A 72089-nucleotide genomic window follows, 5' to 3' on the forward strand; every position below is an offset into this window, starting at 1 on the left:
GAACTATCGAAAAGGCCCCTGAGTGGATAGGTGATGAGCGTTCTGGTTGCCAATGATGCCATAGGTACACCGATGAAGGAATGATTGGAAATAAGGATTCAACCGGAGATTTTGAGGATTATGATCAGTGACACAACGGTTTCATTAAAAGATGTATTTTTAAAGATAGCTGGTTCTGTGAAAAAGGCAATTTCATATTGGGTGTGTAAGTGGTGTGACTAGTTTTAAGTTTTCATGAATATCCGGCTAGGGGGCCTGGGAACTCTTTTCCCTGGTACCCAGGACTAAACCTAACCAAATTCTTAATTGGATCCCATCACTACAGTGGTTGGGCGGTTGGCTAACCCACGGGTTTGGATGGTGTTAGGCTGGACTGATGGATCCCTAAATTGAGACTCAATTCTGTTATAGTACGATGGATGAAGTAAGTCCCGGACAAAAATTGTTCTATTGAAAAGAATCAATGGTTGTGCCTCTCAATGAGAAAAAAAGCGTTGGTCTCTATGATCCAAGTGCAATCTTTTTCCTAATCTGACTATGGAACTTACGGGTTCAGTCAAATCAGTTCAGTTAGTTAAGGCTTTTGACTACGTTAGAGAAAAATTTATCCTCGAGGAATTGCTCGTGCTTTCTGGGCAAGGGAAGTTTTTTCAGGTTCGGTTTTGGAAGAACCGATGGATTAGTCTCTTGTCCGGATATCCGTGTGGACGAGGCCCCGAGTGTGGGACCCTACCCCGTGCAAGATGTGCTACTTCCGCTGCTAGCACGCTTGAATTCATTGCACAGTGGGAATAGGGATCTTACAGCTGGTATCATAGCGAATTGGCTATGAGAATCAACCGAGAAGCCAAAAATGTCAAAAATTTATGAAGAAGCAGTAAAAGATTGTAATTGCGTGATAAAATTCATACAAATTGTTATTCAAATTCATAAATTAGTAATTGGGTCTTCAAATGGAAGTACCGCAATTGCATGGAATCCCTGACTTGCTTAAGGCCTAGACATGATGGTATTTACCTTATAATTCCAAGGGTCGTAACTACCCGTATATACCGAGGGTATAACTACAGCTCTTTACTAGCAGTATGTACGAGTAAATCTAAGACTTAAAATTATAAGCATAAATGCTATCCAGATGATGAATTCGAATGTGGTTGATATGATTTTTAAATTCTGGTTGAGAAATGATGAGTTGATTTGGATTCTGATTGAAAAATAATGATTCCTAAATTTTGATTGAAATATAATAAGCTGAGCAAAACCATAATGAGGATGAATGGGGACGAGTCCGTGTGTGTGATGATGTTCATAACTGGAATGACGTTAATGACTTCAGCAAATCACTATGAGATTAGTGGATTGTGCTGACACATTGCTACTGTTAACACTTGACCCAGTAGATCAAGTTAAGGGATGTCAAATTAAAAAACTGTATAATTGAAAATTCCCATGGAGGACTGTTCAGATAGAAAGTTTGGTCTAATGGACGATTATTGTGATAAGGATTTGAATGTTATAATCTAAGTGAATTGTTATCTAATGATGAGTTCTATATAAGCGATCTTTATCCCAGGATTTAAATGTTATAATCTGAGTGAATTGTTATCTAATGATGAGTTCTATATAAGGGATCTTTATCCCAGGATTCTGTTGGGTTCACGAGACTATAAGGAACCCCATAATCAGTTCAATCTTAAGGAAAAGAGTTATCCTCTAATTTTGCGAGATGAGGATATCTCACGTTTTTTAAGGGGGGTAGGATGTAAGATTCCTCCCTCCAGTTTTTGAGGTATACAAGTGTAAGAACCTCCCCTTTTGAGGTATAAAGGTGTAAGAACCTCCCCTTTTGATCTTATAATTATTCCCCTCTCTGAAATAAAAGAAAGATCTTGTTTTAGCCTGTTTTGGCCTCAAGAGAGAAAATGTCTAGAGGGAGATAATTCAAAATTGAGATATTTTTGGATATAAAAATCCTCCTAGTGTTTAAAATGATTTCCCCTAAAATAAAAATTCAACGCAATTGGAATTAATTGAAAATAGGTAAAAAGAACCTCATCCTGACGGTCCAGATTTTCTAAAAATTTTGGATTAAGGTTCCTATGGACCAATAAGATTAATCCAAATGTAGGGAGGAGATAAATTGAAGAATAAAAGAAAATCCCCGAAAAATGAGTAAATACTCACATAAGATGAAGAGTTGACTAAGGATAAAGTTTATTAGTTAAAAAAGAAGAGATATTTAGAGGAAATGATGCATTTTTGACACCTCAGTGTGGGGAATTCCCCTCATGAAGGAGGTGCCTATTTCACATGTGAGGATGAGTTTTAAACTCACAAATATTGAGATATTTTCATCTCTCCTCTCTCCTGTTTCAACTAGATCCAAAAAATAAGCTAAACTGACCTAAAAATGGTCAAAAAGTGACCAAACTGATCTGGAAAATTCTAGAATCAGTTTGGTTGGTTAGAGGCTCACTTTTTCCTATAAATAGAAGCCTCCCCCTTTGTAAAAGTTTAATGGTGTTTATGCATTGTTACTCTGCTTCTGTCTTGAGCCATTTAACATTGAAATTCTTGATAATTCAATTATTATTTTTTTGGCCTAATCCTCTCCAAGTGAATTTGGTGGCCACTCTTGCTGCAAACAAGAGTAGAACCCTCAATCCCTCAAGCCAAAGGAAAGCTTACAAGCTGCATGTAAGCTTAATTCTTACTTATTGTGAATTTTTAAATCTATGGTTTTCTCAAGTTTTATGCTTTGTAAATGTTGAATTAAAATCTGATGCTATGCCTTGATGGAAAGGCCACCCCTTCTCTTCTTCACAATTCAGCCCTTCTCAATCCTAGAAAGTTTAATTAGAAGATTGATTAAACTTTTTTCATTGTTTACTCTCTTAATTTTTGGAAAATGGAGTAGATTAGAGATATTAGAATTCAAATTGGATTAATTCAAGTCATAAATTGAATGATAAAATTGAGAAATTGGTCAGCTATACAAAGGAGGCTATGGCAAAATTTTCTTAAATTTTGTGGAACTAAAGTTTATCATTAGGTTATTCTAAAAGAGTAATTCCATCCATTTGTGCATTCTGAAAGATTTATTTTTAGTTCAAAAGTGTTATTCTCATTAAAATTGAATTTATGCATAGAAAGATGCATAAAAGATTTATTTTTATTTCAAAAGTTCTATTCTCATGAAAATTGAATTTATGCATAGAAAGATGCATAAAAATTTTATTTTTATTTCAAAAGTTTCACTCTCATTAAAATTGAATTTATGCATAGAAAGATGCATAAAAGATTTATTTTTATTTCAAAAGTGTCATTCTCATTAAAATTGGATTTATGCAAAGAAAGATGCATGAAAGATTTATTTTTATATCAAAAGTTCTATTCTCATTAAAATTGATTTTTTGCATAGAAAGATGCATAAAAGATTTATTTTTATTTCAAAAGTGTCATTCTCATTAAAATTGAATTTACACATAGAAAGATGCATAAAAGATTTATTTTTATTTCAAAAGAGTTATTCTCATTAAAATTGAATTTATGCATAGAAAGATGCATAAAGGATTTAATTTTATTTCAAAAGTGTTATTTTCCTTAAAATTTAATTATGCATAAATAGATGCGTAAAGAATCTTTATATCAAAAATTAGAATCCTCTTAAATTCTATGTTTAAATTCTGTGAATAGAAGTGATGACAAAATGAGGCGAATAGATGTGATGAGATAAGATGTGAATCACATAGATGATTGGATGGATGGGTGTGATGTGAATCACATAGATGATTGGATGGATGGGTGTGATGTGAATCACATAGATGATTGGATGGATGGGTGTGATGTGAATAGAGGTGATGAGATGTGAGGTGAATAAATGTGATGAGATAAGATGTGAATCAGATAGATGATTGGATAGATGTGATGTGAATAGAAATGATGAGAATATGAGGTGAATAGATAAGATGTGAATTAGATAGATGATGATTGGATGTATGGATGTGATGTGAATTAGATAGATGCGAATGGATGGATAGATGTGATGTGAATAGAAGTGATGAGAATATGAGGTGAATAGATGTGATGAGAATATGAGGTGAATAGAAGTGATGAGAATATGAGGTGAATAGATGTGATGGGAATTAGGTAGATGAGAGGAATGGATGGATGGATGTGATGTGAATAGAAGTGATGAGAATATGAGGTGAATAGATGTGATGAGATGTGATGGGAATTAGATAGATGAGAAGAATGGATGGATGGATGTGATGTGAATAGAAGTGATGAGAATATGAGGTGAATAGATGTGATGAGATGTGATGGGAATTAGATAGATGAGAAGAATGGATGGATGGATGTGATGTGAATAGAAGTGATGAGAATATGAGGTGAATAGATGTGATGAGATGTGATGGGAATTAGATAGATGAGAAGAATGGATGGATGGATGCGGTGTGAATAGAGGTGATGAGAATATGAGGTGAATAGATATGATGAGATAAGATGTGAATCAGATAGATGATGATTGGATGAATGGATGTGATGAGAATTAAATAGATGGGAATGAATGAATGAATGGATGTGATGTGAATAGAAATGATGAGAATGTGAGGTGAATAGATGTGATGAGATGTGATGTGAATCAGATAGATGGGAATGAATGGATGGATGGATGTGATGTGAATAGAGGTGATGAGATGTGAGGTGAATAGATGTGTTGTGAATAAGATAAATGTGAATGAATGGATGAGATGTGATATCATGTGAATCAAAATGTGATGTCATGTGAATCAGAATGTAAATGAATGATATGAGATATGAGTGAATGTGTATGTGAAGAATGGATGTGAATGAGTATGTGAAAGAATGGATGAGGATGTGTATGTGAAGAATGGATGTGAATGTGTATGAGAAGAATGGATGTGGATGTATGTGAAAGAATGGATATAGATGTGTATGTGAAAGAATGTGATGTGATGTAAAGAGATGAGATGTGACATGAATATATGTGGATGTGAAGTGATAGATATGAATGTATAGATAGATGCGAGTAGTCGTATATGTGAACGATTGGATGGATGTGGATGAATGAGATGAGATGTGTATGAATGAGATATGATGTGGATAGAAGTGATGTGATATAATGGTGATGAGAATGAATCTAATGGATATGAATGAAAGCGAATGTGATGAGATATGAATGAAAGTGAATGTGATGGATATGAATGACTGTGATGTGATGGGATGTGAATTGGGATGAATATGAATGAATGTGATATGATGGGATATGAATGAAAGTGAATGTGATGGATATGAATGAAAGTGAATGTGATGAATATAAATAAATGTGATGGGATGGGATATGAATGAAAGTGAATGTGATGGATATGAATGAAAGTGAATGTGATGTGATGGGATGTGATGGATATGAATGAAAGTGAATGTGATGTGATGGGATGTGAATTGGGATAGATGTGAATGAATGAGATGTGACGTAAAATGAATGAGATGTGATGTGAGTGAGTGTGATGTGGTCTGAATGGATGAGATGTAAGTGAATGTGATGTGGTCTGAATGGATGAGATTTGAATGAATGTGATGTGATGAGATGTGGATATGGGTAGATGCGAGTGGATGAGATCTGATGAGGGTAAATTGAGGAAAGATGTGATGAGATGAAAATGATGTGATTGGATGAGAATAGGAATACTTATGAAATGGTTGTGGAATTAATTAATGTGGTTTGATGTGGAGCAATGTGGAAAGACGAGAGTTTGTTATAGAAACCGTATTTTTGAACTGTGTTTAAATATTTGTTTTATGTCAAGAATGCTGGAGAAGCATTTTGACCGTCTTGTGAATGAGGTCGTGGACACCTAATCTGATAAAGTTGCAACAGCTGACGGAGAGTCATTGGAGGACGGCTCGCATAGCAAGGTCGGCCCAGGTCTTGACCAGCCTCGATTAGATTAAAATGGTGGGCTTCTGGTACGGTGGATGAGGGAACAAGGAAGTGGCCTATGAGTGAAGCGCTAGGTCACCTGTGCGAAGGATCCAAGAGGGTGCTGACCATACGGTGCTCGGGCTATGGGTCGTCGACGATACCCACACGTGCGTCGTGGAAGATATTGGAACAAGGAGTAAGAGTTGTTTTCTGAATTCGGGCATGGATCTGGTTGATTGACCTTGTTGGTCCTCAACGAATCTGGTTGATTGACCTTGTTGGTCCTCAAAAACGGATGAGTCCATGGCTCTTTTATATGGATCCGTGGTGGCTGATCTTGCTAATCTTCAATGGAGATTCCATTTTTAATATGTGAATATATTGCCGGTTACTATGAGCTAGGAACTATCAAGAAGGCCCCTGAGTGGATAGGTGGTGAGCGTTCAGGTTGCCAATGATGCCATAGGTACACCGATTAAGGAATGATTGGAAATAAGGATTCAATCGGAGATTTTGAGGATTATGATCAGTGACACAATGGTTTCATTAAAAGATTTGTTTTTAAAGATATCTGATTCTGTGAAAAAGGCAATTTCATATTAGGTGTGTAAGTGGTGTGACTAGTTTTAAGTTTGCATGAATATGTGGCTAGGGGAACTCTTTTCCCTGGTACCCGGGAAAAACCTAACCAAATTCTTAATTGGATCCCATCACTACAGTGGTTGGGCGGTTGGCTAACCCACGAGACTGGATGGGGTTAGGCTGGACTGATGGATCCCTAAATTGAGACTCAATTCTGTTATAGTACAATAGATGAAGTAAATCCCGGACAAAAATTGTTCTATGGAAAAGAATCAACGGCTGTGCCTCTAATTGAGGGAAAAAACGTTGTTCTCTATGATCCAAGTGCAATCTTTTTTCTGATCTGACTATGGGACTTACGGGTCGGGTCAGATCAGTTCAGTTAGTTAAGGCTTTCGACTACGTTAGAGAAACATTTATCCGAGAGGAATCGCCCGTGCTTTCCGTGCAAGGGAAGGTTTTTCGGGTTCGGTTTTGGAAGAACTGATGGATTAGTCTCTTGTCCGAATATCCGTTTGGTGGGCGAGATGACTTCAGAAAATCACTATGAGATTAGAGGATTGTGCTGACAGATTGCTGCTGTTAACACTTGACCCATTAGATCAAGTTAAGGGATGTCAAATTAAAAATTTGTATAATTGAAAATTCCCATGGAGGACTGTTCAGATAGAAAGTTTGGTCTAATGGACATTATTGTGATAAGGATTTGAATGTTATAATCTGAGTGAATTGTTATCTAATGATGAGTTCTATATAAGGGATCTTTATCCCAGGATTCTGTTGGGTTCACGAGACTATGAGGAACCCCATAATCAGTTGGATCTTAAGGAAAAGAGTTATCCTCTAATTTTGCGAGATGAGGACATCTGGCATTTTTTAAGTGGGGTAGGATGTAAGATTCCTCCCTCCAGCTTTTGAAGTGTACAGGTGTAAGAACCTCCCCTTTTGATCTTATAATTATTTCCCTCTCTGAAATAAAAGAAAGATCTTGTTTTACCCTGTTTTGGCCTCAAGAGAGAAAATGTCTAGAGGGAGGTAATTCAAAATTGAGATATTTTTGGATATAAAAATCCTCCTAGTGTTTAAAATGATTTCCCCTGAAACAAAAATTCAAAAAGAACTTTCGAATGTGCAATTGGAATTAATTGAAAATAGGTAAAAAGGACCTTATCTTGAGGGTCCAGATTTTCTGAAAATTTTGGATTAAGGTTCCTATGGAGCAATAAGATTAATCCAAATGTAAGGAGGAGATAAATTGAAGAATAAACGAAAATCCCCCAAAAATGAGTAAATACTCACATAAGATGAAGAGTTGACTAAGGACAAGGTTTATTAGTTAAAAAAGAAGAGATATTTAGAGAAAATGATGCATTTTTGACACTTCAGTGTGGGGAATTTCCCTCATGAAGGAGGGACCTATTTCACATGTGTGGATGAGTTTTAAACTCACAAATAATGAGATATTTTCATCTCTCCTCTCTCCTGTTCCAACTAGATCCAAAAAGTAAGCTAAATTGACTTAAAAATGGTCAAAAAGTGACCAAACTGATCTGGAAAATTCTAGAATCAGTTTGCTTGGTTAGAGGCTCACTTTTTCCTATAAATAGAAGCCTCCCCCTTTGTGAAAGCTTAATGGTGTTTATGCACTGTTACTTTACTTTCTGTCCTCCTGAGCCATTTAACATTAAATTTCTTGATTATTCAATTTTTTTTTGGCCTAATCCTCTCCAAGTGAATTTGGTGGCCACTCTTGCTGCAAACAAGAGTAGAACCCTCAATCCCTCAAGCCAAAGGAATGCTTACAAGCTCCATGTAAGCTTAATTCTTACTTATTGTGAAATTTTAAATCTATGGTTTTCTCAAATTTTATGCTTTGTAAATGTTGAATTAAAATCTGATGCTATGCCTTGATGGAAAGGCCACCCCCTTCTCTCCTTCATAATTCAGCCCTTCTCAATCCTAGAAAGTTTAATTAAAAGATTGATTAAACTCTTTTCATTGTTTACTCTCTTGATTCTTGAAAAATGGAGTAGATTAGAGATATTAGAATTCAAATTGTATTAATTCAAGTCATAAATTAAATGATAAAATTGAGAAATGGTCAGCCATACAAAGGAGGTTATGGCAAAATTTTCTTAAATTTTGTGAAACTAAAGTTTATCATTGGGTTATTCTAAAAGAGTAATTCCCTCCGTTTGTGCATTCTAAAGATTTATTTTTATTTCAAAAGTGTTATTCTCATTAAAATTGAATTTATGCATAGAAAGATGCATAAAAGATTTATTTATATTTCAAAAGTGTCATTCTCACTAATATTGAATTTATGCATAGACAGATGACTAAAAGATTTATTTTTATTTCAAAAGTGTCATTCTCATTAAAATTGAATTTATGCATAGAAAGATGCATAAAAGTTTTATTTTTATATCAAAAGTTCTATTCTCATTAAAACTGAATTTATGCATAGAAAGATGCATAAAAGATTTATTTTTATTTCAAAAGTATCATTCTCATTAAAATTGAATTTATGCATAGATAGATGCATAAAAGATTTATTTTTATTTCAAAAGTTCTATTCTCATTAAAATTGAATTTATGCATAGAAAGATGCATAAAAGATTTATTTTTATTTCAAAAGTGTCATTCTCATTAAAATTGAATTTATGCATAGAAAGATGCATAAAAGATTTTTTTTTATTTCAAAAGAGTTATTCTCATTAAAATTGAATTTATGCATAGAAAGATGCATAAAAGATTTAATTTTATTTCAAAAGTGTTTTTTTTCTTAAAATTGAATTATGCATAAATAGATGCGTAAAGAATCTTTATATCAAAAATTATAATCCTCTTCAATTCTATGTTTAAATTAAATAGAAGTGATGACAAAATGAGGCGAATAGATGTGATGAGATAAGATGTCAATCAGATAGATGATTGGATGGATGGGTGTGATGTGAATAGAGATGATGAGATGTGAGCTGAATAGATGTGAATAGATGTGATGTGAATAGAAGTGCTGAGAATATAAGGTGAATAGATGTGATGAGATAAGATGTGAATTAGATAGATGATGATTGGATGGATGGATGGATGGATGGATGGATGGATGTGATGTGAATTAGATAGCTGCAAATGGATGGATGGATGTGATGTGAATAGAAGTGATGAGAATATGAGGTGAATAGATGTTATGGGAATTAGATAGATGACAAGAATGGATGGATGGATGTGATGTGAATAGAAGTGATGAGAATATGAGGTGAATAGATGTGATGAGATGTGATGGGAATTAGAAAGATGAGAAGAATGGATGGATGGATGTGATGTGAATAGAAGTGATGAGAATATGAGGTGAATAGATGTGATGAGATGTGATGGGAATCAGATAGATGCGAAGAATGGATGGATGGATGTGATGTGAATAGAAGTGATGAGAATATGAGGTGAATAGATGTGATGAGATGTGATGGGAGTTAGAAAGATGAGAAGAATGGATGGATGGATGTGGTGTGAATAGAGGTGATGAGAATATAAGGTGAATAGATGTGATGAGATAAGATGTGAATCAGATAGATGATGATTGGATGGATGGATAAGAATTAGATAGATGGAAATGAATGATGAGAATGGATGGATGGATGTGATGAGAATTAGATAGATGAAAATGAATGAATGGATGGATGTGATGTGAATAGAGATGATGAGAATGTGAGGTGAATGGATGTGATGTGATGAGATGATGAGAATGTGAGGTGAATAGATGTGATGAGATGTGATGTGAATGAGATAGATGGGAATGAATGGATGCATGGATGTGATGTGAATGAGATAGATGGGAATGAATGAATGGATGCATGGATATGATGTGAATAGAGGTGATGAGATGTGAGGTGAATAGATGTGATGAGATGTGATGTGAATCAGATAAATGTGAATGAATGGATGAGATGTGATGTCATGTGAATCAGAATGTAAATGAATGATATGAGATGTGAGTGAATGTGTATGTGTATGTGAAGAATGGATGTGAATGAGTATGTGAAAGAATGGATAAGGATGTGTATGTGAAGAATGGATGTAAATGTGTATGAGAAGAATGGATGTGGATGTGTATGTGAAAGAATGGATAAGGATGTGTATGTGAAGAATGGATGTGAATGTGTATGAGAAGAATGGATGTGGATGTATGTGAAAGAATGGATATAGATGTGTATGTGAAAGAATGTGATGTGATGTAAAGAGATGAGATGATGTGACATGAATATATGTGGATGTAAAGTGATAGATATGAATGTATGGATAGATGTGAGTAGTCGTACATGTGAACGATTGGATGGATGTGGATGAATGAGATGAGATGTGGATGAATGAGATGAGATGTGTCTGAATGAGATGAGATGTGTCTGAATGAGATATGATGTGGATAGAAGTGATGTGATATAATGGTGATGAGAATGAATGTGATGGATATGAATGAAAGTGAATGTGTATGAATGAGATATGAGATGTGTATAAATGTGTATGAATGAAAGTGAATTTGTATGAATGAGATATGAGATGTGGATGAATGAGATGATATGTGTATGAATGAGATATCATGTGGATAGAAGTGATGTGATATAATGGTGATGAGAATGAATGTGATGGATATGAATGAAAGTGAATGTGTATGAATGAGATATGATGTGGATAGAAGTGATGTGATATAATGATGAGAATGAATGTGATGGATATGAATAAATGTGATGGATATGAATGAAAGTGAATGTGATGAATATGAATGAATGTGATGTGATGTGATGGGATGTGAATATGAATGAATGTGATGTGATGGGATGTGAATCGGGATAGATGTGAATGAATGAGATGTGAGGTAAAATGAATGAGATGTGATGTGAGTGAATGTGATGTGGTCTGAATGGATGAGATGTGAGTGAATGTGATGTGGTCTGAATGGATGAGATGTGAATGAATGTGATGTGATGAGATGTGGATATGGATAGATGCGAGTGGATGAGATCTGATGAGGATAAATTGAGGAAAGATGTGATGAGATGAAAATGATGTGATTGAATGAGAATAGGAATACTTATGAAATGGTTGTGGAATTAATTAATGTGGTTTGATGTGGAGCAATGTGGAAAGACGAGAGTTTGTTATAGCTACTGTATTTTTGAACTGTTTTTAAATGACAGTTTTATGTCAAGAATGCTGGAGAAGCATTTTGACCATCTTGTGAATGAGGTCGTGGAGACCTAATCTGATAAAGTTGCAACAGCTGACGGAGAGTCATTGGAGGACATCTTACGTAGCAAGGTCGGCCGGTTGACCAGACTCCGTTCGATTAAAATGGTAAGCTTCCGGTACGGTGGATGAGGGACCAAGGAAGCGGCCTATGAGTGAAGCGCTAGGTCACCTGCAAAGGATCCTAGAGGGTGCTGACCATACGGTGCTCGAGCTCTGGATCGTCGAACGATACCCACACGTGCATCGTGGAAGATATTGAAACAAGGAGTAAGAGTTGTTTTCTAAATTCGGGCATGGATCTGGTTGATTGACCTTGCTCTGGTCCTCAACGGATGAGTCCATGGCTCTTTTATATGAATCCGTTGGTTGATCTTGCTAATCTTCAATGGAGATTCCATTTTTAATATGTGAATATATTACCGGTTCCTATGAGCTAGGAACTATCGAAAAGGCCCTTGAGTGGATAGGTGGTGAGCGTTCTGGTTGCCAATGATGCCATAGGTACACCGATGAAGGAATGATTGGAAATAAGGATTCAACCAGAGATTTTGAGGATTATGATCATTGACACAATGGTTTCATTAAAAGATTTGTTTTTAAAGATAGCTGATTCTGTGAAAAAGGCAATTTCATATTGGGTGTGTAAGTGGTGTGACTAGTTTTAAGTTTGCATGAATATCCGGCTAGGGGGCCTGAGAACTCTTTTCCCTGGTACCCGAGACAAAACCTAACCAAATTCTTAAATTGGATCCCATCACTACAGTGGTTGGGCGGTTGGCTAACCCACAGGACTAGATGGGGTTAGGGTGGACTGATGGATCCCTAAATTGAGACTCAATTCTGTTATAGTACAATAGATGAAGTAAATCCCGGAAAAAAATTGTTCTATGGAAAAGAATCAACGGCTGTGCCTCTCAATGAGGAAAAAAGCGTTGGTCTCTATGATCCAAGTGCAATCTTTCTCCTGATCTGTCTATGGGACTTACGGGTTCGGTCAGATCAGTTCAGTTAGTTCAGGCTTTTGACTACATTATTAGAGAAAAATTTATCCTGGAGGAATCACCCGTACTTTTCAGGCGCAAGGAAAGTTTTTCCGGGTTCAAGGTTTTGGAAGAACCGATGGATTAGTCTCTTGTCCGGATATCCGTGGGTGAGGCCCCGAGTGTGGGACCCTGCCCCGCGCAAGATGTGCTACTTCCGCTGCTGGCACTCTTGAATTCGTTGCGCGGTGAGAACAAGGATCTTACTGTAAGGGTAGAGGTTTTTGAGGAAAAATATGAGTTTGCCCTCTTCTAGGCGATTGGAGAAAGTAAGTACACGACACCATCATTAGAGGTTGAGGTAGAGGACATGGTGGGGGAGGAAAAAGATGGTGGAGGGCTCAATGAGTGAGATGGTGTTTTGAAAAAATAGCATGGCAATGGTAAGGTGGGATACCCATGGCACTTTGGAGAGGATGATTTGGAAAGCCAACATGGGGATGCACTCATCTATGTAGATATTATTCTGAAGAAGGTTGAGTTGGAGGCTATACTGTTGCGAGTTAAGGAGACCGTAGGATGGTTGTGGAGGGATGGTGAGAGTCTACTTCATCCATTAGGATATTAGCCTTATTTAAGACTTTGTGCAAGACCTATTTTTACCTATGAAAACATTGAAGCATACGAACAAGTCCCAAAACGCGACCAAAACACTCTAAAATGCAAAAAAAATTGGTTAATGTAGTTAACAAAGATTTAAAAATACACTATAGGGTATACCTTCTCAGCCTAAGGGGATAGATCAATCTAAGACACTCAAAAGCGCAACTCCAGGAGAAGATGACAAGGGGATGAGAGCTAAGAGAATATGCTCTGAGTAAGCAAGGAGAGATAGATGGAAGCACGACACTAAAAGTACATTGATGAGAATGAGCGAAGAACAAGTGAAGTGACACGATATGGTCACTTACACACACTCATAAGAGTGCATACATATGCTCGGAAGAAAAAACCTCCTAAAGGAGAAAAAAGTCTCGGCCCATTATCTCCCTACGTCCACGCATCACTACCATATAAATGGCTACAAATACATTTAGTGGGGTCATATATTCATCTAGGTTGTACACTAATCATGTGGAGGCTTGTTATGGGAGATTGGCATAAGTTTGAATTTGTTGAAATATATGATGTACAAGGTTAAGGATGAGAGGAAGAGGTAATGGAGGTGTGAACACACTCAAATAAAGTGGGCATGTAGGTGGAAAAGGGATCTAGGGTTAGCCCAACCCTAGTCCTTGGTGGACCTTATATAAAGGGCAGGAGACTCTACTTTTTTGTACATATGAAGGAGAAGGGTAAGCAAACTTTGGAGTGGTTGAAATAGAAAGTAATACAAGAAACTTTCTATACATCTTGTGTTCTCTCTCAAGCTATGGTGTCTTCATGATGATTCAGTAAGTTGTTTATGCTTGTTCATTCTTTCATACTTTCTCTCCTCTTGTTTCCATTACTTCTGCTGTTGCATGCTCTAGATACCAATGATTCTTAACATAGTATCAAAGCCTTACTAAGGTTAAGACTCCCTCTCTCTCTCTCTCTCTCTCTCTCTCTCTCTCATAAGTCATTCCCAAGCAAGACAGTTGTGGTAGAAGAAGGAGAGGAGCTTCAAGAAGGAGTGGAGGAGAAAGCAAGTTTTGAAGAGCTTTATCAAGAGGAAGCTTGCATCATCAACAAGCTCTTGAAGCTTGGAAGAAGAAGAAGAAGAAGAAGAAGACGACGATCGTCTCAATGACAAAAAGAAGGAGGAGGAGGAGACAAAACGTTGCTGTAAGTTCCGTCACTATTTTTTTGGGGGCTCAAAGAATTTCTGTCCGCATTTTTCGTTCTCGATGATCCTCTTTAAGCATAAGAGCCATGAAGAAGTCATAAGGGAGTCACCTCTGAAGCTGTGTTTGGCATGTTCTCTTAGCCCCATTTCAAAGGGGGAGTCAGCATTATCAGGAGGCGGAAAGTTGATTGCCGCCGCTGTCCATCAACAGCATGGCAACGTCGTCGTCCGTTCAATGGTAGCCACACTACCGTCCCCGCCGACGGCGACGGGACTGAGCCGTCTGATTGCTTCAATTACAGCAAGCCCAGCCCTTGTGCACTGTGTGCATCGCCAACCTTCTGTTGCCTTAGTAGCTGACTGCCACCTCCAACACAACAGCAACATCAGGGATCGGGCAACTCACGTCGAGCAGCAAAATGTGAACTGTGTTTTCTTCTGAGAGAGAGAAAATCTTTTCTAAGGTTTTGTTTTAAAACCTTTCTTTCAAATCTTTTTTCTCCAAGGTTCTTTTACACCTTTCTCTAAGGTTTTTTAAAACCTTTATCTCTAAGGTTCTTCAAATCCTTTTCTCTAAGGATTACAAAGCCAAAGAGAAAAGGATTACAAAGCCAAAGGTGCTTGGGCATGTACTTGATGGAGCTCGGCGGATGACACAGGGATATAGTGTTGAGGTAGCATGCTCAGAGAGAGCCCCGGCTCCGACACGACACCTCACAGAGAGCCATCACAGATTTCTTTGTGGTGCATACATCCACATCTCTACTACGACATCAAAGCCCACCACCCGTACCCATGCTCCAGCTCCACGCCCCATAGGAGTTCTTAGTGAGAGAGCTCGATCCAAACTACGAGCCAGACATCCCCGACCCAGAGCATCAAGACCCCACAGAGACGGATTCGTGAGGTTCTCCACCGACATGTCACGCTCCCATCACAAAGGCCTGACATTCACTCCACCATCAGATCGGTTATGGCCGAGGCAGGTATCGTCATTAGCTTATCACAACATATCTCACTCTACGCAGGATCATCGCTGATCACATGTACTGTCATATGTTTTCATTTTACTTTTTCTTTCAGTTTTCCATGGCTCAATATATCCATGGTACCATTGTATTACTTTTGGTCTCATAGGCCCTTGGGGTCTTCCGAAGATGTTAATATAACTTTCTTTCTTTCTTGTTCATCAAAAGTTTAAGAGGTATTTGTTTTTAAATTTTTGAACCTACTTCAAGCACACCACTCTTCAAACTTGAATTATTTTTTTGCCTTGTAAATGGAGCTAGACACTGCCCTTGTTTTTTTGCAAGTGGTAAGACCTCTCCTACCCCTATCAATCGCCTCGATTGAGAAGTTTGATGGTGAGGGTTTCCATACTTGGCAAGTTCAAGTAAAATATATGATCATGCTCAAAGGTTTATGGCCTTTGGTAAAAGGCATGAAGAAGGTGGACCTTGAAGATCCGAAGGTGGCAGAAGATGATGAGAGGACTCATGCCATTATTGCCCTTCATATTCATAAAAAACTCATTCATCTTTATGAGCAGTGTCATCCCTTGTTTCCACAAAACCTGGTCTTTCAAGGTTTTTCATCTCCTTGAACCACTCCCCATGACTTGTCATGTGCTTCGAAGCACCTGAATCAACGTACCATACATCATCTTTATATGCTGCTTCAACATTTTCAGACATGGCATTAACGACATGCTGCATAACAAACAACCTTTCATTATCCTCATTGTTTCTGCTCGAGGATGCATAGTTGTTTTGCTGCAATTTCCCATTTTGCATGTCAGCCTGCTTCTTATAACAATCTGCCTGCACATGTCCAGGCTTACCACAATAAAAGCATCCACTTGTATCATTATACTGCCTTTGCCAATTTCCACGACCTCTTTGACTCCCCCTGCTTCTTATAACAATCTGCCTGCACATGTCCAGGCTTTCCACAATAAAAACATTCAATTGTATCATTATACTGCCTTTGCCAATTTCCACGACCTCTTTGACTCCCCCTGCCTCTGAATTGGCCTCTTCCACCTGCGTGTTATTGTTATTGTGAATTCTAGGACTGTTGTTGTTGCTGCCTGCTGGCCATAATTCTGATTACCTGTTCGGCCACCTCCTTAGTCCCCGTTTACGGCCTCCTCTACCTCGTCCTCTTCTTGAACTTGTGTAGAAGGCCTGTTGCTCTGAACTGTTTTTGTTTTGTGAAGACTGTTGGTCTTCATCACCCAAGCTCTTCTCTTCTATAATCAACAGACACCAAATCTGTGAAATTGGGAATGTTTTCCCTAGTCTGAATAGACGTCTTGAATGCCTTGTATTGTGGCCCGAGACCACGTAGACAGACTTCCACCTTATCATCATCATCTATTGAAACGCCAATAGATGCAAGGGATTCCACAATACCCTTGATCTTCAATGTATAGTCATTCACAGACATACTCTTTTTCTCCACAGTATGAAGTTCATTCTTCAACTGTATCTTTCGTGCCTTGGTATTCGTTTCATAGAGTTTTACCAAGGTGTCCCATGCCTCCTTGGGGGACTTGGCATCCTGTATGTGCCCAATCATGGTGTCTTGTATACTGATAAAGAGCCAATACATAACTTTTCTGGCTCCTTGGTTCCAATCCTTGAACTCCTTCACATCTGCAGCAGTCGGATTAATCTCCGGTATCTCCGGTGCCTCTTCATGCTGCTCACCTTCTATATAGTCCCAGTAACCCTTTCCCATCAGGAAATTTGTCAACCTGAACCTCCAAGCATGGAAGTTGTTCTTATCAAGTTTCTCAACAACAATGTGGTTTATGCCATCATTTGACATCTTGCCAGACACACAAATTTACCAGAAACAGCACTCTTGTTTGTCTTGCACAAATTGCTGTATTTTCTGCAACAACGGTACTGTACTACACTCAAATGTCACAACCAGTGACCTACTGTTGACCTCCTTGCAGCACACACAATGTCTGCACATCCAATCTGTCTTCCCGCAGTTCTTAAAACAAAGTTCTGTAGAGAATCGATGACTTACCCGGCAGTGCTCGAATTCACCTGCTTTCTGAAAAACAGAGGTTCTAACGCGCCCGAAACGCGTTTTCGGCCAAAAAATTTAGTCCGATAGGACAATATAGTTGCCCTATAGCTTTACTCCTGCGTGAAGAAAGCTCCTCAATGAGAGATTGTTTGCCGGTGCCTCCCGTAGAGCTCTCGACAAGGGTGTAGTCGCCACCAACACAAATAGAGAAGAGTAGATGAAGCTCTTACCCTCGTACCGCTTCCTGTGCTTCTCTTGCTTGCAGCTCAGTCCTTAGCATGAACCAGGCTCTGATACCATGAAAAGATGCAAGGGAGAAGAGAGCTTGAGCTCTTGCAAGTACACACACACTCATAAAACCCTAAAAGAGAACACACAAGGTGAGAGGCTGAAAATCTTCTTTTCTTCACACAACACTCAACACACCATATACAAAGATAAGAGTACACACTATATGAAAGGTACTCAACCAAATACATACTAGGGTTCTCTATAGTGTGAACCCAACTAAATGAGTTGGCACTATAACTATGCCAGTCTCTAGAATGACTGTCAACACAGCCTGTCATCCCACTAGCCGCATATATCACATGATCTCACCAACCATGCCAGTGGTGTAAGTGTGGGGACTATCCCCCAGGTGGGTCATCTCAGTGTCCACCGCCTCACTAGATGAGCTCGATATCTCAACACGTCACTAAGGTTGAGGGGAATTTCGTAAGTTCCTCACATGCTCAGCAACTCTTCTAGTTGAGAACTGAAACATGCTTACTAGAATTGCAAGTGAACCACATTACTCTATAACTCATCTCTTTTTGTAAAATCCTATCATATAAAGGTTACCTACCTATCTTCTATCCCATGGTTGAGAGGGGGTCTTTTTGTAAGTTCCCCACATGCCGAGCAACTCTTCTAGTTAAGGACTAAAACATGCTTACTAGAATTGGGAGTGAACCACATTACTGTATAACTCATCTCTTTTGTAAAATCCTATCATATAAAGGCTACATACCTATCTTCTATCCTATGGTTGAGAGGGGGTCTTTTTTGAACTTCTAGTCCCATGGTGGCATTGAGAGGGGGTGTTGAAATGTACAATGTACAAGGTTAAGGGAGAGAGGAAGAGGTAATGGAGGTGTGAACATACGCAAATAAAGTGGGCATGTGGGTGGAAAAGGTATCTAGGATTAGCCCAACCCTAGCCCTTGGTGGACCCTATATAAAGGGCAAGACCCTACTTTTTGTAACACATGAAGGAGAAGGGTAAGCCAACTTTGGAGTGGTTGAAATAGAAAGTAATACAAGAAGCTTTCTATACATCTTGTGTCCTCTCTCAAGCTATGGTGTCTTCATGATCATTGAGTAAGTTGTTTATGCTTGTTCATTCTTTCATACTTGCTCTCCTCTTGTTTCCATTGCTTTCGTTGTTGCATGCTCTAGATACCCATGATTCTTAACAGAAGTATGATTGATTTGTATGGATAATCTCTAATGAAACGATCCACCCTACACTTTGAACATGTAAAGACTTTGTCATTGTTTGCACATATGCTTGCGATTGATTTGGCATAACATTCTTGAGAGAACACTCTATTATTCGGTGGGGTCTCTAAAAATTATAACATTGCAATGAAGCCCTCCTCATAGTGATATCCCGCCACTTCCAATGGGCCATGGTTTGGAACATCGAAACTAGTATAGCACCTTACATGATATAGAAGTTCGACAAGATATCCTATGCTTCTCATAGTTATTGTTTATTAGCTCTAGTTACTCCCCTTCTTCTAGCAACTCCTCGACCAAAACTTGATTAATCAACATGTGTTTAGGCGTAGGTGGTTGTGGTAGTAAAGACCGATGTGGCAGTATAAGTATGTCAAGTATCCTATACATCCCCCTTGGCTAGTTTTACACATTTTAATTCACATAGGCCACAACAACATCTGCAAGATGACCAAGTGAAAGCTAGAGGTTGCCTTGGCATGGGCAATTGGGCTAAAGGCTACCTTGGCATAGGCAATTGAGTTGAGCACAAGGATATGGTGGTATTGTGATTTCCCAAGTGCATGCAATAAAGCAATGGTCTAGGCCACAAAATGTTTTTTTGGTATAGTTGTGTCTACATATTGAGCACTAGATCAACTCTCTAATAGAGATGCTTCTTACCTCCTTTAGCTTTTTTTTTTCCTAATATAGCCTTGCTCGTTTCTATAATCATGTTGCTTCTCATGAGCTCATGAGTCCTGACTACTCAAAAAAGTCAAGATGGTGCAAGCAAAGATAGAGACTTAGTATCATATGGTTGAGGTAATTCCAACATGTCCTCAAAGTCTATGGCCATTTTACAATAATCATTCCACAAGAGTCATCCAACATTATGCACTTTTTTTGGTTCCATAACTCATAGCCACTTGCCATCTCAAAAGTTAGAAAGTCCAACTAGCAACTTGGCAACTATGGCCTATAGCCTATTTATCTATGGTCTAGCTCATATTTAATGTTTCTACCATCCAAATCCTACATAATAACCATTATAGACCATTCTCACCTTCTTTCTAGTAGGGGCCCAAGGAAACTCCACAATCAATTGGAATCTAGTTTCCAATCCCACTAGAAACAAACCCCCAACCTATGCGCTTGATTTTTATAGGCATTTTTGAATGATTTTTCCCCTTTTTCTGCCAAAACTTCTCCGAGCCCCTATTTAAAAAAAACACTTCACAACTTTTACCATCAGATTTGAGTATCATCTAGGCAATGTACTTAATCACTACCCACAATAGCAAGGTGAGTGCACGTTCAATTATAAAATTTAGTAGGTACAAAGACTTCAAAAATGATGCATCTACTTTTTGCACTTTGAATCTTTTCCTAAGTTGCAACACAAGACTTATGTTTTCATCTCCCATGTGAAGGAGCATGTTGAGTGAATTATAATACAATTTTAATAAAGTCGTGGATTACTTTTTGATGACCTCTACTTTGTGTTACATCATGTGTTTTCCAACATATTTCCTATGTAAATTGCCTCGTTGACTTTACTCTTCATTGGCTTCCTTTTGATTTGTAGTTTATTCAAGTTGTAGGATTAAAGAATTTTTTCAGATGCACAAAAAGATTCCATTATGATGATTGCAAACCCAGCTCAAGCTCCACACCTAACATAGCGCAAGAGAGACCCGAGAAGCCACGTTCTCTAAAGGTACAAAGTGAACGCTCAAGGACCTGATTGATACAATGCATGCACATTACCCAAACCTCATCCCACTACTGAAGTAGGCTTAAAGTTGGCAATAAATGCAACGGCTAATAAAAGCACATTAAAGATATGATGACAAAGGTGCTGTTTTGCTAAGGGAACACCTTGATTGCTGCACTTTTGAAGTTTAATGTGTACCCTCACTTTCAATTTTTTTAAAACATTACACTAGATATTCAAGCATCATCCTATTTAGGACTCAAGCTGGTCTTTGGCTCCTCTTATATCCATGCTCAAGATGCCCAACCTGTAACTTTCTCTTTTTGCACAAATGGCTTGCCTAGCCACTAAAGAAAGGATCTTTATTAATGTAATATCAGCTCACCACATTTACTGACCTGCCAAAGATGACCACTGGAATCCACTTGCAACAGCAGGTCATATGGTGCCCTATTCCAAACGTGAAATTAAGAAGGCTAGATAATGGACAAGCACTCAAGTGAATGAGCACCAGCCATCCATATATAATGGATTGTAGAATCAAGCCACATGTGCAGCAAGCAAAGACCACGCAAAGTAAGGCTGAAGTGCAAAACTATGCCTGCCCTTTGCATGGGCAGGGATTGGCACAGAGCAAGTCTTGGCTGAGTGGAAAAAGTATAATGGTAAGTAACTTGGCTGACCATACTCCTTGAATTTATGGGCATTAGGTGGAATCCCAGTTCGCAAGCTTGAAAATAGCCTCAATTGTTGGTGTAAAAAAGGTGAACGTTTATACTCTACAATCAAAGATGCTCATCGGCTACACAAAACAAAATTGTTGAGCACCTATGCTGTCATAAAACCTGCACTCACAGACAATCTGAGACCTGGCAATTTCATGACAGATTTAATCACATTATCTATGCATCAGATATCATCACATATTGTCTCCAGACAAAACCCTCTTCGCCCAATCCAACAAGGCTTAGTACCATGACTCAATAGATGAAGTTAATCTCAATCCAAGCATAATAAGGTTTTCTGCTGCTGCACCAATCCCTTCCATTGCTTACATGCTGAAGAGTTCCCTAGCTTACAAAATTTGCTCCTTCCCCGTTGAGAAATCAGGAGCAACCTTTTAATGTTGGGGGATGCCTTGCAACAACCAGTAGTTTGTCATTAAACACTGTAAAACCAGGATGTAGCTGCAACATCCATATCAAGGGCACTAGTAGTTTATTAAGACCCCCCAAAAGATCATTGAACAAATCAATGGGCACTTTATGATGAATGATTAGCAGCCTCAACTTTACAACAAACATCTCCGCGAAAAAGCTCGAGTGAGGAGAGCCATTAAAAATGAAAGAGCTCTGTAAGAAACAGAGAAATAGCTCCCCATGGCTAACTTGCCAGTGCCATCCTTCAGCTATGCAAACTTTGGGCCAAGTTGATAATATTTCCTGTAACACCTATGAAGCTGACCATAACTGCCATTACCAGCATTGACCAAGAGCCAATGAAGATAACCCTCCGCTTGCGTGATCCGACGTTGAGATATTTCCACCACCGTATCCCAACCAAAGCTGGGAAGATGAAGCCAAGAGAAAGCCCCGTCGTGGCTCCGGTAAACTGAAAAGCAATCCAGATGTTGGGGATGAAGGCCGAGCCCAGATAGGTGAGTGTTAGCTGCAGCAGTGTGATGCATACAAATCTGCGACTGCTCTCACGGGCCAGGGGGAAAAAAAACAATTCCACTGTCTGGCGCAGTGAGAAGTGGATAACTGGGAAAACTAGCATGAGGTGGATGACATAGCCTATTCGAATGACGGCATTAAGGAGGGAGCTGTAGCGGATGCCAAGGTTTTTGTCAAAGTTGGTGAGCACATCAGAGGCTGTGGAGTCTCCAAAAAGAAGGTATCCAGAGATGGCAGTCATGGAATACACAACAACACATAGTAAAGTGGAGATGCGGCCAACCTTGTTCATGGCAGCAGGGGAGCGATTACGAAGTTCATAGTAGATGGGGTGAACGTTGAAATGGCAGATGAAGGCATTGGTCATGATTGGGATGACCACCAGAAGGTCTAGTACAGAAGAGGGGTCAGGGAGAAGACGGGGCATGGCTAGATCACCTAGGGCGAGCTTGACTAGCGCAATGCCTGTGGAGAGCAGGACAAAGAGGACAGCAAGGAGGATGGACACTGCAGAGGAAAACCGCAGGGAATCAATGCGTTTGAGAAAACAAAGAGGGGCAAGTGCCAAGACGAGGGTTAGGAAAATTACCAGGCTTCTGTTGCTCCACCAGCCATGCTTTCCGGCGAACTGGTCCAGAAAACCCTCATGATCCCCTGTTTTGGAACCCGAGAGCACCTCCCCGATGATGATAAGGTACACAATGAGGATGCCCCCATTATTCACAATGATGCAGATCTCAGCTAGCTTACGGCCGATGGAGCCACATGCACCCTGCACGGTCTCCCCATATGTCCAGACCATGAGGTGGGTAGAGAAGAGGATCAGCATCTCAATGCTGGCTTCAGAGACAAGACCCATAGCCACGATGGCAAAAAAACCTAGAGGAAGGCCTAGCACCTTCATAGTGGCAGGGAGGGCCATGATGCCTGCACCAATAATGGTGGTGGCCAAGTTAAACACGGCGCCTCCGATGCCAGCCCCGCCTTTTAAGTCAGGAGATGATGGGGGAAGGAGGGGCAGGTTGTCATCGCTGGCATGTGGGTCGAGCTTTGCGGTGACCGAAGAGGACAATGAGAGGGTGGATGCTGCAAAAGACGATGGATCTGAGGAAAGTGATGTGTTACCATGGTGTGTACGGTAGGGATGAAGCTCGAGCTCCAGATCCAAGGGCGGAGATGGAGGCAACAAGGAGGGCTTCATCATCTGCTGTTGCTGCTGCTCCTCGTTTTTCTTCTAGTGCTTCTGGCTTCCTGCTACTTCTCTGCGTTCTGAATCTCCTCTTGCTCTCCTTTCCACCTGCTCCTGTTATCTGTTATCTGCCTGATACACACCCTTGCGCTTTCAATGGAATCCTACATGCTTTGTCATCGCGGGGACGATCTCCTACATATGAGAGTTTACGCTGTGTGGGGCACGATCATATGCCTTGCTGAGGATTTCAAGAGGATCTTAGTTTTGGATCACGAGCATTTCTTGGCACATAGAAACTAGGGTAAAGGTGTGAGGTGGGATTTCTATCCGAAGGGAGCCCGCCCCGAACTATTCTCGGGGCTGGCTAGCATACCCTAATAGTTCGGGGCGGGCTAGCATACCCTCAAGGCACCAAGTCCCTTCGGATAGAAATCACACCTCACAAAAGGAGCCTATTTAAGGTGATGTTCTTCCTGGGGTACGGTGAAAAGGGGGAATCCATTGCTGAAATTTGGAGGTTATCTTGCATTGGTTAATGTAACATACCCTTCGAGTAGGAGCTAATCCATACTAAAAAAACTAAGAAAGAAACTTCTCTAGTTGCATCTTCGTTGCCTACGATGAAGGAAATGCTACCTCCGCCCCAAGTTCTCATCATCCTCCTCCTCCTCCTCCTCCTCCTCTCAAGACACACAAACAGAGCATACCCTACCTCTCATCTTAACTGTGCATAGAGACCAGCAAACATAGAGACAGGGAGAGTTGCATGTACTCCTGCAAAAACAAGAAAGGCTGGTAAAGCCTTTGAATCCTCCTTGCATAAAAGAAACATAATGGCAGGAGAGAAAGACCGATAACGCTGCCCATAGGTTTATTGCTCTAGGAAGACATGCGGGAGAGAGAGAGAAAGACCGATAACGCTGCCCATAGGTTTATTGCTCTAGGAAGACATGCTCTAGGAAGACATGCGGGAGAGAGAGAGAGAGAGAGAGAGAGAGAGGGGGGGGGGGGGGAGCAACATGGATGCTCACGCTTAAATGAGAGAGAGAGAGAGAGAGAGAGAGAGAGAGAGAGAGAGGACAGATGTTGCAATACCCCTTAGCTCAGGTGCCCAAGAGAGTGATAGGGATGCTCATGCTCAAACGAGAGAGAGAGAGAGAAGGGGGGGGGGGGGGGGGACAGTCCATGTGCTTAGGTTTGGGGGGGAGAGGGGTGCCCAAAAAAGAAAAAGAAGGGATCCTCAAGGAAGAGAGTGAAAGGCGGAGAGGGGAGAGAAAGAGGCACACGCAAATAACAGGCATTGAAAGAGGGGCATGAATAAAAAATACTAAAAAAGAAGATCTTTTTTTATTTAGAAGGTTTGAAAGATTGGCATGAATAAAGAATACTAAAAAAGAAGATCTCTTTTGATTTATTTATCACCAAAAACAAACATAAGAGTGAAACTGGCACTAAACTAAAGTTAAACCTTTACTAAAACTCTGGGGTTAATTAATTATTTACAAAAAAAGGATTTTGGTGGCCTATTCGTGGCCTTTGAAATCATCCTTACTTTGATTTTAGACTTCATATCTAACCCTTTGGTCCAACTTGGCCTTCGCTTTAGCATAAACATAATTCTTTTCTCTTTCACGGACCCTTGCTGCATTCTAAATCAAGCATATCATCTATGCTTCTTTTTAAAAACAATGAATCAAAACCCCATTTAAAGAGAAACATTTTGATAAATATAAGTGGGTCATCTATAGGATGGATAAGATATGACTCGTGAAAATTTCCCAAATAAGAGCAATGCACCCCCACCTGGCCTTTTAGAAACAATACATTATAGAAATTGAAAAATGGGGAGCAATTAGTAGTGCAGTGTTTTGCAGATGACTCATTGCTATTCCTACAGGTTGATAATGACAATGTAAGACAAGCCTTGCAAATATTACAATTGTTTGCTGATGCTTCTGGGTCTAGATGCAACATACACAAATCTAGAATTATTAGTTTGACTGAAGAGGATGACAATATGGAAAGGTTGGGGTGTGAGGTTATAAGGAAGGGGCAGATTGTCAGGCACTTAAGGGCTCCTTTTCGGGGTAACTAATAAGGATATGGCTAATTGGGCAATAGATAGGATCCTAGGCAAATTAAAGAAATGGGAAGCAATCAAGGTGTCTTTTCATGACCAAGTGGCTATTGTAAAATAAGTTTTGAATGCATGAGTGATGTTTTTTGTCTCTAGTGGTGGACTTCAGAAAATGCCATTAAAAGAAGATTATGGCTCCAATTAGGAAGTTCATTTGGAAAAGAAATAGGGATAGTAGGGTATATCTAGCCTGGCTTGCTTGGGAGAAAGTAAGTATGCCCAAAGACTTCAGAGGGCTGGGAATACTGCATTTGCTCATTCATACTAAGGCTAGAGTGGCAACTGGCCTACCAAAATGTTTACAGCAAAGTAGCAGGAGGAGATTTGGATGAAAATGGTAAGGGAGTTGATAGAGGAGTCTAGTGTATAGTGTAAGGGGAAGTGCATGACTAGATTGGAGAGGAAAGTTATTCTCACATGCTCCACTAAGAATTCAAAGCTCTCCCTTTGATAAGTTCCTATGTTACAATTGGAAAGAGGTGATGGGATTAATGAAGTGGGAAGGATGTAAAAGGGTCACATGGAATTCTTTGTTTAGCTTACGGATATGGTGGTTGTTGAGATATCAAGCTCAACATAAGTTGACACTCACAAGGCACCTATATGACCGTTCAACATTTATATCACTGGCATCGACATATCTTCGCCAGAGATTCTACAGCTGGACTACACCGACTAGTCCATATCTACCCACTCCTCTCTTAGCATGTTCACATATGGATCACTTGTATATACTCTATTATGTATGTTAGTCACTTTATCTTCTTTGTATACCTTTTTTTGTTGTGTGAAGAAGAAGAATTCTTAGCCTCTCACCTTGTGTGCTCTCTTCTAGGGTTTGTGTGAGTGTGTGTGTGCTTGCAAGAGCTTAAGCTCTCTTCTCCCCTGCATCTTTTCATGGTATTAGAGCCTGGATCATGCTAAGGGTAAGAGAAGCATAGGAAGTGGTACGAGGGCAAGAGCTTCATCTACTCTTCCCCCTTTGTGTTGGCTACTACACCCTTGTCGGGAGCTCTTTAGGAGGCACCGGTAAACGACCTCCGATTGAGGAGCTTTGTTCAAAGGAAGGAAAGCTATAGGACAACTATATTGTCCTATTAGATGAAGTTATGCAGAGAATCGAAACTTACCCGTAGTGCTCACCGTCGTGAACGCCTGCTGCGAACTGAAACACGGAGGTCCAGAAGCGCCTCCATCAGTTTGTGTAGGTAAAGTAAGAGTGTTGTTGTTGGTAAATTTGTGTTACAGAAAAGATGTCAAATGATGGAATAAACCAGATTGTTGCAGAGAAGCTTAACAAGAACAACTTCCATGCTTGGAGGTTTAGATTAACAAATTTCCTGATGGTGAACATAAGGAGGCACCAGAGATTAATCCAATTGCTGCAGATATAAAAGAGTTCAAGGATTGGAATCAAGGAGCAAGGAAAGTCATGTATTGGCTTTCTATCAGCATACATGACACTATGATTGGGCATATATAGGATGCCAAGTCACTTAAGGAGGCATGGGACACCTTGGTGAAGCTATATGAAACCAACACCAAGGCACAAAAAATTCAATTGAAGAATGAGCTTCATAGTGTGGAAAATAAGAATATGTCTGTGAATGATTATGCTTTGAAGATCAAGGGCATTATGGAATCCCTTGCATCAATTGGTGTTTCTGTTGTTGATGATGATAAGGTGGAAGTGTGTCTCTGTGGCCACAATACAAGGCGTTCAAGACATCTATTCAGACTCGAGAGAACATTCCCAACTTCACAGATTTGGTGTCAATATTGATCATTGAAGAGAAGAACTTGGGTGAAGATCAACAGTCTTCACAAAATAGAAACAATTCAAAGCAACAGGCCTTCTACTACACAAGTGCAGGTAGAGGACAAGGTAGAGGTCATGGACGTGGCCAAGGTGGTGGCCGAACAGGTAATCAGAATTATGGTCAGCAGCAACATCAACAGTCCCAGGATTCACAACAACGACATACAGGTGAAAGAGGCTAGTTTAGAAGCAAAGGAAGTCAACGAGGTCGTGGTAATTGGCAAAGGCAACATAATGATACACGAGGCTGTTTTTACTATGGTAAGCCTGGGCATGTGCAGGCAGATTGCTATAAGAAGCAGAGTGACATGCAAAATAAAAAAGTGCAGCAAAGCAACTATGCATCCTGTAGCAGAAATGATGAGAGGTTATTAGCTATGCAACATATGGTTAATGCTGTGTCTGGAAATGATGTAGCAGCATGTAAGGATGATGTATGGTATGTTGATTCAAGTGCTTCGAACCACATGACAAGTCATAGTGAGTGGTTCAAGGAAATGAAGAGTCTTGAAAAAATAGGTTTTGTTGAAACAGGGGATGACACTGCTCATCCAATTGCCCATGTTAGGGATGTGCCATTGTCTATGCAGGATGGTAAGGTGAAGTACCTTGCAGACATACTTCATGCTCCAAAAATTACAAAGAATTTGGTTTCTGATTGAGCAGGGTTTGCAGGTTCGGTTCAACCCTAATGGCTGTTATGTAGAAGACTTCAAAGATAAGTGCGGGTTGGTTGCAAAAGGCAACAGAGTGGGTAGAATGTTTACATTGAATGTCAATATGCCTGAAGTGAGTATTGCAATGTTTGCAAATGGTTCAGGAGTTGTTGCAGATACATACATTTGGCATAAGAGAAGTGGGCATGTCGATGTGCAAAGAATAAAGTCTATGCAGACTAAACAAATTCTGACAGGGCTGCCTAAGTTTAAAGTTGAAGGTATGCAGAAAGTTTGTGAAGCATGTCAATTTGGAAAGCAAACAAAACATGTATTTCCACATGACAGAAATGTGAGCAGAAATGTACTAGATGTTGTGCATTCACATGTATGGGGTCCTACGAAGACTATGTCTATTGGTGGTTGCAGGTACTACGTAACATTCATTGATGACCACATGAGGAAAGTGTGGGTGTACTTCATGAAGGAGAAGATTGAGGTGTTCACTCATTTTTAGAATTTCAAAGTTATGGCTGAAAAACAGACAGGAAAGCATGTGAAGTGCCTAAGGTCAGATGGAGGGGGAGAATACTTCTTGAATGAGTTCTTTGAATTCTTGCGAAAGAATGGCATTCAGAGACAATTTACATGTAGATACACTCTGCAGCAAAATGGAGTTGCTGAGTGGAAAAACATGCACATTACAGAGATATGCCACATAGCTATTGGGCTGAGGCTATGTCTATAGCAGTTTATATCATGAACAAGACTCCTACTATAGCCATACATGATGGAACACCAGAGGAGAAGTTTACGGGCAAGAAACCTGATTTGTCTCACTTGAAAGTTTTTGGATGTATTGCATATGTGCATGTGCTAGACGAGTTACGTACCAAGCTGGATCCAAAAGCAAAAAAATGTGTGTTTATTGGGTATTCCCTTGAGCAAAAGGGATATAGATGTTATAATCTTGCTACACGTGAATTGAGGGTAAGTAGGGATATTGTATTTGATGAGATGAGTAGCTGGTATGTTGCTGAAAAGGATGCTGTTGGGGGGGCTGATGTAAGTGGAAATGTGGTTTCAGAGAATGCTAGTCAGTAATCACAGTCATTGAGTGGACCAAGAGAGTCCTCATCCAGCGGTTCTATTGATAGACCATGGAGTGGCAGGCTGCTTCATAATACCAGTCCTGAAAATGTAGTTGGCACATCACATAACATAACAGGCTACTTCATAATACCAGTCCTGAAAATGTAGTTGTTGGCACATCACATAACAGCAAAGAGAAAGTGGTTGAGCCCCTTGTTATGCTTGACATTTCTGCAGGGCATTCTCTTGTTGATGAAGATTCTAGTGGCTTGGAGATGAGCCTTGATGAGGCACTTGGGATTCCAACAATGAGGACACCTGGTGTGAAGAAGGCTATGGAAGCCATGAATGCAAAGTTATGAAGATCTGGAAGAGTCAAAAATCATGTGCAGAGGTTGACTTATGATGGTTATGTGGCACATCACTATGCGTATATGGAAAAAGTTGTGCAGGTTGTAGAACCCACATGTTTTGATGAGGCTATTGGAAATGTGTGTTGAGAGAAAGCTATGGATGAGGAGATGGATGCATTGTATGCAAATAAGACTTGGGATTTGGTGCCATTACCTGAAGTGGATGTATAAGGTGAAACATAACAATGATGGTAGCATAAGCAGGTACAAGGCTAGATTGGTAGCCAAAAGATATGGGCAGACACATGGGATTGATTATGAGGAGACATTTGCCCCTGTTGCAAAGATGGCAACTGTGAGAGTTGTGATTGCGATGGTTGCAACTAAAGGCTAGTTTTTACATCAGATGGATATAAAAAATGCATTCTTGCATGGTGACTTGCATGAAGAGGTGTACATGGATCAGCCACCAGGTTTTGAGGATACAGGTCACCCAGAGTATGTATGTAAGCCTCGTAAGTCCTTATATAGGCTGAAACAAGCTCCACGAGCATGGCATGACAAGATTGCTACTTGTCACTATTGGTTTTCATATGGCAGATGCAGATCACTCTTTGTATGTGTGCAAGAGTGATAAGGGTATTATGCTCATCACCATATATGTAGATGATCTTATTGTTGGAGGTGACAACTTAGAAGAGATTGATCATGTGAAAAGTCTTCTCCAAAAGAAAGTTTGAGATGAAGGATTTGGGAGATCTATGCTACTTTTGGGAATTGAGGTCACTCGCACACCTGAGCGTATTTGGCTGTCACAGAGATAGTATGCATTGGACATGTTGTCCAAGTATGGGATGGTTGATTGTAAGCCAATCTCAGTGCCATTAGATCAAATGGGCAAGCTTAAAGCATATGCAAGTTATGTATTGGAGGATCCCACTATGTACAGGAAGATTGTGGGGAGTTTGATCTATGTCACTATCAGCAGGCCAGACTTGAGCTATACTGTTAGCTTAGAGAGCCAGTTTATGCAGGTTCCGTGCAAACCACATCTTGACAATGTGTGACGCACACTTCGATACTTGAGGGCCACTGTTAATTATGCATTGTTTTATGCAGTAAGTGTACCATAGGAGCTATATAGGTACACAGATGCAGATTAGGCAGGTAGCATTTCAGACAAGAGATCTACTAGTGGATTTATGTTTCGGCAGCGTGTGAGGTAGCTTGGTTACGCAAGCTACTTGCATGATTTAGGGTTGCATGTGGAGAGAAAGGTTGTCAAATATTGTCACAATCTTAGTAGTATACAGTTAGCCAGGAACCCAGTTTTCCATGCATGGACGAAACACATTGGGGTACATTACCACTTCATCAAGGAGAGAGTCTTGGGGTGGCAGGCGACATCGACTTGGCCTACTTCAGCACATAGGATCAGATTGCTGACATCTTCGAAGGCCTTGGGAGCTAAGAAGCTCCGCAGATTTCAAGATATGATTGGAGTTTATGAGTTGTAGTTGAGCTTGAAGGGGAGTGTTGAGATGTCAACATCAACATGAGCTGACACTCACGAGGCGCCTGCATGACCGTTCGACATTCATATCACTTGCGGGTTTGGTAGCTGGCATCGACATATCTTCGCTAGAGATTCTACAGTTGGACTACACCGACTAGTCCACATCTACCCACTCCTCTTAGCGTGTTCACATTATGGACCGCTTATATATACTCTATTATGTGTGTTAGTCACTTTATCTTCTTTGTAGACCTTTTTTATTGTGTGAAGAAGAAGAATTTTCAACCTCTCACCTTGTGTGCTCTCTGCTAGGGTTTGTGTGAGTGTGTGTGTGCTTGCAAGAGTTCAAGATCTCTTCTCTTATGCATCTTTTCAATGGTCACACAAGTTTACTCCTCCTTTAGCTCAGCTAAATGTAAGAATAGCTAGAATGCTCAACAACAAGGGAATGAGATGGATGGAGATTGTTGGGATGAGTCTCGGGTGGGGTGGAAGGATTTGGTGTACGTAAGGAATGAGTTTAGGATACATCAAAGAGGCCTAGAGGTGGCTAGACAAGCTTTGGAGGAGGTGGGGAGGGGTTGGAACTCTACAGCATTTAATGAGGCATGTTGGTTGAAGGATTGGACTTGGATAAATGGGGCCAAGTTAGAGAGAGTAACTACCAAATGTCTGTATGAGAGGAGATGATAAAGAGTGATTGGACTTGGATAAATGGGGCCAAGTTAGAGAGAGTAACTACCAAATGTCTGTATGAGAGTAACTACCAAATGTCTGTATGAGAGGAGATGATAAAGAGTGATTTGAATGTGGCCTACTACAATAGGATTTGGAGGGCATGGGTGCTTGGAAGAAGAGGTGGAAATCACTATGGGGTCTGAGAATACCTTTGAAAGCGCAACCTTTTTGTGGAAAGTATGTATGTGGGCTGTCCCTCTTAGTTGCAAGTTGGTGTATAGGAACTTTATCTCAGGGGTTTGTTCTAGGTGTGGATAAGAAGTAGAGGATGGTAAACATGCTTTTTGGGGATGTCCTGCCACCATCAGGGGTTTGTGGAGCAAGATAGTTAATTAGGTGTGTGGTAACATAGGTCTAAGGGGTTCTTGGGGGGACTGGTTAATGGAAAAATTGATTGGATCAAAGGGGACAGTTGATGTGGTTTTTAGCCTGGTTAGATATACTTGTCTGTGGAAAATATGGATTTTCAAAAATTGTTTGGTATTTCAAAAGGGTCTAAGATAGGTATTAGATGTTGTTGAGTTGATGTATAGCTGTGTGCACTACTACTGGTCTGCATACTATGTGAATAAGATGAATGATAGCACATTTGTGGAGTTGGTACAGTCATTATAAATTGGAATAGGATGAGCCACTCACAAGATGATAGGGTAGTTGCACATACTAGGGGAATGTAACAGACCTATGGCATCTTGCAGGTATATCTAGGGAAAGATTTGAAGGAGCTGGTGACTGTTAATCCTGGCTAGGATTAACAATTATGCTCCTCCAATTGAGGACATTGATAAGTGTCATGCAAAGGCACTATAAAAGTTGTAACATTATGAGATATTGGCCACCTAAGGCCTTAGTTAGTAAGATTTGGGCACCCAAGTGTGAATAAGGGGGGCCAATTGTATATAAGGTATTTTCTCATAAAATGAATGGACACAATCCCCCTTTGTGCTATGAGAGTTCTTGCTTTTGTCTTGAGAGAGAGAGTGACAGAGAGTACTCTAGCACATGTGCCTTCTCTATACTTGTATGCTTGGAGAGGTGAGAGAGAGTGATTGCCTTGTGTGGTGGTGTGAGCGACTCTTCTCAATCGAGCTTGGAGACCTCAAGGGACATGAGCTCGAAGCATTAGTAAGTTCCCTACCACATTTGTGTTCTATTTCTTCTTCCAAAGGTGAATGCATAGAGTTCCTTCGTGAAGGTGTGGTAGCCCATAACATTTTTGGAGATGTTGTTGGGGAAACACCTTTGTCTCTTTGAGTTTCAGCTCCCACACCCAAACTCATCTCTGTCGACGTGGGAACTTCACCGGTGAAAGTCATTTTTGGAAAAATTTTCTTTATTTCTTCCATTTATCTCCTCCACACATTTGGATGAATCTGATTAGCCCCTCAAAACCTTAATTTAAAACTTTAAAAAAATCTAGACCCCCAGGATAAGGCCTTTTGAACAGATTATAATTTATTTCGAATGCACCTTCTAAAAATCTTTTTGAACTTCTGTTTCGGGGAAACTTATTTAAATACAAAGATATATTTTTCCATCCAAAATCTGAATAACCTCTCTCTCGAATATTTTCTCTCTCTAGGCCAAACAGGTAGAAACATGATCTTTTATATTTCTGAAGAGGGATTTGACTACAGGATTTGACTATAGGGGGAGAATTTGGACATCATGAGGGGCTGGGGAGGAATCTTACATTCTATCCCACTTAAAAAACGCGAGATGTCCTCATCTCACAGGTGTAGTATGATCTTTTTCATCTTCTTCTTCTTCTTCAATCACTTCCAACGTTACTGCCTTGGAAGTGGACGGCCGATTTGGGAACAACTCTCTTTGACTTCCCCTATTCTGAGGTGGAGGTCTTGCATTACTTTGGATTGAAACTGCAGGTTGGATAGAGGGTCTACCTCTGGGATTTCCCTGATTTTGGCGATAGAATCCTGATTACTTTGGAAGAAAGGGGCTGGAGTCTGGAATCTTGATCCCTGATTTCCCTGCCCTGAAAACCTTGATCCAAAAGAAGTTGGGCAATCCATACTGCGATGTCCAAATCCTTGACAGTTATAGCACTTCACTCTCTTGTTCAAGGGTGGAACTTCTGAAGTTGAAATCTAAGGAATTGAGTTTTGGGAAAAGGACATTTCTTCCATTCTGGAACTTCCCATATCCTGGGTTTGACCCTAATGTCTCTTAGGTGGAGTAAGGTTGGAATCATCTTCTGGGAATAAAAACCTTTTGAAAGGTGAAGGTGCTGGCGAAACTTTGACATCAAAGGCTTTGGCGAAATCCTTCGCCATCTGAACTGCTTCGGTTATGGAAACTGGCTTGGCATTCTTCACCAGGATATTCAAAGGTTCATTCAGTCCCCAAATGAACCTGGCCATCAGTTGTTCTTCATTCAGTTTTGGTGATATGTTTCAATAGTTCTACTCCCCTGGGTTAACTCTAAGAATTCGTTCTCATCTTTGTTTCTAAAAAGCCGGGAGGACAGAACCTCGTCCTTAGGTAAATTTTGAGATCAGTCCAGGTTTAGGTATTTCGGTCGAGATGGTTTTTCTCGCAGTGGTTTCTCCATGCCACTCTAGCTGTCTCCACTATCTTCGGCCTTACAAGAGCCATTTTGCTCTTCTCATTGTACCTGGTGACATCAAAGTATTCTTCCATTAATTCGATCCACTTCCCCACAGCCTCGCCCAAGTTTTCCCCTTCACCCTTGAAAGCTCCAGGCTACAAACTATGAAGAGTTTTACAAACATCCAGGTCGAGCTCTTCTTCATCGAGTTGGGGGTTAACATTTCTACCATGACGACCTCGATCCATGTTCCTATCAATACGAAAATTCTTGTTAAGTCTCTTTATTTATGATTCAATCCGATTTTTGATTCAACTGATTCCGGGGTTCTCTAAATAGGTCGACTCCCCACAGAATCAAGGAATAAAGATACTCATATAGAACGCATTATCAGTTATCAATTCATTCATATCTCATTCTTATCTTTAACACAATAATGGTCCATCAGACTAATTTTTTCCATCTGAACAGTCCTCCATGGTATTTCAATTTTTCAGATTTTTAATTTATCATCCCTTAACTTGATCCACTGATCAAAAGTTAACAGTAGTCATCTGCCAATCCACTAATCTCATAGTGATTTGCTGAAGTCATTAACATCATTCCAATTATGAACATCATCATAAGGACTCGTCCCATTCATCCTCATTGTGGTTTTGCTCAACTTATTACATTTCAACCAAATTTCAGGGATCATCATTTTTCAATCAGAATCCAAATCAACTCATCAGTTCTCAACCAGAATTTAAAAATCATATCAACCACATTCGAATTCATCATCTGGATAGCATGAATGCTTATAATTTCAAGTCTTAGATTTACTCGTATATACTGCCAGTAAAGAGCTGCAGTTATACCCTCGGTATATACGGGTAGTCATGGTTCTTGGAACTATAAGGTAAATACCATCATGTCTAGGCCTCAAGCAAGTCAGGGATTCCATACAATTACAGTACTTCCATCTGAAGACCCAATTACTAATTTACGAATTTCAGTTTGAATATCAAATTATATGAATTTTATCACAATTACAACCTTTTTGTGCTTCTTGATAAATTTTTGACATATTTGGCTTCTTGGTTGATCCTCATTAGCCAAATAGCTCTGATACCGACTGCAAGATCCCTGTCCCCACCACGCAACAAATTCAGGGTGCTAGCAGCAGAAGTAGCACTTCTTGCGTGGGACAGGGTCCCATACTCGGGGCCTCACCCACGGATATCCGGACAAGAGACTAATCCATCGGTTTTTCCAAAATCGAACCTGGAAAAACTTCCATTGCCGAAAAGCACGGGCGATTCTACCAGGATAACTTTTCTAACGTAGTCAAAAGCCTTAACTAACTGAGCTCATCTAACCGAACCCGTTAAGTCCCATAGTCAGATCAGGAAAAAAGACTGTACTTGGATCATGTAGACCAATGCTTTTTTCCTCATTGAGAGGCACAGTCCTTGATTCTTTTCCATATAACAATTTTTGTCCGGAATTTACTTCATGTATCGAACTAAACAGGAATTGAGTCTCGATTTACGGTTCCATGGGTTAGCCAACCGCCCAACCACTGTAGTGATTGGATCCAATTTAGAATTTGGTTAGGTTTTGTCCCGGGTACCAGGGAAAAGAGTTCCCAGGCCCCCTAGCCGGATTTTCAGTTGAGGAGTAGCAAGGTAAATCAACCAGATCCATACTCGGTTTCAGAAAATAACTTACTCCTTGTTCCAATATCTTCCACACGACGTACATGTGGGTATCTTCGACGACCTAGAGCCCGAGTACCGTATGGTCAGTACCCTCTAGGATCCTTCGCAGATCACCTAGCGCTTCACTCATAGGCCGCTTCCTTGGTCCCTCATCCACCGTACCGGAAGCTCACCATTTAAACCTAACCAAGGCTGGTCAAGACCTCGACCGAGACCTTGCTACGCGAGACATCCTCCGTTGACTCTCCGTCAGCTATTGCAACTTTATCAGGTAGGTCTCCACGACCACATTCTCAAGATAGTCAAAATGCTTCCCCGGCATTCTTGACATAAAACATTCATTTACAAACAGTTCACAAATACAGTTTCTATAATGATCCTCATTGAGAGGCACAGCCCTTGATTCTTTTCCATAGAATAATTTTTTTTCGAAATTTACTTCATCTATCGAACTAAACAGAAATTGAGTCTCGATTTACGGATCCATCAGTCCAACCTAACCCCATCCATCAGTCCCATGGATTAGCCAACTGTCCAACCACTGTAGTGATGGGATCCAATTTAAAATTTGGTTAGGTTTTGTCCCGGATACCAGGGAAAAGAGTTTCCAGGCTCCCTAGCCGGATTTTCAAGCAAATTTAACTCCAGTCACACCACTTACACACCCAATATGAAATTGCCTTTTTTTCAGATTCAACTGTATTTAAATCAGTCATTTAATAAAATCATAATGTTACTGATCATAAACTTCCAAGTATCCGGTTGAATCTTAATTTCCAATCATTCCTTTATCGAAGTATCTATGGCGTCATTGACAACCAGAATGCTCACCACCTGTTCACTCAGGGACCTTTTCGATAGTTCCTAGCTCATAGTACCCGGCAATTATTCACTTATAAAAATCAAGATGAAATCCTCGTTGAAGATCAACCAACATATCCATATAAGAGAGCTATGGACTCATCAGTTGAGGATTAGCAAGGTCAATCAACCAGATCCATACTCGGTTTCAGAAAACAACTCTTACTCCTTGTTCCAATATCTTCCACGACGCACGTGTGGGTATCTTCGACGACCCAGAGCCCAAGCACCGTATGGTCAGCACCCTCTAGGATCCTTCGCAGGTCACCTAGCGCTTCACTCATAGGCCGCTTCCTTGGTCCCTCATCCACCGTACCAGAAGCTCACCATTTAAATCTAACCGAGGGCTGGTTAAGACCTCGACCGACCTTGCTACGCGAGACGTCCTCCGTTGACTCTCCGTCAGCTGTTGCAACTTTATCAGGTAGATCTCCACGACCACATTCTCAAGAAAATAGTCAAAATGCTTTCCCAGCATTCTTGACATAAAACACTCATTTACAAATAGTTCACAAATACAGTTTCTATAATAAACTCTCGTCTTTCCAGATTGTTCCACATCAATCCATATTACTTAACCCAAATCCAATTCATATGCATATCCATTCTTAACCAGTTACATCATTTTCCATCCCATCACATCAGATTCATTCACTTCACATAACATTCATTCCTATCTTTCTTAAACTACATTACGTCTCATCACATCCATTTCTCATTACATCTCATTCATTCACATCTTATAATATTCATTCATATTCTGATTCACATGACATCTCATCTCATCCATTCGCTCATATCGATGTCATATCCATTCACATACATATTCACATTCATTATTCGACACACATCCACATTCATACATCCACATCCACATCTACATCCATACATCCATTTTCACATCCACATTCATACATCCACATCCACATCCATATCCATACATTCACATCCACATCTACATCCATACATCCATATCCACATCCACATTCATACATCCACATCCACATCCATACATCCACATTCATATATCTACATCCATACATCTATTTTTACATCCACATCCACATCCACATCCACATCCAATCCATACATCCACATTCACATCTACATCCATACATCCAATTTCACATCCACATTCATACATCCATACATCCATACATCCATTTATATTTATCTGATTCATATCACTTTCATCCATCCATTAATATCTATCTGATTCCTATCACATCTCATCATATCTATTTATAGAATGTAAGAAAATTTTAATTTTTTGATATATAAAGATTCTTTACGCATCTAATTAGGCATAAAGACAACTTCCGTAAGAACACTTTTATAAAAATCTTTTTTTTGCACCTATTTATGCATAAGTTCAATTTTAAGAAAAATAACACTTTCGAATTAAAAATAAACCTTTTATACATTTTATTATGTATAAATTTTATTTTAATGAGAATAACACTTTCAAAATAAAAATAAATCTTTTATGCATCTATCTATACATAAATTCAATTTCAATAAAAATAATACTTTTTAAAATAAAAATAAATCTTTTATGCATCTTTTTATGCATAAAATCAAATTTGATAAGAATACCTCTTTTGGAATAAAAGTAAAATTCTTTATGCATCTATTTATGCATAAAATCAAAATTGATAAAAATAACTCTTTTGAATTAAAAATCAAATTCTTTATGCATCTTTCTATGCATAAAATCAAAATTGATAAGAATGACTCTTTTGAAATAAAAATAAAATTCTTTATGCATCTATTCATGCATAAAATCAAAATTGATAAGAATAACTCTTTTGAAATAAAAATAAAATTTTTTATGCATCTATTTATGCATAAAATCAAAATTGATAAGAATAACTCTTGAAATAAAAATAAAATTCTTTATGCATCTATTTATGCATAAAATTAAAATTAATGAGAATAACACTTTTAGATTAAATTAAATTCTTTATTCATCTTTCCATGCATAAATCTAATTTAGTAAGAATTACACTTTTAGAATAAAAAAATTCTCTTAATTTATGCATAAAATCTATTTATGATAAAAATCACACTTTTAATATATATAAAAAATCTTTTATGCATATGTTTATGCATACAAATAATTTATAATAAAAATCACTCTTTTAATATAAAAGAATTTTTTTATGCATCCATTTATGCATAAAAATTATTTATAATGAAAATAACACTTTTATAATCAAAATAACAATTTCAATATGCTTCCTTCTATGCATAGAATTTAATTCTAAAGAAAGTAACACTTTTTTAAAAAAAATATTTTTAGCATGCATTTTTCTATACCTAGGATGAAAAATAACACTTTAAGAATACATATACGATAGAAATTACTCTTTTTGAATTAAAAAAAATAAAACTTATTTTACACAATTTTAAAAAATTTTGCCATAACCTCCTTTGTATGGCTGACCATTTTTTAATTTTTAACTTCTAAAATTAATTAGAATTTCATCAAGAGTATTTAAATCATTCTAATGTAAATATTTTCTACTTATTTAAGAGAAACATTATGAAAAACTTGATTTTATCCATTAATCATTCATCTAGGATAAAGAATGGTTGGATTTACTAAAGAAGAGAGAGGAATGCCTTTTTTTAATGAGGCATAACATCATATTCATTTTAGAGAAGACAAAAATCATAAAAACCATAAAATAAAATAGAAAAGAGAAGAATCTCCAACTTACAAGGAGAATTTGAGAGCTTTCCTTTGACTTGATGGTTTGAGAGATCTACTCTTATTTGAAACAAGAGTGGCCACTAATCTTTAGAAGAGGGAAGATCAAAAACTAATAAATTATAAGTAAATTCACAGTTTTTGGCTCTTGGGAGAAGCAGGATAACAGTGCAAAAATACTATTAAGCTTCAACAAAGGGAGAGACTTCTATTTATAGGAAAAAATGAGTCTCTAACCAAGCAAAGTGATTCTAGAATTTTCCAGATCAGTTTGGTCAATTTTTGACCATTTTTAGGTCAATTTAGCTCACTTTTTGGATCTAGTTGAAACAGGAGAGAGGAGAGATAAAAATATCTCATTATTTGGGAGTTTAAAACTCTCCCACACATGTGAAATAGGCACCTCCTTCATGAGAAAAATTTTCCCATACTGAGGCATCAAAATGCATCATTTTTTTTAAATCTCTTTTTTAACTATTAACCTTGTCTTTAGTCAACTCTTCATCTTATGTGAGTATTTAGTCATTTTTGGGAGGATTTTCTTTATTTCTTCCATTTATCTCCTCCACACATTTGGATGAATCTGCTTGGCCCCTCAAAACCTTAATTTAAAATTTTCAGAAAATCTAGACCCCCCAAAATAAGGCCTTTTGAACAGATTATAATTTATTTCGAATGCACCTTCTGAAAATCTTTTTGAACTTCTATTTCGAGAGAACTTATTTAAATACAAAGAAATATTTTTTCATCCAAAAATATCCAAAATCTGAATAATCTCTCTCTAGAATATTTTCTCTCTCTAAGCCAAACAAGTAGAAACAAGATCTTTTATATTACTAGCCAAAAAAAATAAGTATTCCTTTCTTTCACGATTGTTACATGGGCTTTTTGAATGCCTTACCCTTGTGTCTTTGCAACAACGAGAAAATGTTATGTTTTCTTGAGTGTGTTTCAGGAAAGCATTGTTGAGCTTGGTCTATATGGCTGCTATATGACCTTCCACGAATGGGATATGATGCATTACTATATGGAAGCGATTGTTATTTGAACTATGGTCCATGTTCATGGATTATTTGGATCTATCTATGGAGATTTCTTTCTTGGATGAGATTTATATAGACATTGGGCTTCGCAAGCAATTTCTATGGACGAATATGTCCAAGTTCATAGAGAAGAAATATTTGGATATCTCATGGATATGATGCTTTTATAGATTTTTCTATCAACGACCGAAATGTTAACAAACTATAAGTCCACCTCTACTCCAAGACGTGTGGCCAACATGAAGCATGTGGTAGAGTTATGATAATGGTTTGGTAAGACAACTCCTTTCCATTGACCATGCCAATATGGGTCTATGGATTGACGACTTTACAAATCAATATTTTGCATGGTATGGAACACACAGTAGTGGTCATACTGTGTGGTAGTACTATGATCAAAATACTTCATATTTTGGTGAGTTCATTGAAATTGTGTTGTACATTATTTTCTCACTGTGTATGCATTGGACTAGCATTCATGGCTATTGGTTTATGCTTATGCATGGGATTAACGCCTATCATGCGATACTGTGGACATGATCTTGTGTTGGGACTTGACGTGTTCATGCTTGGAATGTCATGTTTTGGATTAGATGTTCCGTTGGGACTTGATGTTGCCTGAAATATTTGGTGAACTTGGCTTTCCATTGGGACTTGTGTCCGTGTGTACATGCCAAGAAATGCCTGGAGGAATGGCCTTCCACTAGGGCGTGGCCTCTGTGTACATGCCAAGAAACGCCTAGAGGATTGGCTCTCCACCATTGGAGTCTGGTACCTCATGTACTTTCATGAAAATGTCAATGCCTGGAGGATTAGCTTTCCACTGGGTCTAGTACTTCGGGTACTTGCCTAGAAACGTCCTTTAGTACAGCTTCATGAATGGGAACTTGGTTGGTTAAGTACATACGTGTATTCCTATAAGGCCAATTGGCAAGGAATACCATGTCACCTAGTCCATGATACATGATGGAGGAAGGGTACTACGGAGACTTGTGCACGAGCACTCTTTCTATACATTATATGGTATGTCGTTTTCATATAGTGGTTTACGATGCATAATTGAGTTTGGATATGGAGTTTCCTTGTGAAGATCCTTTGGTTATGGAAATCCATTGGTTACGAAGCTTCTTTATGGACAAATGGATGAAGTATGGTATACATGTTTATGGTATATAGGTATACAAGTTTATTGGTATATAGGTCTATGGATTCCTGGACTTCTTTCCTAGGGATTTGGATCCATCTCAAGGTTTATGGATTATGTTTATGGATCCCTTTTACAAGGATGGATTATTCTCTTTGGCTCCCTTTATTGGGGACATGACTATGATATCTGGACTTATGACTCCCTTTAACTGGGATGGATTACTCTCTTTGGTTCCCTTTATTTGGGACATGATTATGATGTCTGGACTTATAAACTGTTTTCGTCTCGTCCATTTATTTTGGGACATGAATATTGTCACATGCACTTTGCATTGTAGTGCATGGTGACAAGATGGCTCATCATCAGTGCATCATTGTACAATAGTAGGACCCTTTAAGATATAATATGTCATATGTCGCAGCCCCATTGTAATCCCCAGTTTGAGATATGTCATGCACGAGCTACGTAGGTCATTCCTCAACCTTAGAGTGACAGTCAGTCAGTCAAGTCCCTTAACCCACTTCAAGAGAATCATTCGTGCATGTAGAAGTCAATAGAAGCTTTAGGGTTTGCATTAGAAAGCATTCTGCATTGCATAGCATTCATCCCATCTGCATGTAAACCCTTGCATAAAGCCTTAGAATATTATTTCACCATTTATCCATTATTATCATATAGTTGGTAGCATTTAATGCCAAGTCAGCCAGCTTATTTAGCCTTAAAATCATCATTATCATCATTATTATCTTATACAAGTCGTGTAGCTTTTATTTAGCAGTCAACCAGCTCTGTAGCCAACCAACGAGCTCTTATTTAGCAGTCAACCAGCTCTGTAGCCAACCAACGAGCTCTATATGCCCATATAGATAGCAAGTGTTTAGTTCCATCATCAATTCAATATTCAGCAGTTGGAGCATCATTGCTTGAAGCCTACACACATTCAGCCAACATAAAATGCAGCATCATCAACCTAAGAAAGAAGCGCTTCCGTCTACTTGTGTTTCTCAGCCCTACAATAAATTTCAACATTCACATACTTCATCGTTTTCTCCATCCTCCCGAGTGAAGGCAAACACAACATATTCATTCATTCCCCTTGCATATTCACAGCCTAGATTCAACCCATATCTGAACCACAATTTGCACCCTTCCTACAGTCCCTTGGAAGAGTGCATTGGCATTGAGATTGGTCATCATTGGTGCTTCTACAACAATGTACAATCAGCCCAACTCTTAGTCTTCCGAAGGTCTTGTGTTTGGCTTTTCTACAATCCCAAGTCAATCATTCTCTTCAAAGAAGTAAAGCAAATACTCCTAGCAATAGGAGGGGGCCTTCAGTGGGTAATTTGGGACCCAATAAGGTGTACAAGTCTCTATCTCTCCCTCTCTCATCTCTTAAAGTGTGAATGATAAAGTGGATTACTGAAGACTCGCGAAACTCAGGATAAAGAAGATGGTGTGAGACTGTGTGCCAAGATTCTACATCTATGCATAATTTCGATGCATTTTATAATTATGATATCTGGACGTATGGGACTTTGCCTCGCCCATTTATTTTCGAACATGATTATGATATCTCGACTTATGGGATTGTTTTTGTCTCACCGATTTATTTGGGACATGAGCATGTCTTAGTTGTATGGCTTGAAGCTTAAAGTTGCAGACAACTTTTAAGAAGCTTGGGAGGATGTCACCAGCTTGGATATTTCCCAATATGGAAGGGTCTGGTGGACTCCAAGGTATCTAAATATTTGAAAAGTACAAGCTTTGGGAATGGGGGATTATCCTGGAACACAAAGGATCACGCTATTTTTGGCCCAACTCCAATGGAAATTCTATTCGCATCATTACATCTGGAATTGATCAAATACAAAGTCAAAGTACCTATGACAAATGGACTACCAGCTAGGATATTTTGAAGGTAGAGATTATGGGAGGACCCATCTCTTAGATTGGGACGTGTGGCAAGAAAGTGGATCAAAGTGAGACAAGTGGCCTCACACTTGTCACTTCACCTATTGTGTGGCTCTCCACTCGTCATTATAGCCCCATTTTCCAATTTTACTCACGGGAGCCCCGAATCTATAAATTGGAGCCCTCTCTTCATTAAGGGAGGCTCTCTTCCTCCATACTAGCCTCTACTATGATGGTTACTCGCATTCTTGTCTACAACACTTTATATGGAGAGTTCTTCACTCCCCTCAATAGAAGGTTTCTATATTTTCTATAGCCTCTTGATAGTTGTCCCAAGCTGTACCAACTGATTATCTAGTATACCGGTTGCATTAAGTGATGTACCACTTGATTTGAGGATTGTATCTATTGTACCAACCCATGTACTTGTCGTACCGACTGAATGGAAGGCTATACCGACTGATTTCAGGATTGTAAGGTTATACTTGTTGTACCAGCCCATGAACTTGTACCGGCTCAATGGAGGGCCATATTGGCTGAATGGAGAGTTGTAACTATTGTATCATCCCATGTACTTGCTATACCAACTCAATGGAGGAAGGCTATACTAGCTGAATGGAAAGTTGTACCTGCTATATCAACTCTATTGCATGAAGACCTGTGGTTTTTGGGGAAGAATCAGTACCCACACGAAGGTATATGGATTATATTGTTGGCTCGGCATCTCTATAGTCTGTGTACCGGAAAGAGGGGGGGCGGGGCCCATTCTGGCCCTAGTGCAGTATCACATGTGCAAGCTCCATTTTCCGCATCACATGTGCAAGCTCCATTCCGGCCCTCGTGCAATATCACATGTGCAAGCTCCATTTTCAGCATTGTGAATGTCTTTTATGTTTTATGCAAAGTGATGATGGATATGTGTTAAGGCTGTGGCCATGGTTTAAGTGTTTAATTACATTAATAGCCATAAGTGTCTTGTGAAACCCCCCTGCGTGCCATGCCCGGGAAGTTACAGCTCCTAATCATTAACTACGTGGGTCCCATGGCCTTGAAACCCATAGACAATGCAAGCTGCACATCAGCCCAAAGTCCTGCTAGGTGAATGTATAATCACTTCAATGCAAAGTTAGTTGATGTTGTAACCCTTTGACCAATGTTTGACCTTGTCAAAGATGCTAGAACCTTACTAGAAGTGGAGTCACCAAGTTTGAAGCTGATCGTACAGTCCTGATCATGATATAGATTCTGACACAATCTTCCTCTTCTGTGATACCCACTCTATCCATGCAGCCACCTCCATCTGACCCATTTCCAGCCACCCATCCTGAAAAGAAGAGCTGCTCTTCACATTGATTCCATGATCAACACCAAAAGACAGGATCCATCCATAGTCAACTGGATCAACCACTGCCTTAATTGTTCAGGGGTCTACTACATGTGTAAGCCACTGTGAAGTGCTCTTAAATGTAAAATTCATTAGACCATGGCTCAACCAATGCTCAGATGACTTGAATCTCTCTCTCAACAACCAGATCTTCAATAATTCCTTTGTGAGGATAGACTAGGCAGACCTCATTGCCTTATGGATGCCACTACGGACTGCTCTTACAGTAGAATTCATTAGGCCATAGGTCACAACCACTGTTTGGAACACTTCAATGTCTCTCCCAACAACCAAATCTTGAATGATTCCTTTGTGAGGATTAGGACAAGGCAGGCTTGGCAAGATCTGAGTCAGTGGAATATTATTTTACATTTTTAAAACAAGTTGACTGAATTAACCACAAGCTAAGCTGAGGCACTTATGAGTAGGCCAAAGCCAAGGACAAGCCAGACGCTGCCTCCCCTTAAGTTGGTTCTAACATTTAAAATTTAAATCTGTTTTTTTCAAAAGAGGGAATCTCTCTCTCTCTCTCTCTCTCTCTCTCTCTCTCTCTCACACACACGCACACATGCTGTTTTATTCATTTACTAACCTAGTGTGGCTGTTTCCCTGCCTTGTCCAGTTGGTTATAATAGCACCAATCTGGGGAGCTTGATTCCTGGTTGGGTTGGGAGTCGGCTTTTGCTCCGCTCTAGGGGCAATTGTTCTGGAGTTCATGGTCGAGTTGGCATCCTTGGTTGCCAATTCTTTTCAGGTTTGCCTGCTAGCAACAGTCTCTCCATCATTCTGGCATAAATATTTCTAGTAAAAGAAGCTATGGTTACTGCAGTTGCATTGACATCATCGCCAGTCGCCATAAATACACTTTCCTCCCATTTCAACATGAACATGTATTGCATGATGCATCTTGGACAAGTATACTTCAATGATTCTTGGATATTATTGTCCTGTTCAAATGGCATTATGGCAATCCTAGAGATTTAGAACATGTCTATTATCTCCACCTGATTCAGAGAGTGTCATCGTTCTGCCAACAATGTCCCGGCCCCTTCCATACCTGCCTTTACAGTTTTGTAGCCTCAACCTTGTTTGCTTCCTGCTGTGAATCAGCACCTGCATAGATGTGAGTCATAAAGACGTAAGCTACAGCATCCTTTTCATCCAAACGCACTGCGTGTTCAAAGGCCCTTCTTCCAAGCTCTACATTTCCCCAATTTCTACAAGCACCCAACACAGTTTGCCACACCACAAGATTAGGAGAAAACGGCATCTTCTTGATCATTGCTACTGCGTTGTCTAACTGACCTGCACGGCCGAGGAGACCAACCATGCAAGCGTGGTGCTCAAGGCTTGGAACTATGCCGTAGTCTTTGCTCATGGCCTCAAAGTATGTCTGGCACTTATTAAATAGACCTGTGCGACTGCATGCATTGAGAACGACAACGAAGCTGACTGGATCTGGCTTTATACCTTCTCCTAGCATTCTGTCAAAGATATCAAGAACATTTTCACTTTCTCCAAGCTGGGCATATCCTGCCATTAGTGCAGTCCATGAGACTACACCTCGAACTGGAAGTTTGTCAAACACTTCCTGTGCTTTGGCAAGCGAGCCACATTTGGCATACATATCAACCAAGGTGTTGCCAACAACAAGGTCTCTTTCCAACAACCCCCGTCTTTCGATCTCAGCATGTATTTCTCCGCCCTTGTCTGTGGCTCCTATGCTGCAACAAGCTTTCAAGCTGCAAACAAACGTGACAGCACTCGGGGAGACACCCTCAAGTTGCATCTGTTGAATACACTTGAGTGCATCCTCGCCATGCCCATGTTTGGCATATGCTACCATGAGTGCATTCCACGAGACAACATCTCGAACTGGAAGATTGTCAAACACTTGCTGTGCTTTAGCAAGTGAGCCACATTTAGCATACATATCAACCAATGTGCTGCCAACAAAAAGGTCTCTTTCAAGCAACCCCTGTCGTTCAATCTCAGCATGTATTTCTTGGCCCTTACCAGTGGCTCCTATGCTGCCACAAGCTTTCAAGCTGCAAAGAAATGTGACAGCATCCGGGGAGACACCCTCAACTTGCATCTGTTCAAAACACTTGATTGCTTCCTCACCATGATCATGTTCAGCATATCCTGCAATTAATGCATTCCAAGAGACAACATTTCGAACTGGAAGCTTGTCAAACACATGCTGTGCTTTTGCAAGCAAGCCACATTTGGCATACATATCAACCAAGGTATTGCCAACAACAAGGTCTTTTTCCAAAAGCCCCTTTCTTTCAATCTCAGCATGTATTTCTCCACCCTTTCCTGTTGCTCCTATGCTGCAACAAGCTTTCAAGCTGCAAATAAATGTAAGATCATCAGGGGAGACACCCACGAGTTGCATCTGTTCAAAACACTTAAGTGCTTCCTCCCCATGCCCATGTTCAGCATATCCTGCAATTAGTGTGGTCCATGAGACAACATTTCGAACGGGAAGCTTGTCAAACACTTGCTGTGCCATGGTAAGAGAGCCACATTTAGCGTACATATCAACCAAGGTGTTGCCAACCACAGGGTCTCTTTCAAGTAACCCCTTTCTCTCAACCTCAGCATGTATTTCTCGACCCTTGTCCACGGCTCCTGTGCTGCCACAAGCTTTCAAGCTGCAAACAAATGTGACAGCATCTGGGGAGACACCCTCAAGTTGCATCCGTTCAAAACACTTGATTGCTTCCTCACTAGGCCCATGTTCAGCATATCCTGAAATTAATGCATTCCATGTGACCACGTTTCGAACTGGAATTTTTCCAAAGACTTCTTGTGCTTTTGCAAGTGAGCCACATTTAGCATACATATCAACCAAGGTGCTGCCAACAACAAGGTCTCTTTCCAGTAAGTCTTGTCTTTCAATCTCAGCATGTATTTCTCCACCCTTGTATATGTCTCCTACGTTACCACAAGCTTTCAGACTGCAAACAAACGTGACAACATCCGGGGAGACACCCTCAACTTGCATCTGTTCAAAACATTTGAGTGCTTCCTCACCACACCCATGTTCGGCGTATCCTGCAATCAGTGCAGTCCATGTGACAATGTCTCTAACTGGAAGCTTGTCAAACACTAGCTGTGCTATTGCAAGCGAGCCACATTTGGCATACATATCGACCAAGGCATTGCCTATAACAAGGTCACTTTCCAGCAAACCCTTTGTTTCAATCTCAGCATGTATTTCTCCACCCTTGTCTGTGGCTCCTATGCTGCCACAAGCTTTCAAGCTACAAACCAATGTGACAGCAGTCGGGGAGACACCCTCAAGGTGCATCTGTTCAAAATACCGGAGTGCTTCCTCACCATGCCCATGTTCAGCATACCCGGCAATTAATGCATTCCACGACACTACATTTCGAACTGGAAGTTTGTCAAACACTTGCTGTGCTTTTGCAAGCAAGCCACATTTGGCATACATATCAACCAAGGTGTTGCCAACAACAAGGTCTCTTTCCAACAACCCCCGTCTTTCAATTTCATCATGTATTTCTCCACCCTTGTCTATAGCTCCTATGTTGCCACAAGCTTTCAAGCTGCAAACAAGAGTGACAGAATTTGGGGAGACACCCTCGAGTTGCATCTGTTCAAAACACTCGATTGCTTCCTTGCTATGTCCATGTTCAGCATATCCTCTGACTAGTACCGTCCATGAGACGACGTCTCTAACTGGAAGCTTGTCAAACACTTGCTGTGCTATGGCAAGCAAGCCACATTTGGCATACATATCAACCAAGGTGTTGCCAACAACAAGGTCACTTTCCAGCAACCCCTTTTTTTCAATCTCAGCATGTATTTCTTGGCCCTTTTCAGTGGCTCCTATGCTGCCACAAGCTTTCAAGCTGCAAACAAATGTGACAGCATCAGGGAGGACACCCTCCAAATGCATCTGTTCAAAACACTTGAGTGCGTGCTCACCATGCCCATGTTCAGCATATCCTGCGATTAATGCATTCCACATGACCACATTTCGAACTGAAAGTTTGTCACACACTTGTTGAGCTATGGCAAGCAAGCCACATTTAGCATACATATCGACCAAGGCGCTGCCAACAAAGACGTCTCTTTCCAGCAGTCCCTTTGTTTCAATGTCAGCATGTATTTCTTGGCCCTTGTCGATGGCACCTATACTGCCACAAGCTTTCAAGCTGCAAACAAACGTGACAGCATTTGGGGTGACACCCTCTAGTTGCATCTGTCCAAAACACTTGAGTGCTTCTTCACCATGCCCATGTTCAGCATATCCTCCAATAAGTGCAGTCCATGAGACGACATCTCGAACTGGAAGCTTGTCAAACACTTGTTGTGCTTTGGTAAGCGAGCCACATTTGGCATACATATCAACCACAGCACTGCCGACAAAAAGGTCTTGTGCGAGCAAGCCTGTTCTGGCAACCTCGGCGTGTATTTTGAGGCCTCTTTCGAGGTCTTTCAGCTTTGTACAAGCCTTCAATACATCCACAACAGTATGCCCACTTAGATGTGCAGAATCATCCTTTTGCATTGTTTCATACAGAGCGAAAGCTTTCTGTGGCTTCCCATATTTGATATAACCACTAATGAGGGCATTCCACGACCACTCATTCTGATGAAGCAATTTGTCAAAAACCTGCTGGGCATCATGCATGCTTCCTACTTCCACCAACATCAAGACGAGGTAGTTCCCCAGTGATCTGTGACCTTCCAGCCCACTTTCGAGCATGTACGCGTGTAACTGCAGAGCAAGCGCTTGGTCTCGCTTCTTCCTGCACTTGTACAAGAGGTGTGCTATGTCCTCAACGGAAGGCTGGGGCAGCACCCCTTTTTCCAAGGAAGGGTCCTCTCTCCAACCACAGCCAGGACTGTGCTTCACTTCTTCTTCTCCTGCCTTAGCCTCTTGCCGTAGCCTGTCTTGAACCCAACTTGGCTTGTAGGAGCTGTCCATCCACAGCGACTCCTGAGTAAGATAATGCATGAAATCTGGGGTCGTTCGTTTTGTCTGTAACAAGCAACAGGACAGAGGGGGGCGAGTAACTGATCAGGAGAGCATCTTGGCTTATTAAAAGCAAGAAAGCAACTTACTTTGCTCTTTCGATTGTCCCGCCAATGGGAGGGATCCCTCAAATAGTCCTTCCACAAGCGCTCGGTCCGTGCTCGTGATGTCTGCATCTCCTCGTACCACCTGGGGCATACCTATTGCTGAAGGGCAGGTTTTGTAGGACCATGCATGCGTTGTATAATTGCCGTACGTCTACGTGGGGGGGAGCTCTACATCTAAGAGAGAGAAAGAGAAAATGTCTGTCTCTCTCGAACTCATGTCCTCTAGGCTTGATGCCTATAAAAGCATGTACTTGGGTAGTTCTATCATAACATGGAGTATCATGCAATCTATGTCTGTCTCTCTTGCGCTTCCCACATGGGAGCTCTTGCGCTTCCCACATGGGAGGAACCAGCCGGCCAAAAGTGACATTGCAGGGGCATTGGGTGATGTGGCAACCAAAAAAAGGAAATCGTGCATGTGCCGAACGGTTGGAGGAATTCAAGGCAAATTCCTTCAGCCAGCCGAGCTTCTCTCCCAGCCTTCGATCATCTTCAAGAGAGATTCAACGGGCAGCTGCCCTCCTTTTCCCTCTCTCGGCTCAGTCTTCCCCTGCTCCATGATGCGATGTTGTGTTGCTGCTATGTGTTTTACCAATGGTGACATACGAGTAAGTGCCTTCTTTCTTGCATTATTGCAGGGTCTTTCATAAATTTCCCTTTCTTCATGTCACTCTGCTTCTCACAAGACATTCTGTAGAAAAATGACCTCGTTTGCCACAATAATAGCAATCTCTGGAACTTATTTCTAATTATTATCTATCCACTTGCCACGGTCGCTTTGGCTCCCTCTACCTTGAGACTAGTCTCTTCCACCTATGTATTGTTGTTGCTACTGCTTGTGCAAATTATTAGATTGTCATCGTCCATAATTGCGGTTTCCATGTCGGCCACCATCTTGGCCTTAACCACGACCTATATCTCTGCCTCTACTTGAATTGGAGTAGAAGGCCTGTTTTATTGTGTTCTTGCTTTGTGAAGAAGAGTTCTCACCCATAGACTTTTCATCTATGTGATTAGCATAGACACTAAGTCCCAAAAGTTGGGAACATTCTCCCAGACTACAATAGAGGTCTTGAATGGCTTGTACTCTTTGCCAAGCCCATTTAGATAGACGCTCACCATATCATCATCTTTCACCGGCCGCCGATACATTGATAGACCCAAGGGATTCAACAATGCCCTTGATCTTTAAAGCATACTCATTGATAGACATGCTTTTCTTCTCCACAATATGCAACTCTTGTTTTAGTTACAATTTCTTTGCCTTTGTGTTGGTCTAGAACATTTGCATCAGGTTGTACGATGCAATCATTGGAGTGTTGGTATCCTGTATGTGTCCTATCATTGTGTCTGTGATTGATTGAAAGCTAATACATGACTTTCCTTGCACCTTGGTTCTACTCCTTGAATGTCTTTACATCTATTAGAGTGGCATTCTCCTTAGGCAACTCTAGAGGCTCCTCATTGTCTCCTTCAACATAGTCCTAAAATTCTTTTCCCATCAGAAAATTCGTCATTCTAAACTTCCAAGCATGGAAGTTGTTCTTATCCAACTTCTCACTAACAATCTGATTAAGTCCGTCAGACATGTTTGCTTACAACAACAATCAGAAAGATGCAAACAGACAACTTCTATATGCAACCTATAACACGACAGTATCTTGTGTGACGGCCTATAGCAGTACTTCTACACCACTTGTATGTCACTAGATGCGACCAAAGTACATGTACATACATCCAAGATCAACAATACATGTGTAAACACTATCTACACTCACAAAATCCACTTCTCCACTGCAATAACTAGTTTCAAGCAGACATTTCTCCATGGAACTGCTCGAAAACACCTTGCTATGACGGAATAGAGACCGAAACTCAATTCTGGTTGCAAAACTGCAATACAAAATAATGCACCTTACAAGTTAATACAAAGTATTGCGCACCTTACAGGCACCTCCATGTCTACGAAGAAGATAGATCCTTAATTGGAGATGTGTACATTATAGCTCCTGGCCAAGGAATGTCCTACCTAAACAAGAAGAGGAAGAGATGATGATGCTCTTACCCATGTGCCACTTCCTTTGCCTTTGTAGCTTCCTTTTCTTGCCGCTTAACTCCTTAGCTTAAACCAGGCTCTAATACTATGAAAAGGTTGGGGGGAGGAGAGAGAGCAGCTTGAGATCTTGCACGCACACACACACTCACACAATAATGGAGAACACACACACACATGGAAGGCTGAAATCTTCTTCTTCTTACTCTCAAAAGAAGGCTACAAGAGCTAAGTGAAAACCCAACATAAGTACTAAAGTATTATGTACAAGCCGTCCATAATGTGAACATGCTAAACAGGTGAGTTTGCAAGATTAGTATGCCATAACTGGGTGGGTGGACTATGTAGGTGTAGTCCAGCTATAGAATCATTGGCGAAGATCCGTCGTGTCAGCTACCAAACACGCCAGTGATATAAATATGGAATGGTCACCCATGAATGTCGTGAACGTTAGCTCTGGTTAAGCTTGACATCTCAACACATATCAATATAGAAGAAAATACCAGAGCAAGTATAATGTGAACATGCTAAATAGGTGAGTTTGCAAGATTAGTATGCCATAACTCGGTGGGTGGACTATGTAGGTGTAGTCCAGCTATAGAATCACTGGCGAAGGTCCGTCGTGTCAGCTGCCAAACACGCCAGTGATATAAATATGGAATGGTCACCCATGAACATCGTGAACGTTAGCTCTGGTTCAGCTATGTAACTTCTCGAGCATGGCACACAAGGGGGTTTTACAAAACACTTATGACTATTAATGCAATCAAACACTTAGACCATGGCCATGGCCTTAACACACTTATGACTATTAATGCAATCAAACACTTAGACCATGGCCATGGCCTTAACACATATCTATCATCACTTTGCATAAAATATAAAAGCTAGACAAAACATCCATAATGCTGAAAATGGAGTTTGCACATGTGACACTACACTAGGGCCAAAATGGGCCAATGCCCCCTTGGGTAATTTTATTACGGAGGAGTATTTCTTCTGTACGAGCTTTGGGGGCTCACCCAGATTTGGGTTTTTACTAGATTATCCACATACAAACCATAACACAACCCATCACAAGGCAACCATAGAATCTAGCCATACACAGACAATAGAAATACTGAGCCAACAATATAATCCATATACCTTCATGTGGGTACTAATTCTTTCCCAAAAACCATGGGTCTTCATCAAATAGAGCTAATATAGCTGGTAGCTCTCCACATTCAGCAAGTACAACCTTCCTCCATTCAGTGAGTACAATAAGTACATGGGCTGGTACAATAGGTATCACTCTCCATTCAATTAAGATACTCCATTCAATCGGTACAACAAGTACATGGGTTGGTACAACTCTCAAATCAGCCAGGACAATCCTCCATTCAGCATTCATTAGGTACAACAAGTACATGGGCTAGTACAGTAGGTATAGCCCTCCATTTAATTGATACAACCCTCCATTCAATCGATACAACCCTCCATTCAATTGGTACAGCAAGTACATGGGCTAGTACAACTCTCAAATCAGTCAATACAATCCTCCATTCAACCGGCACAACAAGTACATGGGCTGGTACAAAAGATACAACTCTCAAATCAATTGGTACATCACTTAATGCAGCCAGTATAGTACATAAATTAGCCGTCGATACAACTCGCTAACTACAACCATCACGAGGTTATAGAAATAGAGAAACCTTCTATTGAGGGGAGTGAAGGAGTGTAGGAACACTCCATAAAGTGTTGTACACAAGAATGTGAGCAACCATCATAGTAGAGGCTAGTATGTAGTAAGAGAACCTCCTTTAATGAAGAGAGAGGGCTCCAATTTATAGATTTAGGGCTCCCATAAGTAAAAAATGGAAAATGAAGGCTATAATGAACAAGTGGAGAGCCACACAATAGCTGAAGGGATAATTGTGAGAGCCACACAATAGCTGAAGGGATAAGTGTGAGGCCACTTGTCTCACTTTGATCCATTCTCTTGCCATATATCCCAATCTAAAAGATGGGTCCTCCCATAATCTTTACCTTTAAAAAAATCCTAGCTGGTAGCCCATTTGTCATAGATATTGTGGCAACTCTTGGTATTTGATCAATTCCAAATGTAGTGACGTGAACAGAATTTCCATCAGAGTCGGGCGAAAAATAGCAATGCTCCTAAATTTTACAAGTGTGATCCTTTGTATTCGAGGATGATGCCCACTCCCAAAGCTTTTACTTTTCAAATATTTAGATGTCCTAGAGTCCACCAGACCCCTTTCATATTTGGAAATGTCTAGGCTGCTGTGACAGGAGCCACCACAAGGAGCCAATATTAGGGGGGGGAATGGTGGCACGAGGTCTGTAATGACCATTGAATAGCAAAAGATATCAAAAACTGACAATATAACAAACACACAGCAACACAAGTATGTGGAAAGGCTGCAAACAACATGGAATGATTTTTAAAAAGCTAAGGAGTTGATCAATGAAAGGCTAAATGACACATAGCTTGAATCAAATTGGGTGAAAGAGAAATTAAAGATCCAATAAGGGGCAGATTTTGAAGCTACATATGCAAATTAAAAGTGCAACAAAGAGGAGTGGAAAGCTTGAAAGAGGAGAAATTCATTGCTTTAATTCAATGGTTCCAAATTTACACCTATAAAATGCATAAGTATGATCTCTCTCTCTCTCTCTCTCTCTCTCTCTCTCTCTCTCTCTCTCTCTCTCTCTCTCTCTCATTCATATACAAATTTGTAACTAGAAATCCTATGTCTCCATAATAGAAATGTTTAAGATTTGAAGTTCTCATTTTGAGTGGCTATTGTATACGTATCTACATAACTCTATTTACAGTTTATGCACCCCATAGTTGGATTTGTTTGTTTGTCTAATTGCACTTGTACTAGTGAATAGCTTAATCTTTTGAGTAGCAACAAGTATTTTAGATTTTAGGCTTTGCACTTAGCATCTTTATGTAGTGCTTTATGTACATGTTAAGGAAGCCGAGTAGTCAAGAATCACTAGCCACCTTTTTGGCGTGGGCAATCTGGGATTACAGGATAACGCTACGTTCTTTTCTTAGGTTAGATTTTGGGCAGTTTGGACAATATGGCAAATGTGCAATGTTGCCATGTTCAATCAGCCAGATTTTGTTCCTTATCCCTTTTTTAGAGTGCAACTTAGTAGACAGCCGCTCCATGATATCCTTTGAATAGAGTAGATTTCTCTTCCTCAATTTTGTTGAAATATACAAGTGAAAAGGGTGTGTGTGGGAACAAGCTCTTGGATAGAGGCTGTAAAAGAGGAGATGTAATTGTGAAAGAACCTGTGAAAAGGTTAGAAGAATCTACTGGGAGAGAATAATGGGTAGCATGAGGGAATTTAGGAGTGTGGAGATATTCTGGGAGATATTCAGGGAAAAGAGAAGAGGTGGAGAGAATCAGGCAAGAGGTGGAGATATTCAGGGAGTGAATCATGGAGAAATCAATGGGATTAGATGCTTGATGTAAACTCTATAAATTGAGGCATAGCCCTAATGAGAATTTGCTGGTTTTTGAGTATCCATGCCTACATTAATCTATTTGTTAATTATTCACTAATTACATCTTAATTATTTCTTAATCACTTTGTTAATCATGTTGATTCTAGTGTTTGATCCACCATAGCTCATCATTTTGCTCAAATTTCAACATGGTATCAGAGCCATGCCTAGAATCAACCAGATTTATGAGCCCATTAGTTAATTAATGAGGATTAGTAAGATAATTAGCAAAAAAAATCAATTTTTAGTGAGTTTTTTATCTTCCCCTTCACCCCCAGCCAGTGGAGGAGCTCCCTCTCCTTGCACACATAAAATTAGGGCAAACCCTTCTAGGACATGATAGCCATCTTAGTGCTCTTCAAGCTCATCAAAAAAGAAGTGCAAACCGTCAACGGAGCTGGGAGAAATCGCTGTTTTAGCAGGCTACGTTTTTCTGCAGCAAATCACTAATTCCCACTTCATCAAATCAAATTGCTCTAATTCCTCTTAGCCCTGGGGGTTTTCAAGCATGCTCTACAAGCTGGTGAAGACAGAATTCAATTTCATCAAGTCTACAGTGAGATCCAAGCTCTTCATCAAATCTGCAGGTGACTTTGGTAAAACAGAGATTAAGCTTTCAATATTTGGTCAAATCTTGTGTTTCTTGGCTTAATCCTCTACTAGACTCATTGCTATTGATGCCTTTGAAAGCATTTCAGCTCATTTGAAGTGGAAGGCACCAGATCTGAGCTCCCCGCATACTCTGTTTTCTGCACACAAACCAGAGCATTAATTTGCTAATCAGTGATTAATCAGTGCTAATCACTGTACTTTGGTGCAATTGAGGGTTCAAATTAACCATTAGGTATCTGATACATATCCCTAAAGCTTCAGATTGCAAATCGGAGTTGGTTTGATACTCCAACCATCCCGTACAAATTGGTTACTCTCAATTTAATGTAATTTCTGGTGATTTTATGCTGATAAAATTGTTGTAATCATCTATTAAACACCAGATTGAGTTGTAAAAGGGTAGACACTGCCCTTGAATCTTGAATTTGGATCAAGAGGTAAGACCCCCTTCACATCACCATGAATTCAGCACAGGAAATAGCCAAATTTAATGGAGAATAGTTTTATACATGGCAAACAAAAACCATGTATTTGCTGATGAGGAAAAATCTGTGGGGATTAGTTGAAGGGAGAGATGAATGCCCAGAGAGAGGGGAAAATGAGTGGAAGAGTAGGAATGAAAAAGCATTGGGGCTTATTGCACTCAGTTTAAATGATGAGATCATCCATCATATCACAGGGATACAGTGGGCAAAAGATGCATGGGATGAACTCAATAAATTATTTGGTACACAAGCAAAAAATTCCAAGATAAATCTATTAATGCAATTTTACAAATTGGACATGAAGGAAAGTGAACCCTTAATCACACACTTGAACAAATATAAAAGCATTAAGCAACAGCTGGCAGCTATTGGCAAAAAGGTAGAAGATGATGAAGCATTAGCTGTACTTTTGAAGAGTGTGGATAAAGGAGATTATGAAAACATTGTAGCAACACTAAAGAATGTGCCTGAACTGAAGATACACGAGATAGAAGCAGCTCTATTGGAGCAAGAGAGCAGAGGCAAAGAGAAGAAAGAGCTCGACTCAACAGCAGGAGAGGAAAAAGCATTCTTCACCCGAGGAGGATTCTCTCGAGGACGAGGACGAGGAAGAGGCAGAGTAGGAGGGAGGACCTTCACTTGCCACAAATGTGGAAAGCCAGGACACATGGCGAGAGACTGCTACAGCAAACCCAGTGAAGAAGGAACGACATCGGCAAACTTCATGGAGGCTCCAAGAGAAGTGGAGTCGGATCATCTTTTCTGAGAGAGAGAGAGAGAGAGAGAGAACCCACAACCCAATGTAACCTGCCCCAATAAAGTAAAACCACCTCTGAGCCACCGATGATGTAGGCCAAGTGGTAGATGTATGTGTGAACACTTTAGTCAAGGTCACGGGCACTTATAGTAGCCTTGGACACATAGAGAGAGAGAGTGTCAAGGACTATGGAGTTTAGGGACTTGAGGCACTGGTCGCGGGCTATCAAGTAAGAGGGAAACTTGATACAGGGTCCAGGTGTGTTAGGATTATTCACTTGAGGGGAGGTGTTGAAATATACAAGTGAAAAGGGTGTGTGTGGGAACAAGCTCTTGGATAGAGGCTGTAAAAGAGGAGATGTAATTGTGAAAGAACCTGTGAAAAGGTTAGAAGAATCTACTGGGAGAGAATAATGGGTAGCATGAGGGAATTTAGGAGTGTGGAGATATTCTGGGAGATATTCAGGGAAAAGAGAAGAGGTGGAGAGAATCAGGCAAGAGGTGGAGATATTCAGGGAGTGAATCATGGAGAAATCAATGGGATTAGATGCTTGATGTAAACTCTATAAATTGAGGCATAGCCCTAATGAGAATTTGCTGGTTTTTGAGTATCCATGCCTACATTAATCTATTTGTTAATTATTCACTAATTACATCTTAATTATTTCTTAATCACTTTGTTAATCATGTTGATTCTAGTGTTTGATCCACCATAGCTCATCATTTTGCTCAAATTTCAACAAATTTGAGCTATTTTTCCAATGCTTTTGAGTTAATCCCACCTTAGGTTAACTCCTTGTAATATTTTTCCATAATAGAAGCTTTATTTTCACTTAAAAAAAGTCAAAGAGAGCGAAAGAGAGAGAGAGAGGGAGAGAGATTCTCTCTTTTGAAAAAAAACACATTTCAATTTTAAATGTTCGAACCTACTTAAGGCCGGCTTGTCCTTGGCTTTGGCCTACTCATAAGTGCCTCAGCATAGCTTATGGTTAATTCAGTCAACTTGTTTTAAAAAGTAAAATAATATTCCACTGACTCAGTCTTGCGAATCCTACCTTGTCCTAAACCTCACAAAGAAATCATTCAAGATTTGGTTATTGGGAGAGATATTTAAGGGCTCCAAACACTGGTGGGCGACCTATTGCCTAATGAATTATACTATAAGAGCATGCTGTCAGAGTGGTGTCCATAAGGCGATGAGGTCTGCCGTGAGACATGGCCTAATGAATTTTACATTTAAAAGAACTTTACATTGGCTTAGGCATGTAGTAGACCCTTGAACAATTGAGGCAATGGTTGATACAATTGACTATGGATGGATCTTGTCTTTTGGTTTTGATCATGGAATTAATGTGAAGAGCGGCTCTTCTTGTGGCTAGAAATGGGTCCAATGGAGGTGGCTGCATGGATAGAGCATGTATCATAGAAGAGGAAGATTGTGTCAAAATCTAGCATGACTTTGGGCTGATGTGCAGCTCGCATTGTCTATGGGTTTCAAGGCCATGGGACTCACATAGTAAATGATTAGAAACCACCAGAAGGAGCCAATATTAGCTCAAAAAAAGGTGGCACGAGGTCCATAATGACCACTGATGAATGACAAAAGACAGCAAAAATTGACTCTACAACAAACACAAAGCAGCACAAGGATGTGGAAAGTCTACAAAGAACATGGAATGATTTTTTAAACGCTAAGGAACTGATCAATGAAAGGCTAAATGACACATATGAGCATGTACTTTGAGTTGAATGGAATCAAATTGGGTGAAAGAGAATTTAAAGATCTAGTAAGGAGCAAATTTTGAAGCTACATATGCAAATTAAAAATGCAACAAAGAGGAGTCGAAATCTTGAAGGAGGAAAAATCAACATCAAAAATAAGAATGCAAGCATATAAAGAAATCCTTGATTTTATTCAATGGTTCCAAATTTACACCTATAAAATGCATACATATGATCTCTCTCTCTCTCTCTCTCTCTCTCTCTCTCTCTCTCTCTCTCTCTCTCTCTCATATACAAATTTGTAAAACTAGAAATTCTATGTCTCCATAATAGAAACGTTTAAGATTTGAAGTGCTCATCTTGAGTGGCTATTGTATATGTATCTACAGAACTCTATTTACAGTTTATGCATCCCATAGTTGGATTTGTTTGTATGTCTAATTGCAGTTGTGCTAGTGAATAGCTTAGTCTTTTGAGTAGCAGCAAGTATTTCAGAGTTTAGGCATTGCACTTAGCATCTTTATGTGGTTGTTAAGGAAGCTGATAAGTCAGGAATCACTAGCCACCTTGTGACACATCTTCCAATCAAGGAAGGTGGGTGTCTAACTAGTAGCACTCACACAAGTTGATAGCGAGTACTTTTGCTAGAGTCCAAGTGTTTTGTCCAAGAGACATCGTTTTGTTAGAATTTGTGCATCTCATTGAGTGTGGGATCTGGTCTTTTATTGGACACATATTTTTCTCATGTTTTGGCCTATAGTGGAGATTTATGGGTCATAGGGTCGGCCAACTTCTTGGCCTCCTTATATAAAGGCCTTCTCTCCTCACTTGTTATTCATTCAATCCATCCACATGCACATTGTTTGAAACCTATCTACCTATTGGCTAGTCAATATTGCCATTGTTAAGCCTCATGCTATAATAAAGATGTTCATTGTCTGATCTCTCTCTCTCTCTCTCTCTCTCTCTCTCTCTCTCTCTCTCTCTCTCTCTCCCCCCTATGTTTTACTTTCGCATTGTGTGACTTTCTCATGGTACATCCCCTAGGTTTCTTGCTGATTTGGCCCTCCTCCTTGCATCTTGTGAAAGCCTCCTCTTCATCGCTTGATGTTGTCCTCTCTCCTTCATCTACGTTTTCTATAAATCTCTCTTCTCTGTGGTGACTCCCATTAGTGGTTCAACACTCGACTTTTGCATCTTCATTTTCTAGTGGAGTTTGGAGTAGGCGAGGTGGCTGGTTGTTGTGTTTTATAGTAGCAATTTTTACAAGTTTAGGGCCTCATACTCTTCGTGGGGCTAGTATTTGCGGCCTAGGTACCTAGCTGCCCATATGTGCATTTTTCTACCTCATGGTGCTGCATTTCTAGAGCTTGAAGGTGGATGTGTTTTCATTGCTACATCAATGTTTTTTGCATTAGCGGCCCTTCTTCATCAACATTTTTCTCTTTTGGTGCTTGTGCCCTGTGTTTTTTTAGCGGAGTCTAGGTGCTACGATCTCGAGGGGCTACATTAGTGATCGATGGGCTGTCTTTTACAACCTAAATAGCAGCAAGAGGTATGTTTCTTGCTTGTGGTGCAGTGCAACAAGTAGATCTTGCCATTCATCTTCTTCCCCAAATTCCCTCCCCTCCCCTCCAAGTGGGTGTTTCTCAGAGGATTTTTTGTACTGTTTTGCTGTTTTCCAACCATTCTCTATCTCAGATTTTTGAGGGGGCTAATTGGTCCTTGTGGTTCCTACTACTCGAGAAGTGTTGGAGATTGGTGGTGGAATGCTGAGATCATTGGTGCCAAAAAGGCTTGCTTGTAGAGGTTTGCTATTGACATGGATATGGGTTCCCACTTGGAGGAGGAGTTTGTCCTTGTTTCTATAAGATCAAGCATTTGTTACAATGCAACAGAAAATACTGAGTCACCTGCTACTCTTATGGAAAAAGGGTCACTTGGCCAAGGATTGCAAGACCAAAGGTAAAGCCTAGGCCGGGACCAAGTTTTCAAAGAAGGGCAAGGATCATATTCAAGATGATGACTCTGGTAGTTCAGGGTTCCCACTATCACAAAAATACGAAGCCTCAATCTATCTTAGGCCCATCTTTTGACCCATTCTTTCCTTGTAGGTCTTTTAGATTGTTTCTTGGGTGTTTTTCTTGAAGCCTTTCATTTCCAACTTATTTTCTTCCACTGTGCATTTTCTAAAGTAGTCTACATTCTCCTTACGTCTTTCACATAAGTGAAATGAAGGTTGTGCTTAGAAAATCCCTTTACTTATGTGTGACAATCGAATCGATTTTTTGAAATAGCTACATGCCTTGTCAAGTTTTCTCTTACTACATGGTAGATGGCTACTTCAAAAGAGTTATATGAAGATATTTGTTATGAACACAAGAAGCCCAACAAGCGTATGTGTCGATGCAAATGCACACTGAAGAAGACGTGGCCTATACAAGAAAGAGCAAAAATGAGAAAGGTCAGAAGAAAAGAAAACTAATGGAGACCAACTTTACTAATTCTTTAGACACATTAGGCCCAATACACACTAAAGGGGCACACCCGAGTTGAGTGCCTAAAGCATGGGCATGCAAAAATACACATGGTCACCTGTCCCACCACAAGAATAGGAAGGCCACAAAAGCCACCAAGCACTTGGAGTGCCACTGACTTCTCCCGACTTGGTGTGGAGCTATGAGAAGTCAACGGCCACATGATCCAGAGTAGATAGCAATCAAAAAATAAGGTTTAGCACAAGCTCACCTATCATACCCAGGAATGCTATCAGGTTAGAAGGACCCAAGAGTTTCCCGCCTTGGGCTCGAAGGCCTTGCTACTTTTCCCACTTGTTGGGGTCCTAACCTCACCACTTTTTTCTGTTTCATTTCTTTCTATGATACACATCTTAGTACTAAAACTGTCTGGGGTACCATAGGTGACAACCTCACCCTATCCCTCACTGTCGGTGTGGTCCACAAGGCCTTACACTTGCCCCTCATTGTCTCCTTCAACATAGTCCCAAAATCCTTTTCCCATTAGGAAATTAGTCATTCTAAACTTCCACACATGGAAGTTGTTATTGTCAAGCTTCTCATTGACAATTTTATTGATGTTATCAGATATCTTTGCTTGCAACTAGTGATCTACAAACAGACAATTTCTATGTGTAACCTATAACAACTGTAACTCTTATAGTGGTACTCTTGTGTAATCTATATATCACAACATGCGACCAAAGTACAACGCATACATACACCCACAATTAGCAATGCATATGTAATAACTGTCTGGACACCCAAAATGCACCATTGCACTGTAATAATCAGAGTTTGGACATAGATAATTCTAAACCAGATTTTCTTAGAAGAGCTCGAAAACACCTTGCAGCAGTTGCCAAATGGAGGCCAAAATGCCAATCTACCCACAAAACTTCAGTACAAATTACTTTTCACCTTATAGGTATCTCTGCACTTGCAAAGGCAGCTCCTCAATTGGAGATGTGTAGCTCTCAGAGAGCTACCCAGAGGGTGTCATACTAAAACAAAAAGAGAAAGAGATGATGATGCTCTTACCCATGTACACTTCCTTTGCCACTCAGCTCCTTAACCTTTTGATACCGTAAAAAAAGATTAGAGGAGGAGAGAGAGCTTCAGCTCTTGCAAGCACACACACTCACACAACAATGGATAAGAGACACACAAATATGGAAGGCTAAAATCTTCTTGTTGTTGTTGCTCTCAAAGGGGTCTAACCCCTATCATGTTGTAGTGATTTGGAAAAGTTTGCCAAATAACTACAATGCAATAAGTGTCCAATAATTGGACATGATAACCCCTATCATGTTGTAGTGATTTGGCAAAGTTTCCAAGTCACCTACAAAACGGGTAGAAGTGTTAGGGGAGATTTAGACTCCAAAGTTTCCAAATTACTACAACACTGGTAGAAGCATTACTAGTGCATAATGTTGCCAAAATACTAGGAAACCAAAATCACAACAATGCGATAAGGGTCCAACAAATGGACATGACAACCCCTATCACATTGTAGTGATTTGGCAAAGTTTCTAAATCACTACAATACTAGCAGAATCATTAGGGGAGAATTGGACTCAATTTCTCACCATTTTTATCTAGAGAGAGAAAGAGTTTAACAAGAAGAAAGCCCCCATTAACAAAAATTTTAATAATTAGATATATTTCATATATTCCTTATATTATATATTATTAATAAATTAACATGAGTTGCTTAGTAAAATACTTAGGGCACACTTCATATTGTTAGTTCTTTAATATGTATGAACACTAGAGTGTATTTCTCATTTGCACTTTCTGCCCCTAATAATTCTAGAGATATGCCAAATAAATCACTTTTACTAGTGAAATATGACAATGAAATGGTGTCATATTACATTATAGAGAACTTATGTGTGAAAATAAAGCGTCTAGTGCTTTAATAGTGGTGCTAGTAAGCACATTACTTCTCAGGATGGTTTGTTTTCCACCTCATTAATTCTACTCCTCAATGAGGTATAGTCACATGCATAAATAACTCCTTATATCTAGCAAAATCTACTTTGAAAGTTTTCAAATAAGTAGATTTTCCTTTAGGCTTCAAGAATTTCTTCTCAAAAATTTGAAGATATGCCTTGAGTAATAAGAAGATATTCCTTGAGTAATAAAAAGATTTAAAAATGTTAACAATGAAGAAAATTTCTCCTTTGGTTGCTTAAGCAAAGTGGATTTCTTATGCACTCACAACACACATTAGAAGAAATGTGGGCTCCTTTTTGGGCCTTTTAGTTTTAGAGAGAGAGTGACGCTCAACCAATGAGGAAGAGGCTTCTGTAAAACGGAGAAATTTGGCATTTTAAAGCAAGAATTCAAGTAAATAGAGTAAAATGCTCAAAATTAAGCTCTCATCTTCTTCTTCTGTGTGTCTTTTGCTACACAAAATGGCAACCCGTAGAAAGCCTCGTACTAGCATTCTATTACTGTATTCAATAGTTATAATACGGATGATGGGACATGGATACCATCTACAATTACAATCGGGAGCTGGGTACTTGTAGTACAGAGAAGGAAGAGGAAGAGGAAGAGGAGAAATGCTAATGAATTTGTGGAGCCATTCAAGGGACAAGTTAAAGATTTCAAGGTATGTGAATCTAGTAAGCGTGTGACAAAGGTACTAATACAACATGTTTTCCAGCATGTAGACTTGAGGGTGAAAAAATTTCCTCCTATTTTTCCACGATGTCGTCCCAACTGTGAGTAGTATCTCAGTCAAAGCTTCTTTTGTTTTAAAAGTTTTTAATTGTTATTATTATGCTGTTGTTTATCCATTCAATCCTGTCTCCTTATTGTTTTAAAAGTGTCTAATTGTTGTTTTAAAAATGTCTAGTCTTTTGATTTTATGCATATATTTATCCATCCAATAGGATAGACTAGCACCAGTGGAGAGTATAAGTGAGATTTTTTATGCTTTCCATGCATATGTAGGAGAACAAACTTACAAAGGAAAGAGATCTTGTAGACCACGGCATATTTTTCTATGATATGCAGTACTTTGAACCAAACACGTCTTTTGGATGGGGTCGTTTGACTCCATTACCCCTCCCATTATTTAGAAGCAAAGATTGGCCATTTCCAACTTCACAAACTAGTGAAAGTTATAGGATTAGGTTGTATCACGACATACAGAAGTCTCTTAAGGCATCTGTTGTAAACAAAGAATGTCAAGCTTACTATTTTTATGCCTATCGAAATGTGTTGACTTTTTCTTTAATGAAGAAATAAGAAATACTTCAACAATGTTTATTTGCAAGTCAAGTAAGGCACTCGACTTTTTGGACAATGGTTGGGACAGGAGAAAGACAGAAGGCATCATTTCTGTTTTGGAGAAGAAGTCAATAGTTTGCAAGTACATTATTGGCTCTCAAAACTTCATTGCAACTTTTCACTACACCATATATCATTATGTTAATGGCAACCTTGTTCCATTAGATCAAGATTTGGAGTCAGATCTCGTGAATACGCCTCTAGTAATGGAGATATATTTAGAAGGGCAATTTCTTATAATGCTAAACACACTATCTAAAACATCTCTTTCTCAAATTAGAGAAGATCTTACATACGAGGAGATTGAACAATTGCCAAAAGATTATACATTTACAATGGATACTAAAAAGGTAAACAATTTATATTTACATTCACCATTTAGTATGCTGTGTAGAACATTATATAAGATACCACTAACAAAACCCTTTATTTACAGGTGCCAAGGCAAAAAGAGAAAATGACTTTCTGCAAAGAATCTGTCTCTCATACTATTCACTTGATTAGTCATTGAATGATGACAATCAAAACATTGTAACTCCAAAAGCAATTTAATATATGAAATATTTTTTTCTTACAAAACAATGTCAGGTCACTTACAAAATTAATGTTAATGTTACAAATTTAAATAAAATTCTAATGATGTTGACGTCGATCAGAAGACTCTGGGACACGGAAGCGACGCCGTGATTGAGAACTCGACTGTGCTTGGGACTGAGGCAGCCTTCGATTTTTCTCCTCTTTCAGTCTTTCCATTTCTTCCCACAATCTTTCTTCTCTTTCCCTCTCCGCTTGCATCTCGACCTGCCTCCTGGATTCTACCCATTCATCCACCTCAGCTTGTAGCTTGCCTCATAATCATTGAGGGTGGCCACATGTGCTTCGACTTCTCTTTGTTGCTCCTCATCTCACTGACATACTCTCTCTACATCTTCCCTTGCAAATTCGGTTGCCCTTCTGATCTCTTCTTCAGCACGATCATTGACAGCCAAAATAATTCTTTGTACAGCTTTGGTCCTGAACTGTTTTACGTGTGCAAGGGAGCATATTTGTTCAGAATTATTTCTTGTACACAGAGAAAAGCTTTGTTAGGGACATTATAGCTACGTTAGATTATGCAAGTCTACGTTATAAACATCAAATAACAAACATCACTTACATCAAGAATATCAAAAATTTTCTTTATTAAAGGTAGGCATTTAGGGCCGTCCTCCATTCATAGCTGACATCTATGGGCTGGACTGGCACCCTTATCCTACAATATATCATGTTTTGTACAAGGTTCGGCTCCATTAAGAGATGTTCCAATGCATATACAAATTTTTGAGCACATCTGAGAGGTTGAAAAAACAAGCATCAGCTTATCGTGCTTAAATAAATCTACATGCTTATGGAAGAGGGAAATGTCAATAGGGACTTACTCTCTAACACGGCCATGATATTGTTGAATAGAGTTTGAAAAATAACACGTGTTTTGCTCAATGTCATACAAAAGCAAACTCCAATGTCAGTTGAAAAAAACAAAGAGGACATAGGTGTTATTAAAGAAAACACATATAGATTATCAAATATTTGATGTCAATTACATGAGACTCACTCTTCATGGTAAGCCGTGAAAATAAGTATTGCCAAATTGAGGTTCATTGGTTCAGACTAGGACATAAGGCTCAAAAATGATGAGCTATCATTTTGTAATGCCGCGGAAATGAGAGGATCCACAGTATATGTACAGTTTTGGACCTCTTCTGGTAGTAGTAATATACAATACCTAAATGCAACAATGAAAAGAACAAAGAATTAGTCCATTGGTACTTATAGTTCAATCATGCATCATACTATATACATCATGCATTATATATATAATAGTAAAATCGAATCCATCCAGACGCGTGACAAGTCTTTGGCCCCGAAGTGAAAATGCAGCTCTAACCAGACGCAGGAGCCTCCAAAACTCTCAATTCTCTGATATTCTCTACTTCAATTAGACTTAATTACCTCTCTATCATATCTGCATCTTCTTCTACTGCAACAAATTCAACTTCAGTGTGGAGGGTTGTGAGCTGTGCGCTGCAGTAGCCTTCAGTTGTGGTTGGTCCTCCGGTTGTGTGAGGTTCTGCTTTAGGGGCATCATCACTGGGGTGTTCTAGTCTTAACCTACTCTACGAATAGGTGTCCCTGTCGTGAGGAGCACGGGAGCTCTCAGATGGCCTTGTACGGGGATGGAGGGGGGGAATTGTAAGGATATGCCGCATTTGAGGATTGCTTACAGAAATAGGATCTATACCACAATCAACGAAGGGTATCAAAATCCCTCAGCATTATTGTTAGCCTATGGGCATGAGCAGCGAGAAAGTAAGCATCTTCAAAAAACTCGATGATTTCTTAAAGACATAATAATGCAGATGCTTGCCACCTCATACCAATACTCCATTGCTCACAAATTTCATGCACAATTCTCTAGAAAGGGAGCCTGGATATCGCAGGCTGCATGTGTCGCTCAATGCGACGAAGCTCCTATAAAACTGCCCTGTGAGCTCCTCCTTGTTCAGCCTATTATGAAAAACATTATGACAATGGGGTCACCACCAAGCGATATAAAACAAACAGGACTCCAGAGGGCTTCGAATCTCTTGATACTGACCCCACGAAAAACATTATGACAATGGGGTTGAAACCGAGAGAAATGAAACAAACAAGAGTCCAGAGGGCTTAGAATCACTTGTTTACTAACCCCAAAGGGCTTAGAATCACTTGTTTACTAACCCCATGATCAACATTATCAAGTGATATGAAACAAACAGGAGCCAGAGGGCTTAGAATCGCTTGGTACTGACCCCATGACCAACGTTATTACAGTGGGGTCGGTACCAAGCCAGAATCAATTAAACAGAAATTCACATGCTTATTAATCGCTTTATACTGACCCCATGACCAACATTATGTAGGGTTTATGCTTGCGGGGTTTAAACCCGTGGGCAACATTCCACAAGACAGTTTAGTACCAAGAGACTTGCTAATCGCTTGGTATTAGACCCATGGGCAACGTGAGCCAAGGGGGTCAGTATTAAGCGATATGGGACCAGAAGGACCCCAATGAAACCATGAGCGCTTTGTACACACGCTATTATCAACATTCACAAAACAGACATAAAAACGTTAATAGAGGGTATGAAAGAACTCTGAAATACCTGCAATGGATGTAGAGGCCGAGGCGTTTGGCTCAGTTTGGGGGGCATTGAGGAGGCTGATGTAGTCGGAGACTTGAAGGACGATGGATGTAGCAGCGGTGGCATTTGGCTCTTGCTATTTTGTCAGAGACTCAAAGGTGACAAAAATAAACACATGCAAGAAAGGAGAGGAGTGAGCACATAGTACATACCATATTGACATGTCAGCACCGACCTTTTAAATGTCCACACGAGTGGTATGAGTCGATAACGTCCCAAATCTCCTCATGTGGTACGAGTCGATAACATCCCAAATCTCCCTTGGGAGCAGTGTTCGGGGAAAATATTTTTGAGAAATGTACCCAAATTCCCATTGGACTCTTCTCAAACCAGCAAATCAAGCAATTTGGGACATACATTTTTAGAAATTTACACTATTTCATAAATTTTCTTTGCAAGCTAAAATCCTTCTAGGTTTAAGTCTAATAGGAAATCCTCAGAGCCAACCGGCTCTGTGATAAGCTGAGACACCCATTTGCATTGAGTTACCTACGTTGCCGTCCCTCTCTATCGCCAACTCCATCCCCCCTTCGTCTTGGAAAATTGAAGCTTTCAATTTTTTCTGGAGGTATGCCCATCTCTCCCTCCCTCCCTCCCTCCCTCCCTCCTCTCTCTCTCTCTCTCTCTCTCTCTCTCTCTCTCTCTCTCTCTCTCTCTCTATATATATATATATATATATATATATATATATATATATATATATATATAAACACTCAAAAGGAACAAACACACACACACGATGAGGTGGGGGGACGAGCCGGTTTGAGACCCCCTCCACTAAAGCAAAAACCCTCATATTTGTTCTATAAATATGAAGGCCAAGTAAGTTTATATGCTTTCACGTTGAAGGTTAGGGCAGGACATCAATTTTCAGGCATGGAAGACATACTATTTCAGCTTACAAAATATAACTAAAATACAAAATATGCCGCTTGTATGTTTTTTATTTAATATATAAAGGCTTCATCTCAAAAAAAACTTATTGACCCCTTTATGTCTCTTTAAATTTAGGGTTCAGTACCAAGCAATGATGGGCTTATGAATTCTACATGAGCCCTCTACCGCTTGGTACTGGCCCCTCTTTTTTTGGTGCTAGTACCAAGCGATAGGGAGCTTGTGTATATCCAAATTTCTTTATCGCCAGGTATTGACTCCATGTATAATAAGCTTGCATGTACTAATTGACTGAAATGTTTTTGTAGGCATGTCTTCGAAAGAGTTAGACATTGTCTATGAATCGGATGATGAGGCAGAAGAGTCTTTTGTAGAAAAGATGTTTATGTTCCTGTACAATGCACAAGCCCACGAGCATTTGCATGAGTTGTCTTCAATGTTCAACAAGGAACTTTCTCTTGAGAACATCATTAATTCTTGTAGGATTGTTCTCGGTGACTGTGAGCAGGAGTATGAAGACACTGTTTCTACCAATATCGTTATGTTCGATGGTGAACGATATGTTCATCCATCTGAGTCATGTGAAGAGTAGCCATTGTCTTGAAAAGATTCCCAGCCTGCAGCAATAGAGTAGAGGAGAAATGCCCAATACACTTAGAGAAGTGTCGCCTGATCCAATTTAGTTATGGTTTTCTTTGTTTTCTGCATCTTCTTTACTGAGGACTCAACCCGAGACAGTGACTTTGGCAAGCACTCAAGTGCCAATCGAGGATGATGGGGTTAAGGAAGAGGTGGCTATAGACCCAGTAGAGGAGAGGACAGAGGCCGAAAAGGAAACCTTTGAGGCTAATGTATCCCTTATCCCCTTCAATGCAGCACCTATTTCATTGGAAGATAGTCAATCTAACGAGAATGAACAGGGGGAGTTATCACTACCTTCCTTGCCCAGCTTTACTATGGCAGCCCAAGCTGATTATGTTCAAAATTCGTGAAGACTATTGCTTGGCTGCTTTAGCAAATTTTAGTGAAGCATACATGGGCTGGATAGAGGAAGGAGTTGACAATTATCTACTAGTAGTCTAGGACTCCGAGTACTTGCTTGGCAAGGAGATATTAAAGAAGATGTTCGATGAAGCTAGAACATGTGAATCCCAATTTCCTTTCGAGGAGGAGGCTGCACCAATTGCCGACCGTCTTGGTTTGGTAGATATGGGCAAATTTTTGGCACCTACTGTGCATGAAGACAGTAAGTCCATGATCTCTTTGTGGACAAGATCCATGCTTGAGAGTGATAAAAATCAACAGGTAATAGAGCCGATTTTTCAAACTATAAGAATTTGATTTACATGGACTTTGTCGATTGTGTCAATTAAACATATGACATTGGTACCAGGTTTTGTATATGATGATCATTTCTCCTAAAGAGAGCAAGAGGCTCAAGATCATCCAGAGCTTCCACTTCAAAGTCAACAGGTCATCGAAAGGATGTTGCTCTTGCTCAATATATAAGACATTTGAATCATCAAAAGGTACATGCAATTTACGACACTTGCTTAAAATTGATAACAGGAAGCAGTGACATGAGTCATGATGATTACAATTTTAATACGTAGGTCATTATATTTCACAAGGAGTTCTCAAAAGACAATGCAAAATTCCCTTTATTCGCATTCAAAGTATTATCCAAGTTTTGTGGTGAACAGGAAGTGCCTTTTAATGCTGAGAAGGTGGTGCTTGTCGAGAAACAGTTTGCACTGTCGATATTTGGTCAAGGTTATGGTTGCCAAAAAGCACTAAGATGCCCCTACTAGTCATATACACCAAGAATTACAGACCCAGACACATTTCATCCATATGGAAAAAGATATCTAATAAGGACAAGAAAAAGCCAGTCGAAACTGTTGCCTCCAACGGTGCAAATGCCAAAAATAGATCTCCCAGGCAGATGAAGAGGAAGAAGAGGAAAAGGAAGACGAAGAAGGAAGACCACTAAAGAAGATCAAGCCCACCTCATCTAGACCACCTTCTCCCAACCCTTACTCTTGAGCAATGCCACAACTGATGACGCTCTCTCGCAGTTGACTGATTTCAAGCACATTGTCACTTTTCTTTATTAATCAATTGTATTGCACGTGTCAATGATGATGAGGACTTGAATGTGTCTTTTTGTTTTGCTTTATGAATCAATTTCCTGTAAGTCCATTGATGTAACTCTAAAAGACTATTGGCTCGATTCTTGTCTCCACCCTATCTAGTGTGCTTAAAGTAACATGTTCTTGCCATGAAATGTGACTTCTCCATGCCTTGAGTTGACCATATTGACAAATGAACCATATGACTTTGCAAAATATGGTGTATGATTATATAGTATAGGCTACAATCAATGACAAAACATAAAAAAATCAGATGTATGTATTAGTTGGTCTCACAATATTGAGATTGCTGCAGTTTTGAAAGTTCTTACCATGTAATGAGTTACATGTTGATCACTCCATCTTGAAATGAATGCCTTCCTCCAAGTCTCTAATATGTTTTC

General features: G+C 39.8%; 2 protein-coding genes across 2 annotated transcripts; both read right to left on the reverse strand.

Moving 5' to 3' along the window:
- Positions 1-21716: 21716 nt before the first annotated feature.
- Positions 21717-23984, reverse strand: LOC147633523 (Transmembrane amino acid transporter family protein). The gene has a single exon (XM_086806614.1). The coding sequence runs from the start codon at positions 23706-23708 to the stop codon at positions 22233-22235; it is 1476 nt and encodes a 491-aa protein (XP_086662740.1). The 5' UTR covers positions 23709-23984; the 3' UTR covers positions 21717-22232.
- A 21908-nt stretch (positions 23985-45892) lies between these two features.
- LOC147633524 (pentatricopeptide repeat-containing protein At2g39620-like) lies at positions 45893-50698 on the reverse strand. The gene is made up of 2 exons (XM_086806615.1): positions 50442-50698; positions 45893-50358 (listed from the first exon to the last, which is right to left on the reverse strand). Exons 1-2 carry the CDS (start codon positions 50526-50528, stop codon positions 46402-46404), a joined length of 4044 nt encoding a protein of 1347 aa, XP_086662741.1. The 5' UTR covers positions 50529-50698; the 3' UTR covers positions 45893-46401.
- Between the last annotated feature and the right edge of the window lie 21391 nt (positions 50699-72089).

Source organism: Cibotium barometz, chromosome 12 (genome assembly GCF_041138505.1).
Source record: "Cibotium barometz isolate CiBa-2024 chromosome 12, ASM4113850v1, whole genome shotgun sequence".
NCBI classification, from domain to species: domain Eukaryota; kingdom Viridiplantae; phylum Streptophyta; class Polypodiopsida; order Cyatheales; family Cibotiaceae; genus Cibotium; species Cibotium barometz.

Bases quoted from the DNA above. Each gene is read 5' to 3' on its own strand.
- LOC147633523 (XM_086806614.1), bottom strand. From the start codon at position 23,708: ATGATGAAGCCCTCCTTGTTGCCTCCATCTCCGCCCTTGGATCTGGAG.
- LOC147633524 (XM_086806615.1), bottom strand. From the start codon at position 50,528: ATGCAGACATCACGAGCACGGACCGAGCGCTTGTGGAAGGACTATTTG. The intron at 50,359-50,441 runs GTAAGTTGCTTT...TGCTTGTTACAG, and splicing joins GGGACAATCGAAAGAGCAAA to ACAAAACGAACGACCCCAGA.